This window comes from Pinus tabuliformis, chromosome 4_1 (genome assembly GCF_031772625.1).
Source record: "Pinus tabuliformis cultivar Carrire ecotype Pingquan chromosome 4_1, CPIR1, whole genome shotgun sequence".
Lineage (NCBI taxonomy): Eukaryota > Viridiplantae > Streptophyta > Pinopsida > Pinales > Pinaceae > Pinus > Pinus tabuliformis.
Genome location: NC_142303.1, coordinates 747,028,734 through 747,100,822, shown reverse-complemented (window position 1 = coordinate 747,100,822; position 72,089 = coordinate 747,028,734). Strand labels below are relative to the sequence as shown.

General features: G+C 40.7%; 1 pseudogene; it reads left to right on the top strand.

Annotated features, from left to right (window-relative positions):
• The first annotated feature begins 18,424 nt into the window (after positions 1-18,424).
• Positions 18,425-42,541, top strand: LOC149178305 (uncharacterized; annotated as a pseudogene).
• Positions 42,542-72,089: the final 29,548 nt, after the last annotated feature.

Here is a 72,089-nt window from a genome sequence, read left to right as displayed (position 1 = left end):
AAGCTCTAAGTATTCTTTAGCGAAGAGCGAAGAATGGAGTAAGGAGTTAAGCATTAGAGTCTAAGTGTTCTTGGGTCTTAGTGTAGGTAGAGGCTCTGTAGCTAAGTGCGCAGAGGCCTAGGGTGGAAGTCTGCAATTGAGTGCGCAGACCCCTGCAGCTATGTGCGCAGGGTAGATAGAGTCTGTATTAATCTGAAGATATCAATAAAGAGAAGTATTCTGCAAATTCTGTGTATTTATTTCTTGTTAATGCATCTGGTTATATTGCGTTTTGGGTTTAATTTACAATGTTCATGTGATGCGCGAATGTATGTGACTGTATTGGTTAATTAAACACAAGTAAGGATATCAGTTTACGCGACGCTAACTGTGGTTGATTAGTAAGATAAGTAAAACACTTAAGATAACTTGGGAACCTATACAATATGCTGTCATAGTAGCGCGAAAGTACCTGGATCATGGGTTAAGGCTGTGTGAAGATTAATTGTACACCTCCGTGGAGGTATTGAAGGACAAAATAAAGCGTAGACTAACAGAGCCCTAAAGCTTAGTGACATGCACGAAAGTAGGAACATAGGGTATAAACCAACATCACGACCATCTCAGGGTGTAGAAACTTGGTTCTAGCATCCCCCCATACTGCTTTGGGTGAGACTTCGATCTGTGCCCTGTGGGCTGGTGCCGAAAGGGCTAGTAGTGTAGGGATTTGTTTGGATAACTAACGCTGAACCTAGGTCAGGCCCCACAAAGCCAATAAATTGTTCCGTTATCGGGACCAGAATCTGCATAAGAGATCTGTGATGTCGTATCACTGGAATCCAACTAAGAAAGAGATCAAAGACTAGTTGGATAGGAAGATCCACGAATTCACGGCGTAGGAGGACAAAAACCCACAGCTGACAAAGGAATAGTGGCTGGACAGGTACCTGTATACAGAAATCCATGAGATCTTTTTATTTTCCTTTCCAGTTGAGTTATACGAGTGGATTGTGAAACTAGCAAATAGCCAAGGAAGGTGGAGACTTGACGGTCCTATTATTTGGACCCCAAAGTTAGTACAGATAATGGAAGCCTCTAAGGATAATTTCGTCCTTGTTGTCGACCATTGGCTCGAATGCATCATAGGAGGATTCGTGACTGAATTCACGTTCGATACCTTAGTTAGTTACAACAAGGCGGAGCAACACTTTTTCAAAGGTCTGCGAGGTAAGTACTTGAAGTCTTTAAATACCTGGATTAAGATGTTATTGTGCAAAAAAATAGTTTATGCAACTACCTTGATGTTCGGAGCTACGTAAAGTGGAAAAAATTACAGGAACGAAGGAAGAAAGGGTCTTGAATATAGCCCACTGATTTAACCATCATTGGGTGATGAAGAGGGAGTAGCATAGGCTTCTCTGCAAAGTGCAGTTCAGCTAATAAAACAGGGATTCCTACGACTACCACCTCCAGGTACACCACCTCTAACTTCACCACCATCATCTGCGACTTCGCCCACGCCACCACCACCTCCACTACAGCTCAACATGGAAAATTTAGTAAATCTGCCTTTGTTTAAGTGCTTGGGAAATGAGGACCCGAACAACATGATTGAAAATTTGTTAATCCAATACAAGATCAAGCATAGAACATCCACTCCTTACCACCCACAAGCTAATGGGCAAGTGGACGTAACCAACAGAGCACTGGATGGCATTCTGACCAAAGTGATTAGTAGCAGCAGAAAGGACTGGGAGGATAGATTAGTTGAGGCCACTTGGGCCTACAATACCACTTAGAAGACCACCACTGGACTCACTGGACTCCACACGTAGCAATTTACACGTAGCAAGGACACGATGAGAGATGAGACTAACCGTGCAGATAGAAGCAGGGAAAATTTTAAGAACCCCCCCTAAATTTATAAATATAATAAATGGGCGAATCTCCATGGTATATAGGAAAAATTGAAGGCGATTTTATCAATAATATAATATGTATATATAATTTTTTGGCGAATCTCTCACTAGGCATGGCGAATATTTTACTCAATTATAAAATCTTGTAAGATCTTGGCGAGTCTTTCACTAAATAATAAAACTTTGTAAAGTCATAGTGAATCTTAGCATAGGCTACATGCTGGTTTAATTCCCCCATTTAAATAGGCTACATTCCAGGTGAATACCATGGGTCAATACCATGTGCCATTTTGGTGAATACCATGGGTCAATACCATGTGCCATTTTTATTTTTATTAATTCTAATATTAGGGTTAATAATGGTTTTTTGCATGGTATTAATAACAATCTAGTCCATGGTATTTGTCCCATAGTATTTTGGCCATAGGTTTCACCTAAATATAACCCATTTTTTGAGTGTTCGTAAATATAAGGTGACTTATGGAGTAAATATAAAAAAATGTTTTATTTGTTTACCATACCTCTCGTTTATTTATATTTTTATTAATTTACCATACCTCTTTTACAAATATGGTATTTGGCCCATAGGATTCACTTAAATAAAACCTTTACAAATATGGTATTTGGCCCATAGGATTCACTTAAATACAACCTCTTTCTTGAGCCTTCATAAATAGAACGAGGGTTATGGACTAAATATAAAAAGAGGTTTTATTTATTTACGATACGTCTAATTTATTTATATTTTTATTTATTTACCATACCTTTTGAGTAAGTATAAAAAGACGTTTTATTTATTTACCGTACTTCCACTTTACTTATATTTTTATTTGTTTACACCCTTACATGTATATAAGGTGACTTATGGAGTAAATATAAAAAATGTTTTATTTATTTACCATACCTCTCATTTATTTATATTTTTATTAATTTACCATACCTCTTTTATAAATATGGTATTTGGCCCATAGGATTCACTTAAATAAAACCTATTCTTGAAAATGGGCGAATGGATTCACTTAAATAAAACTTATTCTTGAAAATGGGCGAATGGAAGGTTGTAAGTCCTAATTTCAAGGGCTAAATTTACCTTTTTTACCCTCTCCCTTAAAATAAGGTGGGCTATTTGAGGTGATTTGTAAAAATGTACTATGATACAAAATATTCGCCCACTAAAAATTTAAAACCCCTTAATTTCGCCAAAGGGCGAATATTCGCCCCTAAAATTATCCTTGGATAGAAGAATATAAAATGGATCAGGTTATTCTGGATCTGGGGTCAGACGCAAATGTTTTACCAAAGTAGACTTGGGAGCAGATGGGAAGACCTCCACTATAGTGGTCTCTGATTCAGTTAAGGATGGAAAATCAATAGAATATCATCCCCATGGGACAACTGTAAGGAGTAATTGTAGATATTGAAGGTGCGAGTGCATTAGCTGACTTCGAAGTGATAGAAATTGTGGGTGACAGCAACCCCTACCCTGCGCTCCTTGGCATTGATTGGGCTACTGATATGAATGGGGTAATCAACCTAAGGAAGCGAAAGATGATATTTGAAAAGAAATTTCTTCGCATAATAGTACCCCTAGATCCTGTTGCAGGATCGTGCTATACTGAACTAGTCTGTGATTAAGAAAGCGGTGACGATTTGGACTGCATACATCAAATAACTACACGAGACCAAGATTGGGTGAATCCAACAACAGATGGATGAATTACATGGGATCACGAGAGTTCTTGCACCTCAAACTTTGATGAAGAATTAGAGCACTGGAAGAATTGGCTACATGAAGTAACCACGCTGAGCTGTAACATGACAACCCAATCACTGCACTGTGTAATGTCAGAGGTAAGAAGTATGCCCACTTACGATGGTTTGAATGATGTGGATGTGTTTTTGGATGCATTTTAGAGGGATGTACCAGAGAAGTAGCGCTTCCAGACTTTGGACTGGGCACTATGTGATATGCCTGCGAGATGGTGGGGTATGCACAAGGGTAGCTTTGACGATTGGCATGAGTGTACGAGAATGATGTGAACACACTTTGGGAAGCCGAAGGTATGAATGAAGGACAAATATGATAGAAAGGATGATCCACCCGCAAACTTGGCCAAATGGGCTAAGGCTTATGGAGCAAAGCCCCAACTTGAATTGGTGCACTTGTTATGTCACACCTTGTATGTCATCCCGATGAAATGGTACTTGGAAATAGAGCTCCGCCATGGTACAAGTGAATGGGATATTCTACGTTAAGGATTCATAATGACGTTCAACTTCGAAGACGGTTTTGACTGTATGGACAAAGCGCTACAAGAAGTTAAAGCAACAATCTTTAGGATACTACAGGATCCTTTAGATCTAGTTCAAACCGATTGGACTACTCAACTAAGCCACACGCTAGAATGCTATAACATGACTATTGAAGAAGAAGACGAGGATCCACAAAATATTAATCCCGCTGAAATCGAGGGTCACCGTGAGGTCAGGGGACCACAAATTGAGAATCCTGATATAACTGCGCCACTCAAAACGAAACAGGTAAATATTGGTACGAAGGCAGAGCCCAAATTCGCGAAGATTGGATATTACTGGGATGACGCGACGGTAGATAAGATCGCTCAATTGCTCCATGAATACCAGGATTTGTTCCCTACCATGTTCACGGAGCTAAAGGGAAGAATATGAGACCTGGGCATTATGAAGATCATGTTAAAACCTGACGCGAATCCAGTTAAGCAAAGACCTTACCGTCTCAGTCCGAAGTATAAGGAGAATGTCCGCTTAGAGCTAGACAAGATGCTCACGACAGGCATCATTGAGCTCGTAGAAGAATCTGATTGGGTAAGCCCAATGGTGGTATAAGAAAAGAAGCAAAAGGATGAAATAAGGATATGCGTTGATCTCAGGAAGTTGAATCATACTTGCATACATTATCCTTTCCCGAATTCATTCCCTAATGAGGTATTGGATAATGTAGGTGGTCAAGAAGTGTACTCCTTCACTGATGGGTTCTTTGGGTACCATCAGATCAAAATTACACCTGATCATAGAAGCAAGCCAACCTTCGCGACTGAGTGGGGATGTTTTCAATACACTGTAATGCCTTTCGGATTGAAGAATGCGCTGGCAGTTTTTCGCGCGTAGTCATTGTTGCATTCAAAGAATTCATTCATAAGTTTTTGGAGGTGTACTTTGATGATTGGATTGTGCTTGGGTTGGTAAAATGCCATGTGGCAAGTTTGTGCCTGATGCTAGATACTTGTCGAAGGTACCAGGTTGCACTCAGTCTGAAGAAATGCCTGTTTTGTGTTCGTTTTGGGGCTTTGCTGGGTCATGTGGTTTGTAGACAGGGACTAATGGTAGATCCCATGAAGATCATAGTGATACTTAACTTGGAGGCACCGAGAAGTGTGAAACATTTTTGTGCAACCCTAGGACATACTGGGTATCACAGGAAGTTTATCAAGGCCTATGCCTAGGTCACTGCGCCTATGGAGAAGTTGTTGAAAAAGTATGTCACGTTCTGTTGGAATGAGGACTGTCAGAAAATCTTGGATGTATTGAAAGGAAAAATGGTTACCGCACTGATTTTAGTCCTCCCGGATTTGAAGAAGGAGTTTCATGTGCATGTATACGCGTCATGTATAGCGTTGGGAGCAATACTAACACAGGCTAGTGGAGGAGAATTGGACCATCCTATAGTATTTTCAATCAGGAGGTTATCCAAGGCTGAGAAGAACTATCCCACCATCGATCGTGAAGGGTTAGCCATGGTATACGCGCTCTAGAATTTTAGACACTATTTGCTGGGTGGACATTTTAAGATGTATATGGATCATTCTGCATTGAAATACCTCGTCAATAAGCCTGTGTTGGCGGGGAGAATCTATAGGTGGTTGTTATTGTTCAAGGAGTATGATTTTGAGGTTATTGTGAAGCCTAGATGACTCAATGTGGGACCAGACCATCTGTCACGTATTGAAACAGGGGAAGATCCCACTAATTTGGAGGAGGGATTGTCATACATGCAAATATTTTCAGTGCGTGTCGCAGATGGTAACTTTGAAGACATCACACACTTCCTAACGACAAGAACTACCCCGGAAGGTTACACCATCCAACGGAAAAAGGAGTTAGTGGTACACACGACAGACTTTTCTGTCATTTCCAGACATCTGTACAAAATGGGTTCTGACAAATTATTATGAAGATATGTATTGGAGTTTGAAAGGAGAAGTATCCTCATGGATGCTCATGGGGGCGTCGCGGGAGGGCATTATGCAGGAAGGGCGACCACGTAGAATATTCTACGTGCAGGGTTGTGGTGGCCAACCCTCCATCAGGATTCAAAATCTTACTGTAAGGCATGTGATGTGTGTCAAAGGACTAGCAGGCCATCGCGGAGGGATGAGCTACCTCTGAACCCATAGATGATGTTGCAATCTTTTGAGAAATGGGCAATAGATTTTGTGGGACCAATTCAGCCCTAAGGAAAGAAGATGGGAGCGCAGTACATTATCACCGTGAATAAGTATTTGACTCGATGGGCGAAGGCACAACCTGTGAAGGACTGCATAGGCATGAATACTGCTAAGTTCCTCTTTGAGTATGTACTGACGCAATTTGGGTGTCCAAAGATTTTGAGGAGTGATCATGGTATGCACTTTCTAAATGAAACGTTCAGTGCGTTGACGAAGGAATTTTAGGTATATCACCAGAAAATCATGCCTTATCACCCACATGCTAATGGGAAGCATTCAATAAGTTGTTGGAGAATGCACTGACCATGGTTTGCAATGCTCAGCAAAGTGATTGGGACCTGTGCATACCCGTCGTACTATGGGCCTATCAAATGACATGCAAAAGGTTGGTTGGACAAACACCCTTTAGGCTTGTATATGGTGTTGAAGCAGTGATGCCCATGTAATACATTATGCCTAGTCTGCGCATAGCAGCACTCACGGGTATGACAGATTGCAGAGTCCTGGAAGAGAGGCTCATGTAGCTTGCTGAGCTTGAGGAAGAGAGATTTCTAGTTGGATTTGACCAACAGGTCCAAAAGCAGCACGAAAAAGCATGGCATGATTGGCACATTAAGTTGTGCACCTTTAAGGTAAACGATCTAGTTTTGTTATATGATAGTAAGTTTGATAAATTTCCAGGGAAGTTCATAATGCACTGGCTAGGGCCCTATGTCATTAAGGAGATTACCGATGGCGGATTAGTTCAGTTGGTTAAATTGAATGGAGATCCCTTCCAAAGAAAGGTGAATGGAAGCCAATTGATGCCATACACCAGTGATCTGGCTAGGTGATTGTATGAGGGTAGCATATTCTTAGCACTCCAGGCAGCTGAAAGGAGGAACATGACTATAAAATACACTTCCCGGGTTGGGAAACTGCACGATTGGAGGATTATGTGGTGTTATAGACATTTTTGGGCACTACAACCCCAATGATAAATGTCCATAAACTAAGGGATCCTAAGTCCCTAAAGGTGTTGTTCCAACCCCTAAAAGAACAAGGTCAACTAATTACATCATCTCCCAGAAGTTCTCCATGAAAAACTACTCAGAACTGGTCAAAACTGGATCATTTCACTTGCTCCATGGCCAGGGTGCGATGCATCTCACCTTGTACACACGGGAAGTGCGTTGCATTTCAAAAAGCCCTTCTATGGGGTGCGATGGACGAGAAAAGACAAGTGGCGGAGACAGTTTACGAGGTGGATGATCATGGAATCTTCCAGAAACTTCTCTTGTGACACTTGCCTCTCAGAATCGCCCAAGGATGAGTAAGAGATCAATGAGATCTCCAAGTGGAATCAAGAACTATCAGAGAGAAGACACTAATCAAAAACCCAGAGCTGACTCACACCTCTGCAAATATCTATATATAAATCTCTCATCCCAGAGATCTAGAGGGGAGAGGCTGGAATTTTTCCTCTTGTAAGGAATTGCTGTTGGTTTCTTGAGGCAACATCATAGTGTTGGGTGATCTAAGCTTTTCATGAGGTGAAGAAGGGCTTACTTGTTAAGAGGATGATGTTGGGTCAGAACAATTGGTTGTAATTCTCTTGGCTCTTTCTTGATTATCAATAAAACTATTCTAGTTTTCCTCCATACACTTGTGTGATTGATGTTTTATGCATTTGTGTGGTTAATATACATCTGATCCTATATTGCTTATGATAATAGATCCATGTTCTCGTATAGTGTTATGATGCTTTTATTCTACAGGTACTCTGTGAAGCTGGGTATACAAGAAATCAAGTAGCAAAGGACTATCAAAAGAGAGAGGAATCGAGCAAAGAACCAAACGCAAGACAGAGGTTGGTCTCTTTTATTCTTCTCTCATCTATCTTTCATAAAGGAAAATGAAAGTGGTTTTACTTTTTTTGTTTCTAAGGTAACTACCAGCCTTAGTGGGATTAGCAGTTTTGCATAGACACTATTCCCGGTAACAAAATGGCGACTCCACTAGGGAGTGAGTAGATTGTTTTTTCCTCTACATTTTTTTACTTTATAAACTTACATACGGAGCCTGAAGTCAAGCCAGCTAGCCTTTGAACTGCATTTGCTCTGCAAATGCAAAGTAGATCAATGCTACTTCAATCAATCTCCGGGTTTTGTTTATGAATTAAACAATTGGTTTACAAGCTTTCTAATTGCCCTCGTGGTGGCTCTAGTAACCTCCTTAGATCTACCCCTGTGATTGATTTACTGATTACCACTTGCTTGGCCAAAATCCCTGAACTGAACTGCAAACTATGACCTAGAATCCAATCAAAGTCTCGTCCCTGGTCCAGCGCACTGTCTGTTCTATGAACTTCAAATGCAACGCACTTCCCGAGTGTAGTAGGTGCATTGCATTTCAGTTTCACTGTGTTACAGGTGCGCTGATCAGACAAGGCATTGTTCCTAAATTTTGGTTTCTGTGTTCACTCTTTTCAGATCTATTCAGGAGTTTTGCTGCCTGTAGTCAGTACACCTCTGTTTCAAACCCCTTTCCTTGCTGATATTCCACCTCCATTGTGCAAAGAACTGTAAGTGTTTTTATGTATTTTTTGAGTCATTTTCAGTTCTCCTTTACAAAGAAGTAGCATAATTGTACTGTCGTTTCTGGATTTGAAAGTGTCGCAAGTGTCGTTTTCAGTCATAGAAGAGAATTTGGTTGTTATTGATAGTTGATTACCCTGTTACTATTGTATTTGATCTGAATTAGTGGTTTTTCTAGTGTCGAAGGCAAGTTTTCAATTCCAAATCGCAAAGTGTTGTCATTGTCCTCATTTTGTTTTGAAAAGAAGCTTGTTAGTAATTGTCACTTTGAAAAATAATTCAGATTTGCGCATTAGATTTATTTTTATCATTCACACATTAAGAAGGCTGAAAACAAATACATGCATGTGCATTTGCATTTAGACTGTTTGTTGGTTTGATTTAGGACTGTGCATCTAATGTGTGCTCTCTGCTCTTTGTTGAAAGAAAATCATCTCTCTTTCCTTAGTAGCTAGGATTTTCATTGCAAAAAGAAGATTAAACGACTGTTTATCATCTTAGATTGCATTTTAGGAATTGTACATCTACATCGCGCGGTGAACCTGAAAGGAAAATTTCTTAAGCAAGATCAACTATAAAATAAATTTAATGAATCTAAAAACGCTTTGGAACCTAACACACAACATTTAGAAGTCTAGGCTAAAGACGTATTCTGGCGTCGTAAAGCCTGGTAACTGTTATTTTCACTGTTGGTTGGGTGATTCCTCCACTTTGAGATGATAAGTGCCAGTACGGACTTGTGCTCCCACATACCGTCGAGTATATTTTGGGAGACCACAATAGGCTTTATCCTTTATCCATAGGAAGCCGTGTCTGCCGCCCTATCGATCGTAATGCACTGAACACAGCATTCGGGAAGATTGAATGCCGTACTGTAAAAATTATTCTGCAGCTTTGTGATTGGTTTGGTAATCCCTCTATCTAGATTTCCAGAGTAGTATCTTTCGTTCCTTTTCAGACTCCTTAAAGGAAAAGGTCCATCTGAGCACTTGTCACTTCAGGCTCATTAAAAATCGAAGGCGACTAGAGTCAACTTTTGTTTTTTCTCGACTCTTAAAAATTGAAAAAACAAGTTGTGTCAAAGCATCTAAAATTTATTTTAATCGGAATAACATCACTGTTCCCTCGTTGGTCTTAGAAGTTAATCTCCCTTCATCGCAAGTTCTTGTAGAATCTCCAGGAAATCTTTTGGATAGACTAGATATGTCTTAACAACCGTCGACATCCAGGACTGTGTCATCTGACGCAGCAGCGGCAGAGCCTCCTGCTGCTACTCCAACGATGTTCGCCGGTATACCATCTGTCCCGACAAGTTATCAACAAGCCAGAGTCCAATCAAGAACTGTTTCGACGACATGGTTAGTTCCTATTTCTTCATCTGGATTATCATCTGGTATTTCTTATGTTGAAACTCAACAAATTGATCCAATGTGTCTTCAAAGGATAATCTACCCTTTAAGTACTGGATTGCCACCATATGGAAGGCAGTATGCCTTTTCATTGTTCCCTCCCGGAGAACAACCATATGAGAGTTTACAACAAAGTTCAGGTCAAACTGGAATTACATCCAGCGGTTGGGTACCAATACTACCTCAGCAACCAAGGGTTGTATATTCAATGCAACCAGTCCACCCTGTGTCGAATATTCCCACTATACCTGCTATGGTGACTGCGTCGCAAGTACAAGCGCTACCTGTTGTATGTCAACCCCAAGTTTCTCAGGTTGCAATACAACAGCCTCTTGTCTCAACGACTCAATCACAACCTCAGGTTAGTGCCTCCTTATCTGGAGCGAATCAGGCTCAAACAAGTACTATGACTCCTCATCTTGGTCAATCATCCAATATTGGGCAACAGCAAATGGTCCAACAACCATGGCTGATTCAATCTCAACAACCGCCATTCCAGCAATCATATCAAGGACCTGAGCAACAAGTCTTTGTAAGTAATGGGCAACTGCATTTCCAAAGCGGTTATCAACAACCATATTATAATGGTTATGCCCATCAACCTTATCAAAGCTACCAGCATCAAATACATTATACTGGTATCCAAAGACCCACTGCCCAGGCGATTCCATCTTATCCTGGGTATGCTTCGCCTAACCTGAATCAACAGTTGCCCTTTGTAGCAACTCTAGAATTACCAGATCTAAACCGGCTGGCGAATGATCCAATTGCTTATGCCCCTTGGTGGCCGGTGATTTCGCATAAACTTCTGTCAGATATTCCTAAATTTAATGGAAATCCGGTGAAGACCCGTCGAATCATGTGATGACCTTTCATCTGTGGTGTTCATCTAACACTCTAAACGATGATTCAATTAGGCTTCACCTTTTTCAGCGAACATTAACTGGTCTAGCAACAAAATGATATATCGAATTGCCTAGAGCTTCATTCGATAACTTCAGCACCCTAGCCACAACCTTTTTAACCCATTTTCAGTTACCAATAAGGTACGAAACAGGAACAGAGCTTCTTACCAATTTCAAATAGACAACGACCACTGACATATATGATCATATTCATGAGTGGCGACGTCGTCACAGAATGGTAAAAACATATGTTCCTGATCAGCTGCTAGCTGAATGGTTTATTAAGTCATTATTACCTTCTATCACAGAAGATGTGGCAAAGGGAGGAGTCGTCACTGAAGAGCAAGTTATTGCTCGTGCACAATATCTAGACTTGATCTATACTCAGTCTGGCATGCTCTACGATAAAATACCTGATGCTCCTAGACCGGAATTTTCCGTTCCTCCCCCTCCTAAATCAAACAAAGACTCTCATGCCGGTGATGGCATGATAGGTACGACAAGCACGAAATCAACAAAGGCTACATCTAAGAAAGCCCGTAAGATTTCTGATCAAAATGCAAATGAAGAACTTCTTGCCTCGGAGGTAAATGCCATGTCGACTGACAAGGGCAAACAACTGAAGCAACCAGGGGGCAAGAAGAAAAAGAAAGGGAGAAAAAAGAAGCAGGATGAGTCATCTCCTGAAAAACCTTCTGCAAACCCTTATGGGCAAAGGAAACCCCCTATAGGGTGTCAGATTTGTGATGAGGATCATCGAATGAGAGATTGTCCACATAAAGCCAAATTTAAGAAACTCTTTAAGAGTTCAAAAACCTCAGCAGTATTGACTGATCCGTTTCCAAACCCGGGAACCAAACTGGTTGCTAATCAAAATGCTTCCCGATCCCAAGTGCTTATGTTGTCTATCTCAAAGCAGAAAATTGATGCTTTGAAAAGCAATAAAGATTACGGGAATCCACAGCTGTCGAATAACAAGGCTAATGAACAACCTAGTAGTTTGACAACAACTTTGACCGAAGTTGTGCCAACCATCATTCCTGAACCAATGATAAAGTTGCCAAAGGGAGTAGTACACAAATCGACATTTAATCCTTGTGCAAAAGTAGCACAGAATTATAATATAGTAGAGGTGGCCCAATCGCCGTCTGCTATGTCGACACTTGAGGTACCGCAAAATTGCCCCTCCCAAAAGCAAGCTTTATTATCAACAATAGGTGGGATTGACCCAATGGATTCCAATCTTGTGGCCTTTGATCATAAAGGATATGACCCTCAGTTACCAGCTCAACTAGCTTTCCTTCTCCAAGTGAAAGCCCTCAACAAAATTGTTCATCGAAAAATTATTGATGAGGGGGCATCTACATGTATTATGTCGATGAGTTGTTGGAAAAATTTAGGCTGACCACCCTTGTCACGATCGTCAACGATGTTAAAATCATTTGATGGACGATCATACACTCCATATGGGATTTTAAGTAACTTGCAAGTTGAACTGGGGGGCAAAACAGTAGAAATTGATGTTGAAGTAATCGACGGAAACCTCGATTACAACATCCTACTAGGAAGGCCCTGGATATATGCCATGGTCGTAGTTGTGTCGACCTACTTCAGGAAGATTGCATTTCCCTTCCAAGGAGGAATTACAATCGTCGACCAACAAACATTTCTCCCCGACAATTCACAAGTTACGGGAAGCATTCCAATGATCCATGGAAGAAATCATTCGCTTCAAAATATTGGAGTAGGCCTCCTAAAAGACCCTGCCTTAATGGGTACTTTTGCCCTACCGCCTCAGAGTAATTTTGCAGAAGTGGCCACAGTGGAAACCTGCAATATGAAATCTTCTTTATCTAATGGATTCGGAAGATTCCTAAACATTTTGTCGGCATGGATCATCGCCATTTTAGAAATATTGTAGCAATCAATTTTCTTGGCTTGGGGGGAAAACCCAAATCAATGCTCATCGAGTGTTTGGATAGATAGTTCTAAGGAATATGGCACCTCTTCAGATCCTTCATCGCATGTACATTCTATAGACGAAGGAATCATAATCATTCAATCAATGATGATAGGAGAGGCACCATGGGAAGATTACCACCATCGCTCCCATCTTCCGGATTACAACAAAGATTATTCCAGCAACCTTAATCATCCTTCAGTTTTTGATTTTCTATCAAATACTGTAAATACGGTGGATTCCGAGGATGGTTCTTATCTTGTGTCGACCTCATTAAAAAATGAAACAAGGAGTCATGAGGATAGTTCTTTTATTGTGTCAACCTCATTAAAAAATAAAACGACTCCCATTCCAAATCGAATCTTTGATTACGATATCATAAAATCAAAGTCGAGTCTTTTGAAGATCTCGAAGGTAAAGCTTCATTCCAACCACCGAGATGAATGCAATGAAGCTTGGGGGCATGCACCTCGATTTGCGTTATTATGCTGGGGGCATGCAAACTTATCATGAGCAGTGTTACTGCAGGGTTCAAGCTCATTAAAAAATAAACCTGCAACGAGCAGTGTTACCACAGGGTTCAATCTCATTAAAAAATAAACCCGCCATGAGCAATGTTACCACAGGGTTCAAGCTCGTTAAAAAATAAACCTGCCTCGAGCAGTTTTAACGCAGAATTCAAGCTCGTTAAAAAATAAACATAAGCAATGAGCAAGTGTTTCCCCCAGCGTTTAAGCTCATTAAAAAATGAACCAATTTCCGGTAAATAACCATCGTGAATGTATTACTTCAGCCTTTGAAGCCTTGGTTGTGTTCTCATCATCACCTCCACTCTGTATTGGCCGATCAATCACCTCCACTTGATTGTTTACCCTTTTGAGAAGCAGCTGTGAAGAGTGATCCTGTTAGCCATCCTTGTGACACTGCCGTGATTGGAAGATTCCAAACCTTACCTGGAATCAACTGCTACCCGAATTTATCACTCGTTCCTCAAAAAACGAGTCTCCTTTAAGCTTTTTTCAACTAACTCGTGAAATATGAAAAGATTGCCGAGCCATTGGCCTCTCCAGCGCATTAAAGTGACCGGAAGTGCTATCCCTCCTTTAGATTTTAATCTTTTTGGACCTGAGGGATTATTACACAAAAAGATCGAGCGCTTGTTTTGTTAAGCTCGTTAAAATTACCGAAAATTCATTCCTTTTGTATTATTTTATACTTTTTTGGACTTAAGGGATTAGATGACGAAAAAGGATTTTGGAGTTTCCTTTAAGTTCCTTTTCAGACTCTCTAAAATTGAAAAGGATCGAGTTATCTTTGTTGTTAAACTCGTTAAAACCTAATAGCGACAAACTTGTCCATAACAGACAAGAACGAGTTTCACTATCGCTAGGCTCGTTAAAACATAGCAATAGGTTTGCCCGAAGGGAAAATTATAGAACAAGCATATGTTATCCTCCTCAAGCTTGACAAAAATAAAGAGGTACTGGTCAACAATGACTGGGGAAAATTTGGGAAGAAAAACTTGAAGAAACTTTGTTGGTAGCAAGTCGCTCTTGAACATGACACTTTCACTCCGCATCCTAGTCGGGTTGGGTTGTTCCATTCACTGGTCATATCACCATGGTTCCATCACACCATCCACATTTGGGGTTAATGCTACCAATCCATCATGTCAGTGTCACCGATATGTTCAAGAGAAGTCGCTTAGAGAATTCACCTGTGTCTCACCCACGATAATACATTTTCGCTCCATTCTTTCATGACCGCCACCCTGAACCATATATCACCGGATCGTTTTCACCTCCATTAAAATCGTTTGCTTCGTTCTGTGTCATTGATGTGGGATTCATTAAGGCCCTCCTATGATGGATCACTTCTTGTCGACATCAACTCATTATCCAAGAAGTCGATCTAGGAACAACCCTTTCAGTACTTTGAAGCTTGCATGCCTCAATGGCAAGTTTCTCACTTCGGGCAACAGGTTTTCATCCATGGCCTTCAACCGAAAGATTTTACGTGATGTTCGATGCCAAGTCCCTTATTCACACCACGTGAATTGTACTGCAGTACCTTGAGGATCATTATCATTATCGGTGATTCCTCTCACGCCTGTTAACAACTTACATCATTGGTTGGTAATCAGGCGATGTCTTTCCATGTTCGACTCCAGAACATCTCTCACATGGACTGACTTGTACTTTGAGTGAAGATTGAACGAGATTGAAGACCCCGGATCTAGTTTCATCCATCTGGGCTGCGATATATATTCAGGAAAATAAATTCATCAAATGTACATCATTTTTGCACAGATAATCATCCAATCTAAGGGATGATGGCTCTACCAGAATCATCAGTCTACACTCAGACGATTGTCTATCTCATGTACATGGAAAATGAATATATAAAGCTGAGCATGGGAATGCCCGCCTCAGCTAGATCATGAAAATATTATGAAGATAATATATTGTATTGTATCTTATTACAGTTCGCCTTCCAGCTTGAAAAACTTCGGATCCTCATGATAAAGCATTTCACCCGACATCAAAAGATTAACGACCTCATGCTTTAGGGGGCAACTATTATAGACATTTTTGGGCACTGCAACCCCAATCATAAATGTCCATAAACTAAGGGCTCCTAAGTCCCTAAAGGTGTTGTTCCAACCCCTAAAAGAACAAGGTCAACTGATTACATCATCTCCCAGAAGTTCTCCATGAAAAACTACTCAGAACTGGTCAAAACTGGATCATTTCACTTGCTCCATGGCCAGGGTGCGATGCATCTCACCTTGTACACACGGGAAGTGTGTTGCATTTCAAAAAGCCCTTCTATGGGGTGCGATGGACGAGAAAAGACAAGTGGCGGAGACAGTTTGCGAGGTGGATGATCATGGAATCTTCCAGAAACTTCTCCTGTGACACTTGCCTCTCAGAATCGCCCAAGGATGAGTAAGAGATCAATGAGATCTCCAAGTGGAATCAAGAACTATCAGAGAGAAGACACTAATAAAAAACCCAGAGTTGACTCACACCTCTGCAAATATCTATATATAGATCTCTCATCCCAGAGATCCAGAGGGGAGAGGTTGGAATTTTGCATCTTGTAAGGAATTGCTATTGGTTTCTTGAGGCAACATCATAGTGTTGGGTGATCTAAGCTTTTCATGAGGTGAAGAAGGGCTTAATTGCTGAGAGGATGATGCTGGGTCAGAACAATTGGTTGTAATTCTCTTGGCTCTTTCTTGATTATCAATAAAACTATTCTAGTTTTCCTCCATACACTTGTGCGATTGATGTTTTATGCATTTGTGTGGTTAATATACATCTGATCCTATATTGCTTATGATAATAGATCCATGTTCTCATATAGTGTTATGTTGCTTTGATTCTACAGGTACTCTGTGAAGCTGGGTATACAAGAAAGCAAGTAGCAAAGGACTATCAGAAGAGAGAGGAAACGAGCAAAGAACCAAGCGCAAGGCAGAGGTTGGTCTCTTTTATTCTTCTCTCATCTATTTTTCATAAAGGAAAACGAAAGTAGTTTTACTTTGTTTGTTTCTAAGGTAGCTACCAACCTTAGCGGGATTAGCAGTTCTGCATAGACACTATTCCCGGTAACATGCGGGACAAAGAAATGTCACAAGATTCGTAATAGCGCAAAGAGTGTTGCGCTACCCAGGGAGAAATCACGCAGTTCAGCCGAAAAGTGACTGTTAAAGTCATTGTTCATGATTTGACAATAGGAATGCTGCCAAATGGAGTGGGCGGCAAGTGTTTAAGACAAAATTTATGGGTAAGATCCTTGGAAATCTGCCACCAATCTAGCATTAATGAACCAATTTTGGGGGGAACAGTTGGATTTGAACTTGAAAGTGCCTATAAATTACAGGTGGCTACCCAGCGAAAAACACTTGGCATTTTGAGAATTGAGTTGTTGAGCTCTCAGGCGCACATGAACCGTGAAAACTATGAAGCTTTGCTAGCAAGTTTAGTATTTGAGACATTTCCAAAGGAGACACAGGAGTTGTTGCATAGCATCATGTCAACGCCCGTAGAAGCTATGAGCATTGAAGCAGTGACAACTGAGGGGGCTGTGCCAAAAGTTGTTAGGGAAGTAGAGGGAGTTGCTCCAGAGGTTGCAGAGGTATTAGCTAAAGTTCCCAAATCACCACGGACACCTAGACCGAAGCCGACCCCAACCAAGGAGAGTGCGAAGGATAAGAAGGGCAAGCAGGCTGCGATACTGGTGCACGTGTCACCTAGACGAAACCCACAAAAGGACAAGCCCACCACACAGGAAAAGGGAAAAACCATTAACCTAGAGCCGAAGGAGGAAGAAATTGAGGACATCCTGATGGATGATGAGGACTTGGGGGTAGAAGTGGAGGAAGTTGAAGTCGAGGGTTCTGACCCTATCACTAAGTTGCCCGAATATGTCCCTCCGCGTAAGGGCAAGACCAAGGTGCCAAAGGACATTGACGAGAGCAAGGTCGCCTTGCACACCCCTCTGCTGCTAGACGATATTGTCTTTGAAGGACCGCGCTTGGGGCGGGTTCCTTTGTTGAAACTAGAAGATTGGGACTTAGCTGACCATGAAAAGTTCGCACACTTGGAAATAGAATAGCTAATGTGTCGCGTTGTTGACACAACCACCGGGATGACTACATTGGAACCGCGGAAGTGGCTCAAGGGAGTAGACAAGGCAGGTCTGCTCAACCTACTATGGGTGTCGCACTATAATCACACCCCCATTATAGTATTGGTCATCAAGTAGCTACTATGCTTGGTGCACGATGGGTGTTTGTGGCTGGAGGAGCTAATACCCATCACCGACAGATTGATCCATAGGATCATGCGGCTACCCTACACAGGAGAAAATACGGCCATGATGTTTGACGGAAAAGGTGGCGAGTAGGCCCAGGCAGAGGCCATGAAGGAGAAATTCAAGCTCGTGAAGAATTTGCGAGGCTATGCCATATTGAGTATCTACGACCCTGCAGTCAAGGTGGCCATGTAGATTTTGGAAGGAAAGGTTATGAGGAAGTGTCACGCAGATGAAGTGTCGAAACTAGTCATCGCTCTTGCACCCCAATGTGCCAAAGGAGTCCAATTTAATTGGGCACATTATCTCTGTGACGAGTTCCTTACGAACTGCCACGAGGAGTAGGAGCTCAACAAGACCTTCGACTATGCATGGCTCTTATTGTCTATTATGCTGGTAGCCTGGGAGTTGCCGAAAGACAGTCAATTCCCCGTGGTCGCATCGGACCTGCCAAAAGCAGTGAGTACGCATTGTTGTGGGTGACCAAGGATGCTCAATGCATCAAGGATAGAAAGATCTTCTGGATCTTTATGGAAATGAACACTCGCATGGCTATAAATCGCACCCCGTGATTATCACCTACTGTGTTTACCAAACTGCAAGAGTATGCAGATTTCAAGGTAGACTTTCACCACGTATTAATCAGGGCACGAAAGGACCCTGAGAAGACATGGTATGACTTGCCTTACTTGGAAACGAATGACACGATTGATGTATTTCTTGATCGTTGGCCGACAGAGTGGCGCACTACCTCAGACTTGGCGGTGGGGTCGAGCAAGTCCGCCGCGCAGCGCAAAAAGGAGGAGGCCAAGCTCAAGATGGCGCAGCTACACGAGAAAAGGAAGAAGGAGGCCACTAACAAGGCCCGGGTGGAACGTGATGCCACCCAGTAGATGGAAAAGAAGATAGGAAAAATAGAGCGTGGCTTTGACAAAGGCATGAGGTTGCGTTCGCCCGAAATAGAGGAAGAAACGGATGAGAAAGTAGAGCAGCATGGCGCGGACCCGTAGATGATGTTGGACCGCATCAAGCATCTAAGGGAATAAGAAAAAGTGGGGTCGAGGAAGAAATCCAAGGCCAGTAACGCGTTTTTGGACCCAATCACCCTCACAGAGGGATATTTGCATGACATTGGAGACGCAATGTGGGATGTCATCACGGAGGCACCACAACAATTTGAGCAGCAGCAATAGCTACTATTGGGGGCCATTTAGACGGGTTTGCAGGAGTCGCAGACCCATGCATCACCGACTGGCCAGTGTCCACCAGCCTTGCTATTGGTACTTCAGAAGCTGTCGAGATGCTGCGTGCGAAGGTCTCCCACGCGATAGTGCTGCCAGATGGAGCACTAACCACAGAAAATGAAGCTGACAGGCCCACTGTCAACGCCCTCAAGGGAGTGGGGTTGAACTTGGCAGCGCTCCCTAGTGAGGTGCTCCACCTATTGTAGGATGGAGTGATCGCGGAGCTGAGGGCCCATGAACACCGTGCTTTGCAAGTGATCAGTGAGCAGAATATTAATAATGAACAGATGGCCCTGCAGTGAGACACCGCCCTCACTTCCATGGTGGAACTTACTAACACAAATATGTGCATGATTAAGGTCATGAAGGAAGCTTGTTGAATGGTCCCTGAATTGGTCACTCCTGAGGAGGTGAAGGTAGATGAATAGGTCTACAAGCTAGCTACAGGGGTGTGCGATGCTCGCACAGAGTTGACTAAGGTTCAGTTAGATATAAACCTCCAGATTGCAAATTTAAAGTTGAAGGCCCAGCCTTCAACTCCACCAGAAGTAAAGGAGCAACGTATAAACGTTGTCATAGAGGCGATAGCGGTGGTAGATAGTGCAGTAGCAGACTGCACACAACTTTTTGAACAGTCGTTCAAGGTCCTGATGAGCCTGCAGGAGGACCCTAATGTACAACAGCTGGAGACAGAGGCGCGAGAACTGCAATAGTGTTATGATGAAGTAAAAGGTACAACGTGCACCATCGCTTTCACACAGAGATTGGTGAAACTGAAGGAGGCCAAAGCACTGAAAGAATAGGTAGATCCAGTGCAACTCAAAGAGGCGGTGCTAAAGGCATGCTTGAAGCCCAGGTTGGATGAGGCTTATTCAGTCACTACCTCTATTGAAGACAAGCTTGCTAATCTGCAGGAAACTCAACAGAAGTTTTAGGCTTCCAGTTCAGGACCAACAACAAAGTAGTTGGTTGAAGACGCGAAGCAGGCAGCCACATAGTGCACTGCTGAGGTTGTCGTCATACAGGTCAAGCTGGGAGGTCTTCATGCTAATCACTCTGCGCCCGCGGAGTGACTCAAGGGCGAGTCACCATGTTTGTGTTGGGGGCCTATTGGGAATGAGTTCCCCTAAGGAAATTTTTGGGGCTAAAATCCCATATTTTGGGACAATTTTGTAATACAGTTGTAAAGTCTCTGCATTTTATGGTCGCAAAGCGTGAAGGTGTCAAGAGTCATAAAGGGTTTTCCGCCCTTATTTTGTAAAGTGTAAAGTTGGCTATAAAGATCCACCCATGGTACGTGGACCATGGGATTGTATAAAAAGGAGCTAAGTAAGCTCTAAGTAGTCTTTAGCGAAGAGAAAAGAATAAAGTAAGGAGTTAAGAACTAGAGTCTAAGTGTTCTCGGGTCTTAGCATAGGTAAAGGCTCTGCAGCTAAGTGCGCAGAGGCCTAGGGTGGAAGTCCGCAACTTAGTGCGCAGACCCCTGCAGCTATGTGCGTAGCGTGGATAGAGTCTGTATTAATATGAAGATATCAATAAAGAGAGGTATTCCACAAATTCTTTGTATTTATTTCTTGTTAATGCATCTAGTTATATGGTGTTTTAGGTTTAATTTACAATGTTCATGTGATGCGCTAATGTATGTGACTGTATTAGTTAATTAAGCACAAGTAAAGATATCAGTTTATGTGGCACTAATTGTGGTTGATTAGTAATATAAGTAAAACACTTAATATAACTTGGGAACATATACAATATGATGTCATAGCAACGTGAAAGTACATAGATCGTGGGTTAAGGCTACGTGAAGGTCAATTGTACACCTTCGTGGAGGTACTGAAGGGTGGAATATAGGGTAGACTGACAGAGCCCTAAAGCTTAGTGACCTGTGCAAAAGTAGGAATAGAGGTTATAAACCGAAATCACGACCATCTCAGGGTGCGGAAACTTGGTTCCATCATGCCCCCATATTGCTTCGGGTGAGACTTCGGTCCACGCCCTGTGGACTAATGCCGAAAGGGCCACTATTTGGCTAACTAACGTTGAACCTGGGGCAGTGTTACACTAAAAAATGTCACCTTGACTACTTACAGTTAGTATGGCTCAAATCAACAGTCATGCTACCCTCTTAGGCAAGTCTCATGCCTCTGTTATCCATCTCAAACTCAAAGAAGAGAGAAAGTCTTGTAAAAACTATGTTTATCTCTGGGGTCGCAGGTTCTCTCTAGCCTTACCTGCGGGGACGCTGACCATGTTCACAAAATCTGCGTCCATAGACGCTCTGTATGTTAAGGGACAGGTGCGTCCCTCTGTAAAAGGCAAAATGCGCGAGTTTTATCTTGAAAAAGTTACTTGTGGTTACTTCTAGAACATTCTAGAGGTCGGTTTGATGAAATGGATGCGCCTCCAGTTGGTTCATGTATCTCTATTAAGGGGGAACTTATCCCATCAATAAGGGAGCTATCCCACCCATAGAGGGGGATGATCCCATTGATAGTGGACCTGAATAACCTCTTTACAGCACTATAAATAAAGGCATTGAGCCACAAGGAGAAGAGGTTGGAGCTATACATTTTCTTTGGGTAAATGCTGCAGGATTTAGGTCTTCCATTAGAGCCTTTGTGAGGAGAGATTGTCTTCACTTGATTCTACTTGGGAGAGGGTGAGCTTTGTCAAAGTAGAGGAAAACCCTTGATGGACCCTGGGAGGAACTTGCACAACACCAAGGCCAGGTTGTAAGAGTTTCTTTGTTTCGTTATTAATACAAACTGGTTTATTTTTCTCAATAGCTTGTGTTAATGAGTTATTTCATGTGTTCCTTGGTCTGCATGTTGAATATATGTTTTATTATATGAAATGCAAGTGCTTGGTAATTGTTTGATTGTTTGTGGTTGCAGGAATTGACTTGAAGGAGGAGCTCATCCGGATCGTCAAGAACGGACTTCAACAACAGCGTTTTGGAATAAGGTAAGCCTAAACACTTGTAGTTTTCATGTTGTAAAAGGTGTATTTAGAGAAAGATCACTCCATTTTGTCTTGTTTGTCATTAGAATGTCTTAGACTTCTAGGAAGGTCAGTCTTGTCCGCACCCTTGACAGATTCCGTGTGACAAATTGGCGACTCCGCTGGGGAATCCATTAATGAGAGAGTCTTTTCCTTTATATGAACTTTGCTTTGAGAAAATCATTTTTATTTTCTGGTTTTTGACTGTGAGAATTAGTATTTGGGTGGCTTAGCTTTAGATTTAGTTGGCTTTAGTTTTTCTTCCTTTTTCCAGAAGGACGCAGTCTCTGTGTGCTGCACAGTGCGTCCTTGGACGCGCTGTTGTCGACTGCACAGTGCGGGGCCGCACCTGTGACAACGGGTGGCCTGCGTCTTCCTGTAAAAGTTAAGAAAATTCCATTTTTGCTTTAAATTACTTTTAGATTTTGTTTTTCCTTAGTGTTTTCTGCCCAGATCCTTTAGTACCCTGTCAAGAATTCTCACCTGAACTAGTTTTGTGAGCTTTGAGTGTTTTAGTGGTTTTCAACGAAGTTTAGACCTAGGGTTTGATTTTTGAATAGGTTCTGTAGTAACTTTGAGCTTAGAAAGTTGTCCAGCCTTAGATATCTCTGGTTAGTCAACCTTCTTAGAAGTTGAGCCTGTCGTAAAGTCTCCTTGTGTGAGCAACTTGTCATTTGAGTTGTTTTGGGTCAAATTTCGCTTTGCTTGTTTTTAAAGTATTGATTTCCATTTTCAAAAAGGACAAAAAGATTAGAATTTTGTTTTGGCTAGTTTTTGATTCTGCAATAAGCTAGTCCTTGATTTGATTGTGATCAAGTAAAACACCTTAGAAATAATCATTGTTAGTTTTGGCCTCGTTAAGATTGCTTAGAGTAAATTTGCTTTTAGTTTGCTTATGAGTGCATTTTCATAGATTTTAAGAGTTGTTAAGATTGATTTTTTGGTTACATTAGATTTACTTGCTTTATTAAAAGAAAAATACAAAAACATCTTCTTAAAAAGTCTTGTTTCAAGTAGCTTTTTGTTTTCAAAAGAAGAAAAGAGTTTTTTCGTGCATGTAAAGAGAAGTTATGTTTTTATGCTTGGAAAAGAAAAACGAATTGTTTCTTTGATTGTCTTCAATTAAGAAGTTGCTTTTATAAAGATTGCATTCTCTCAACTTTTTAGTTAAGCAATTCATCGAAAAAGTAAAGTAGTGGATAAATCATTTTAGGTGCATTTTGTAGTGGTTTCGAGTCGAGTCAACACACCACTAGTTTCACTTCCATCACCTTTTGACTTAAGAAACAACCTTAAAAGTAACGCTTAAATTAAAATCAATCTAGTAATCTTTATTTTTCTAGGGCTCTGAAGCACCAACATAGCTTAGGCTAGGGTCTTGGAGTAGGTGAGTACTTAACTCTCCAAGACTACAAAACCAAACAGATAGTCTATCTTGAGTAGAACAAATCCAATTGTTTCAGTTACATTCTGGGAAAGCTCCTCTTAAAGGAGAAACACGAGCTCGTGTCCGAACCAGTGAGGGGATCATTCCTCCCTCGTTGGGAACGACGCCAGGCAGTACGTATTACAAACGGTAAACCTCGGATTAACCATTGTCGAGGAGCCAGGGGTCACTTATCGGTAAACCTTGGATTGTTGTCAAGGAGCCGGTAAGGGGATTGGAGCTTGCTACTCTGCCCTTGCGTGCTGTCGGAGTTTAGACTGTTCCCCCAGGTGTAATTGTTGTGATTGGTAACCTTAGTGGCCATAATATCTAGGATTCTACCCAAGGTGACGGTGGAGGGAAGGTCCCACTGTACCTGGAGCAGACGTCGGTTATACTCACTTGGATTTTCTGGGGGGTTCGCTTCACTTCGAGACGGTTAAAGTGGAGGAACTTGGTCCAGTCTATTCATTAAGCAGGTTGCCGGGGTAACTGTTCCACCCACTATTTCTGTACTGAATCCTGCGAGGTTGGGCCTAATCACCAACTAGCGCTTTTGGTCCGGAAGACTACTGTTTGTGTGTGGTTTGACGCTCTAGATTATTTAGGCGTGTGCTTCAAATTTGATTGGTTCTTTAGAAGACTTTAGGTGGTTTGATTTGAAATTTTTTACTTTGTTTTCGTGTGTTGTAGTTAAAAATCTTTAATTGTGGCGGAATTACCGAGAAGGTCCCGTCGCATTGCGGGCCAGTCTCCTGAAGTTGTTTCTGTGGCCGAATTGTTGAGAAGATCCCGTGAACTTAGGGGTTCACCTCCTCGAGACGACCCCAGTTATTTAGAGGGTTTAAAGGTCCTTGTAACTCCTAGTGGCAGTAAAGTAGGTTCACCTGAAGAAGGAGAATCTTCTTTGGTAGTCCATCCAGATTACCAAAGATTAGAAACAGGTTACAATCCCGAAGCTGTTACAGTTTCCGAGCTTGCTGGTAGTTTTTCATCTGCCAGTGAAACAGGCGAAGAACCTGAAATTTCAGAACCTGTTACTCCAACTCCTAGTGTTCCTGATTCACCAAGAATAGAAAGAATTATCACCGAAAATCTTCCTGTTGGATTAATTGCTATAGAAGAACTTGTTCCAGAGGAAGAAATAGGCGTTTCTGATTCTGAAGATCTAATTACCCTTGATCTAAGGGAGCGTGAATCCATCTTTTACAGTCCTCCTAGAAGTGAATCTTGGTACCTTGCATTAACCAATTTTTTAGACAACTCAGTAGGTTTTTCTACACCTCGTACTCCGGTTCCACCTAGAGGAATTCATTCTCCTGTAAATATGTCTGGTCAGTCATCTGTGTTTTCACAAAGTCCTGAATCATTTTTACATGGCGGTCCTTCTGTTCCTACTGGGTATCAATCACTTTCTGGTACCTTTGCGGGAGCATCTCCTCAACCCATTGATCATGGGTTATTAGTTGGAAACACTGGTAATGTACCATTGAGTATAGGTGACGTTTATATGATGTCAGGTTCAACTCCCATTAACCAACCTCAAGGTGGCCAATTACCGCCTGGGGGGCAACCTTCGTTAATGCCTGGGGGGCAACCTCAAGGTACTTCATTCGTGACTGGGGGGCAACCTCAAGGGTATCAACCCCAAGGGTATCAACCCCAGCCTCAATATGTACCCCAAAGTCAACCTCAGTATCAGTATCAACCTCAAGGATGGCAACCTCAAGGATGGCAACCCCAAGGGTATCAACCCCAAGGGTATCAACCTCAAGGATACCAACCTCAAGGTCAAGGTCAACCCCAGTATTCGTATTTACCTCAAGGTTATCAACCTACGGGTCAATACCCTGGTCAAGGTTATCAACCACCTCAAGGGCAATCATATGGGACTGCACCTTACAGTTATCAACCCTATCCTCAATACGGCTATGGATCTCAGTATCCTCAACCTGTTACGAGTCAATACCCTGGAATGTTAACATGGGATCCGTCACAGGGTCAACAGATGTCGCAACCAAGTATACAGTCGGTACCTCAAGCAGGACAACCTGCAGTTCCTGGTCCACCCCAGCAACCGCAACCTGTCCAGTCAAGTGTTCAGACCCCTGTAACTTCTGTAGTTACTCAGCCGCCAATTGCACCTAGTACTCCACCTCACACGGCTGCAGCAACTACCGCTTCATCTACCATGCTTACTTCTGGAGTATCGGCAGCTCCGGTTTCTACTGTCCCTGTAACCGCTCCTCAGACATCTGTACCGTTGTCTGGACCCACGGTTCAAACCACAGTCCAGATGCCTGCAGGCCAACCTGGTACAAGTACGGTTGTTACTACTCAACCTCAATTTGTTCAACCTCCGTACCAGGGACAGTATCAACCTGGGCAAGCTGCCCAACAACCGGTTTACCAGTATCAACCGTATCCTGGGTACACTTATCAACCACCTCAGCAACCCCAGTACGGTCCGGTTAATCCTGGTTTTCCAGGAGGATATAATATCCCAAATGCGACTCCTGTTCCTAGTTATCCTGGATATCCTCCTCCTGGGGCTGGTATTGTGACTCAGAGTTTTAGAGATCCTAACCGGCAGTTACCGTTTATTGCGACTTTAGATTTACCCGACTTGACGCGCCTAACGAACGATCCAATTCAATATCTTCCGTTCTGGCCGCCAATGCCAAATAAGTTGCCCAGCGATATACCCAAGTTCGAAGGTAAGTCTGGAGAGGATCCGTCTAATCACGTGATGACTTACCACCTCTGGTGTGCATCAAATTCCATCTCAGATGATTCTATCCGCTTACGTCTTTTCCAGCGTACACTCATTGGTCTCGCAGCCAAGTGGTACATTGAGTTACCACGGGCTTCTTTTTACAACTTTAGCCAGTTAGCTACTTCATTCTTAACTCATTTTCAGTTACCAGTCAGATACGATAATGGTACAGAATTATTAACTTCGCTAAAACAATCGACATCCACGTACATTTCTGATCACATCCATGAGTGGAGACGTCGAAGAAGATTAGTGAAAGTTTTTATCCCGGACCAAATCTTAGCTGAATGGTTTGTCAAATCATTATTACCAAGAATTACTGAAGATGTAGCTAAGGCCGGAGTAGTTACTGAGGAGCAAGTCATTGCTCAGGCACAATACCTTGACTTAGTTTACACTCAGTCGGGTACGTTACACGAGAAAATTCCGGATCTTCCAAAGTCAAACCAAATCGCTGCTGCTCCTTCGGGATCTCATGCCGCTGATGGTATGATCGGTATCGTGACTACGAAGAGTAAGAAGAAGTCTTCCAAGACCTCCAATACTCCAATTATCACTTTGCCTGATTCTCCGACAGGAGAGTCTTCTCCTCCTGAACTTACCGCCGACATTCACGCTGTAGAGTCATCTACGGCCAAATCCAAAAACGGTGGAAAGAAGAAAGGAAAGAAGAAGGCTAAAGCAGACAAGGCTCCAAAGGAGAAAACGGAAAAGTCGGAAACCAATGACGAAAAGCGCAAACCTCGTTATCCTTGTCTCATTTGTGAAGAAGATCATTTTACGAGAGACTGCCCTCATCGGGCCGAGGTAGTGAAAATAGTTAAAGGTTCTCCCACTCCTGCTGTGTTAAAGAATCCATTTCCCGAGCAGGAAAATAAGATGATAGGTTCTTCTTCGAATGCCAGTGAAGAACCCATTTTGATGATGTCTCATGTCAGGATTGCGACTCGATCGCAAGATTATGGTAGTAAGGCTCCTGTTGATGGTAAAGAAGCAGAATCTTCTCACTCTAACCCATCAACCTCAGCTCCTGGTTCCGATCCACTACAGATCGAAAAACCTAACCCAGACTTAGTGATTAAGCCGCCCGCCAAGGGTGTACTTCGAAGGTCTGCTTTCAATCCACATGCGAGAGCAGCCCAGAATTACAACATTGTTGAAGACTTAGCTGTTTCACCTTCAGCAATGTCGGCACTCGAAGTGCTGCAATCATGTCCAGCGCAACGAAAATTGCTTTTGTCGGCTATTGGAGCTGTCGATGTTCAGGACCCGAACCTAATGATCTTTGATCTAGAAAGTAGTACACCGCGTCTCCCCCATCAAATGGCTTTCCAAATTCCAGTGATAGTCAAAAACAGGCCTATTCATCGGACTGTGATTGATGAGGGAGCTTCTACGTGTATTATGTCGATTCAATGTTGGAGATCGCTTGGTTCTCCTTCGTTGAACCAATCCCCCACCATCCTTAAGGCCTTTGATGGCCGTGGGTTCCGTCCGTTTGGTATTCTACAAGAATTGCCTATAGGGGTCGAAGGTAAAACCGTTAGTCTGGATGTGGAAGTGGTTGATGCCCCTCTAGACTACAACCTTCTTTTGGGTCGAAGTTGGTCATATGCTATGACAGCGGTCGTTTCATCGGTCTTCAGAGTCATTAAGTTTCCACATAACGGTAAGATCGTGACTATTGATCAGCTGACATACTTTTCATCCGACCCAACCTCTTTAGAAACTATCCAGCATGTTGGTAAAACGACAATCCCTTATAGGGACATTGGTGTAGGTTTAGTTAAGGATTCCGGTTTACTGGGAACTTTTCCTCTCCCTCCACTCAATGCAGACCCTTCGTTCGCAACAATTCATATGATCACGTCAGAAAACATTATTTATGATGATCCTTGGTATGTTCCCTCTGACTCTGAGCTAGACTCACTCGGTGATGTTATGCCGTTGAGTCCGTATGAGATTGCTTATGAAGCTCTTATGTCTTTTACCGACTTTCATTCAACCGACCAAATGAATGTGGTCAGTGAAGAGTCACTTTTCACCTCACCCTTAGAACGGATAACGTTTCCCGAAGAAGTGTCATCTGACGAACAACTTCGCGAAATCCTAAGTGTAGATGATCTACCATGGGAAGATCTCCATCACAGATCTTCGTTTTTACCTAAGGATGATGCATTTGAAAATGATTTTTCATCTATCTTTACCGCTGAATATGTCAAAGACGCTCAGGATCCAACGAAACATTCTGATTCAGAGCTGAATTTAGGGAATATTTCTCGTACTATTCCCATTGATATTTCAGTGAAGCCCGGAATCGAGGAGAACATTCATATAGGTGCCGCATGTACTGAAGAAGAAATCCAAACTTACAAGGCCCTATTCCAAGAATTCCGCGACGTGTTTGCCTGGTCTTACGAGGAAATGCCAGGAATCGATCCTGCCATTGTTGTTCATGAAATCAAAACCTACCCGGATGCTAAACCCATTCGGCAACGGTTGCGTCAGATTCACCCTCGAAAAGCAGCTGCAATCAAAGCAGAAGTCGAAAAGCTGTTGAAAGCAGGTTTCATTTATCCGATCCCGTTAACGGATTGGGTATCGAATATTGTTCCCGTCAATAAAAAACAAGGAACAATAAGAATCTGTATCGATTATAGGGATATCAATCGAGCTTGTCCAAAAGACAACTATCCTACGCCTTATATCGATCAAATTATTGATGATTGTGCCGGAAGTGAGATGTTTTCCTTCATGGATGGTTTCTCAGGTTATAATCAAATCAATATTCTACCTGCCGATCAACCAAAAACGGCATTCATTTGTCCATGGGGGACATTTGCTTATTGCAAATTACCTTTTGGCCTTAAGAATGCCGGTGCTACTTTTCAACGGGCCATGTCTTATGCATTTCATGACATCAAGCACATTGTGCAACCCTATCTCGATGATTTGCCTGCTCATTCTTTACACCGAGCTGATCACCTTGTCCACCTACGAGCAATCTTTATGAGGTGTAGGCATTATCGAATTCGGTTGAATCCCCACAAGTGTGTTTTCTGTATAGAAACAGGTCGATTGCTGGGATTTGTTGTTTCCAAAACCGGCATTCGCGTCGATCCCTCGAAAGTCGAGGCTATCATCCAATTGCCTCCTCCTTCGAGTTTGCGCCAACTCCAAAGTTTGCAAGGGAAAGCGAACTTTTTACGCCGATTCATCCCTAACTACGCCGAGGTCACTAAAGGTTTTACACGGTTGTTGAAACAGAACGTACAATTCTTTTGGGACGAGATTGCTCAACAATCTTTTGATGCATTAAAACACGCGTTGACCCATGCACCGTTATTGCATCCTCCCAACTACAACCAGGACTACTTCTTATACCTCGCAGCTTCGCATTCCACCATTGGAATGGTGTTAGTTCAAGAAGATGAATTCAAGGCAGAGCATGTGATATATTACCTTAGCAGAACCTTAAATCCAACTGAGTTAAAATATTCACATGTGGAGAAATTGGCCCTGGCAGCCGTTCAAGCTGTCCAGCGTTTTCGTCACTACATTCTTCTCCGCAAAACTACTGTTATTTCGGATTGCAACCCTATGATTTATATCTTGACAAAACAACTGCTAGGGGGCAAGTACTCTAAATGGATCGTCATCCTGCAAGAGTTCGACTTGGAGTTTGAGAAGTCCAAGTCTAAGAAATCTTTAGTCTTCGCGGAATTGATGTGTGATTTCCCGAGTGCTGACACAGAGACTGTGGCAGAGGAGTCCATTGCGGACGAATCTTTGTTTCTTATTAGCACTGTAGATCCGTGGTATGGGGATATAATCATCTATCTCCAAACCCAAACCTTTCGGCCTGAAGCTTCCAAGGAAAACCGTCGAAAAATTCGGTTTCAATCCCAGCAATACAGAATTATTGGAGATACACTTTATCGCCTGGGGGCAGACTTAGTTTTTCGACGTTGTTTAACTCACGATGAGGCTGAGAGAGTTTTGAATGATTGTCACTCTGGAGCATGTGGCGGTCATATGTCTGGGTATGCCACAGCTCAGAAGGTGTTGCGCGCTGGCTATTTCTGGCCGTCTATGTTTAAAGATTGTATCCTTGCCGTCAGAAAATGCCACAACTGTCAAGTGTTTGATCGCAAGATGCGCGCTCCACCTGCTCCTCTCCACCCTATAATTGCCGCTGGTCCATTCGCCAAATGGGGCATTGACTTTATTACTTGTAACCCTCACTCGGCCGGGGGGCATGCGTATATCATCCTTGCGGTTGATTATTTTACTAAGTGGGCCGAGGCGATGCCTACATTCGACGCAAGCGGCAAGACAGCTGCACTTTTCGTATTCAATCATATCATAACTAGGTTTGGTGTCCCACAAGCAATCATTACGGACCATGGAAGCCATTTTCGAAATGTCATGATGACTGAGCTTACAAGCCAGCTTGGTTTGCGCCACGATAGCTCTACTCCTTATTATCCGCAAGCCAACGGTTTGGTTGAGTCAATCAACAAAGTTCTAGTCATCATGATTCGACGGATCATTGGTATCCATCGAACGAATTGGCATAACATGTTATTTTCGGCGCTATGGGCATATCGAACTTCAGTGAAAAATTCAACAGGTTTCACCCCTTTTCAGCTAGTTTATGGCTTAGAAGCTGTGTTACCTATTGAGTGCGAAATCCCATCACTTCAAATGGCTGTCGAATTACTTCCAGCTACTTCCGAAGAGGAGAAACGGTTGTTATACTTGGCTAAATTAGATGAGACTCGACGTGACGCTACTTTAGCTATCGAGACTCACGCGAAACGAATGAAAGCTCAGTACGATAAAAATGTAACCCCTCGAAGTTTTTCGGAAGGAGACCTAGTACTATTATATGATCAAGCTAACGATAAGCTAGGTGCTGGAAAATTCGTTCCCATGTGGCATGGGCCCTACATTGTAAAGCGAAAGCTAGCAAAAGGGGCTTATGAGTTAGTTGATTTTGATGGGGACTCTTTGGGCAAACCCAGAAATGGACTTTACCTAAAGAGGTATTATGCTTAAAATGATGGATGGAGAAATTTTTAGATAGGTTAGATTTCCTTTCTAGCTAGCAAGTGTGTTAGTTTAGTCAGTGTGCTTAGCTTAGCAAGTGTGGTTTTTCGTCATTATTTTGGCTCATCTTGGTTTTACTCTTGATATTGTAGATGTCGACGCCTCTCCAAACATACATTGGATTTGCTGATGGTGCTTGTCGTAGTACACGGAATATCTCTTCCGCAGCTTGGGTTATCTATTCGCCCTCTGACGAGTTAGTTTCTATGCATGGGGTAAGCCTCGGTCAAACAACGAATAACATTGCAGAATACAGTGCAGTGGTTGAATTATTATCCGAATCTATTTCATTTGGAATTCGACGTTTGATAGTGAGGTTAGATTCTGAACTTGTTGTATTACAGCTTAATAGAGTTTATGCCATTAGAAATCCTGTGTTATTAAGGTTGTTTTTGAGAGTGCGTCTCTTGGAACGTGAATTTGATTACATTGAATATCAACATATTCCAAGGTCTTTGAATACATTAGCAGATGCAATTGCTTCTCGAGTGTTGGACAGACATTTATAATAATCATGCAAGTAAATTTAAAGACATTTCATCATACATGTTAAACAAGATAAGCCGGTAATAGTGATATATAGATATAGATAGAAGTGTGTCCAAAAAATATACATCGTCTTCGATCATAGGTTTAACACACCTTATGATCGGCAAAATGATAGTACAAAAAGTCAAAAATGTCACATGTGACTACAAAAGTGACTAGTCAATCACTGGTGGTGCTCTCTGTACGACACCACTGCGCGGGCTATCTTACGCAAAAATCTCCTAAACGGTCCAGGGACCGCGACTACGAAGCGCTGAAGCCTCATAGGAATATCGTCCATAGTAGTCTCAGGTATATCTGCCGTGAGACGCTCTAGATCATGCTCCAAATCAGCTAGTACTTCTGCTGTCGCGTCCTGTGGGGCCGGTGCCGGTGCAGCTGGATGTCGTCTGTCGTAAGGCCGGAGATTGGCTGGACGCTGTGGTCCAACATCTGCATTTTTAAAATTTTACTGTTACTTTGAGACGATATATATGAAAAATAAAAAAATACATAATTAGAAAACTTGTGAAAATGAAAGTACCTCTGTCATCCCATTGTTCTCCCTGTGGAAGAACCATGTCCGGATCACCTCTGAAATCCATTCCGGCATATGGAAAGTCTTGTATCACAAAAAGCTGGCCCTCTAGCCAGTCGAAGTAACTGTCTGAGAATCGAACCACTGCAGCACCCTCGTCAGGATGCCGGGCCATCACCGCAACCCATCGAACAAGCTTTGGCTCCCGAGGACCCAAGTCATCAACAGTGAGTTGCTGAGGGATCAGCATAGGAACTCTCTCCAAGGCAAAGCTCACGACTATAGGCCCATATCCAAAAGTCTTTAGTCGTCCGTTCTTTGCCTTGGTCAGTTGGCTCTTCATATGAGCCGACACAGCTTCGCACCAGTTGAAGATGGTGCCTTGGTAACAGTCAACTGCCATCCGCATTTGGGATCCGGAGGCAATGTGCAAGGCGGCCGCGCCACAAATCCTGGTGACCGTAAATGCAATAACTCTAAGTTCCGCCAGAGCGATGTGCTTTATCTCCACGCCTTTTTTATGGCGAGTCCCTGGTCTGCACCACTCCTCGCGGAGATCATCAAGGGATTGGCCACCCGGCCTGGTCCCCGCAAGGTTGAGTTGCTCACCTCTGTTTGGCAAGCCAGTGAGAAAGTATACATCCGAGGGCTCTATCTCGAGCTGGTGCCCTCCAATGTAAAAACATTGATCTTGAACGTTCCATCGCTCAACCAGCCATTCCAAAAATCTTACCTGGCCCCTCATGCCCGGTATGGTCCAATATTTGTACAATCCACATGTTCTTAAGGCATCCAGAGAGGGTTGGTGGTTAATCGCAGCTTCATCGTCCTCTACGTGCTCTCTCTCTCTCCAGTCTAACATGTTTTAGGTCCTGCACATCAAAAGAGTCAATTAGAAATTAATTTGAGAAATTTGGTGGTTTTTTGAGAGAGTTGGGGTTTTGAAATGCGCCCTTTGCGGAAGACGCACCCCGGCTTTGTAGCACAGGGCGTCCGGACGCAGCTCGCCTGAAGGCGGACTGCGTCCCCCGACCTTTTTCCCGTGTGAGAAAAAGTCGGGGGACGCAGGTCACCCGAAGGGCACCTGCGTCCGCCGAGGGGCGCATTTTGAACCCAAAACCCCCCCAAAAAATGAAACAGAGACCAAAAACAAAAAACTAAACGGATAAAAATGAAGAGTGGGATGTGTAAAATACCTCGGTGAAGCGGCGTTCGATTCCGACGGTCAGATTTTCCGCAGCAACCACGGGAAGTTTCTTGTCAAAAGCTCTTTTTCAACCTCAACAGTGAAACGGTAAAAATGACATGGTAAAAGGTCTTTTTATAGGTTTTTTGGATGAATTAGTTCATTTTTTACCATGAAAAGATGTTTTTGAATGTATTTTTGCCTATTTTAAACAGGTATGAGTAATGTGTCGCTTTTGTGCAGGACAAAGGGATTTCGAGGGAAATTGTAATTTTTCACAAACAAAATTTCAGAGTCATCTTTTAAGCCCTTTTCTGACTCCTAAAACATGAAAAGATCGCCGAGTGTTTCTTTTTCACTCGTTAAAACGGAATTAAAAGACGGTCCCCTTTTAGCTCTTTTCTGACCGCAAAATCAGGAAAAGATTGCCGGGTTTTTGTCGTTTCAAACTCGATAAGGAAATAAAACGACGTGTCTTTGATCGCTTTTTACTTTTCAGGTTAACGACACTATTATGAAAGTACTCCTTGGTCGCAAGATCAAGCGGTTCCCCCAGGTATTATTTTATACTTTTTCGGGCTTGAGGGACACAAATATACGAAAAAGTTCAACGTGGAGTTTCCTTAAGTTTTTCAGACTCTCTAAAAATGAAAAACGCCGAGTTTCTCCTATACTGGGCTCGTTAAACTTTTACAGTAAAGGACCTGTTCAATTACAAACAGGAACGAACCACTCCTTCCTAGGGTTCGAATTTAAACTAGGTTGGACTCGTCCGAAGGATGAGCTTATAATCAAGCATATGTTATCCTCCTCAAGCTTGTTAAAAATAAAGAGGTACTTGCCAGAAATGGTGGGGGAAAAAAGAGAAGAATGAACCTATTTGTCACCTTTTGTCTCAGAAGAAACTTTATTACCGCTCTTGAACACGACACTTTTCATTCACCTGGGTTGGGAAATCTTTTACCTCACAGTTGACCAAATCACTTTGAAAGTCTTTAACCGGGTTCCAGGGATTAACTTTGAGTTATTCGTCACCAATCCATCTGTTGTGTCGTTATGTGTTCAAGAGGTCTGCAAGCAAAACTTTCATCTGCAAAATACTTGTCATCCATTTGACCATCCCTGAGTCAGTCCTTACAGCAACATTTCTTCAACTTGAACAATGATTTCGTGTTGCGGGCTTGCCTGCAACGGGTCGCTTTCTATCGACATCGACACATTATCTAGAAAGATGACTTAGGAATCGACAGTACCTTGAAGTCTGCATGCATCAATGGCAGGTTTCTCGCCTTTGACGTCAGTTTACATCATTGACTTTCGATCAGAGGATTCCGTGAAGTGTTCGACATCAAAACATCTATTCACATTTCACGGGTTGTGCTTGGTACTTTGAGGACCATTGACATTACTGGTGGTTTCTCTCACGCTTGTTAACAGTTTACATCATTGACTGGTAATCAAGTGGTTTCTACCATGTTCGACATCGAATCATTTAATCACATGGCTAGAATCGTACCAATTCGGGAAGTAGAAGTGAAGACCCTGGATCTAGTTTCTACCATCCAGGCTGCGAGGAGTTTTGTATTCATTGTCTATGTAGACTAATCATAAACAGATGGCTGCGTCCATACTGTGTCTACAAAAGTCTATAAAAATGATGTACTGCAAGATCATTCCTGTATCAGAATAGTTAGTCCATTAGTTAAAGTTTTGAATCTGAGTATGGGAATGCCTACCTCAGTGATGATATAATCTTATCCATGTATTTTGTGTTGAAAATTGCAGGTTCCAACCAGGCCATCCACAAGGCAATCCTTGAAATGATAAAGCGCTTCACCCTTCCTAGAATTACAAAACCCTATTCTATTCCAGGCTTCGCACTTTAGGGGGCAATCTGTTACACTAAAAAATGTCACCTTGACTACTTACAGTTAGTATGGCTCAAATCAACAGTCATGCTACCCTCTTAGGCAAGTCTCATGCCTCTGTTATCCATCTCAAACTCAAAGAAGAGAGAAAGTCTTGTAAAAACTATGTTTATCTCTGGGGTCGCAGGTTCTCTCTAGCCTTACCTGCGGGGACGCTGACCATGTTCACAAAATCTGCGTCCATAGACGCTCTGTATGTTAAGGGACAGGTGCGTCCCTCTGTAAAAGGCAAAATGCGCGAGTTTTATCTTGAAAAAGTTACTTGTGGTTACTTCTAGAACATTCTAGAGGTCGGTTTGATGAAATGGATGCGCCTCCAGTTGGTTCATGTATCTCTATTAAGGGGGAACTTATCCCATCAATAAGGGAGCTATCCCACCCATAGAGGGGGATGATCCCATTGATAGTGGACCTGAATAACCTCTTTACAGCACTATAAATAAAGGCATTGAGCCACAAGGAGAAGAGGTTGGAGCTATACATTTTCTTTGGGTAAATGCTGCAGGATTTAGGTCTTCCATTAGAGCCTTTGTGAGGAGAGATTGTCTTCACTTGATTCTACTTGGGAGAGGGTGAGCTTTGTCAAAGTAGAGGAAAACCCTTGATAGACCCTGGGAGGAACTTGCACAACACCAAGGCCAGGTTGTAAGAGTTTCTTTGTTTCGTTATTAATACAAACTGGTTTATTTTTCTCAATAGCTTGCGTTAATGAGTTATTTCATGTGTTCCTTGGTCTGCATGTTGAATATATGTTTTATTATATGAAATGCAAGTGCTTGGTAATTGTTTGATTGTTTGTGGTTGCAGGAATTGACTTGAAGGAGGAGCTCATCCGGATCGTCAAGAACGGACTTCAACAACAGCGTTTTGGAATAAGGTAAGCCTAAACACTTGTAGTTTTCATGTTGTAAAAGGTGTATTTAGAGAAAGATCACTCCATTTTGTCTTGTTTGTCATTAGAATGTCTTAGACTTCTAGGAAGGTCAGTCGTGTCCGCACCCTTGACAGATTCCGTGTGACAGGCAGGCCCCACAAAGCCAACACACCCATAAAGGCAATGCTTGTTGGAGCGAATATAGTCATCTAACCTTGGATGGCATCCACAAATGTCTTGACGATGCATGTGGCGAAGATCATGCCAGTGAAGATCTTGCACCCACCCGTTATCAAAATGGTCATGATGTTCACATCAGCAGGGGATGGAGTAGGTGCCCCCACTATGCTTATCGTGATTGGCTAACTCACCTCCAAAATTGACAGGTTGTAGCCCTCTTATTTCACGAACTTGACATACTTTTCATCTAGCTTGGACCCTTATGTCACTAGGCCGAAGCTGACCTTGGAACCCTTGAGATTGGTGATGCTGATGAAGCTAGAATTACCTAAGGCCACGCTGGTGTTCTGGTAGAGTGTGGAATTGAGCGTGGTGTTGTTGGTGATCTCATGGTGTGGCCAACGGAGCCTGGGCTGGAGGAGAAGGAGGGATTTTGACTTTTGACCCGATTGGGTTCTAAGATGGTGGGGAGGCTAAGCTTTGAGGTGGAAGAATAGAAGAGGGTGTTTCAGTGGATGGAGCTATGGAATTTGATGGAAAATTTAGTGTTGTGGAGGGGGCGTTAGTCGCGACCTTAGAGGGTTTATGGTTGGACACTATTGTTTCTCTGTTCATGGAGTTGTTTAACTACCAAATCCATGCCAAAAATGGTTGTCTTAGTTGTTGAAATATAGTCTCCTATCAGTGCTTGATCATGAACTCTACAACAAGAAATATGGATGCATTACCACAAAACTATGTCAAAATATGATATGTTTTTTAACCCCACTCACGATCAACCTCTTTAAAATGTATTGTAATGGTGCAAGCATGACTGGATCCCTGGAATTTCTAAGCTCTACAGACCATATGACGCTTGCTACTAACCCCTCTCTCTCAGAATGAAACCTTGATGAAGGATGTAGGCTATGGATTTTTCTTATTCCCTCTCTCTTTTCTATGATATAATTGGTATCAATCTATCCAATTATGATAATGATTTGATTCCTAAAATATTTGGCATACTCGTTGTTTAAATTCAGGTTATCGCTTTGTGCTAGATGTGCTTCACTGCATGTACTTGGCCTCGTTGCTTCTACGAGTTGAGTGTCTTCCTGAAATATTTAAATCTCAAACACATCTCTTTTTGTTGGCCCCAACTGATTCTCCAATTCACAAGATGAAACACCAAGAAATTGACAATATTGTCACCTTTTGTTAACAAATTTCATATATCCTAATTAGGCTCGACTCTTATGCCTCGGCCACAGGCCTTCCGAATTTATAAATAAAAATGTTGATGCGATCTTTAATGGAGCTGAGCCCTTGCAATATTTAATATGGCTTGTACTCGAGAATCCAAAGGAAGGAACTCGTTTAAGGTCTACATTAAATCAAAACCATCATCAGTAAATTAGATCTGTAGATCTGGAAAAAAAAAAAAAAAAACTTAAGTTAGGAAACGCATGCTCTGATGCCACTGATCTGGACCTTAGGGAGGCCCCTAAGATCTAAAAGATTGAAATGTATCTTGGGGGAGGCTCGCAAGACCTGAGTAATTGTTGCACCAGGAAAAGAACGAAATCAAACCCAAACAAAAAAATAAATCAGTAACTAACTTTTATTATATCAACAAATGATTGTTGCAACTGCATTGTGTTGGATGATCTGTCCTCTTACAAAAAGAGGCTCATTATTTATAACAATTTTTAGTTTCATTACCATGGGCGGATTTCCATTTGGATCATTACCATGGGTAACTACCATGGGTGGGAAACTACCGTGGGCGTATTTCCATTTGGATCACCTCCCCTATCCCTGGGATGAGGTGGCCTACCACATTCTCAAGTTCATTTCTTGTGAAGGTTGACTAAGCATAGTATATGGCTACCAGTTCAGAATTATCCATGAAATGAGATTCCGAGCCAAATTGACCATAGCACAAAGACTCAGTGTGCCTTATTTCCTTCTACAGTCCATCATGGACATGAGCCAGAAGGTGAAAGAGGGCAAGCAACAACACTTAGGACATCATTGTCTCATCAAGCTAATAGTGGAAGATTCCTTGAAGAACATAAGAGTTATTATCCTTTGGTCCACATTTAGAGATATGGACAAAGAAGCCTTCCTTGACACCCAAGTCCTTGAACTTGGTGAGACCCTAGCCTCTAGTGTTGAAGGAGAAGAAGCAGAGGCGAGAGAGGAAGGAGAAGAAGAGGAAGGAGAAGAAGAGGAAGAAGAGGAAGAAGAAGAAGAAGAAGAAGAGGCTAAAGTAGAAGAAGAATAAAAGGTATAGGTAGAGAAAATAGAGGAAGAACCACAGAAAACAGAAGAGGTGGAGAAAGAAAAAAAGGAAGAAGAAGAGGAGGAGAAGCAGGAAGAAACCTGCCCTGAGAAAACCATTGCACCTGAAGAAGAGGAGATGTCCTTAGAGTAGAAAAGTTTGTCTCTTGAACCCACTAAAAAGGAGTAAGTTGCTTCCCTTGCTTCCTTGATCACACCCATCAAATCCAAGAAGAAAAAGAAGAAGCAAACTCCCCTCTATTTCAAAACAAGGAAAAGCATTAGGATTAGACAAGGGAAGCCTTAAACACCCACAAGGACCCCTATTTTGATTAAATAATCACCAAGAAAAAGAGAGGAGCCAGAACATATTGAAAGGAAGGTTGAGGAAGCCACATCTCCTAGAGCCATCTCAAAGACTCCCATAACCGATGTATGGAAGCTTGTCACCATGTCAACCTCCTCTAAGCATCCCAAGGCACCTATCACACTCCAACCAAAAGGAAAAGGACTGCTATAGGAAAGACAGAGCCTACTACAGGAAACACGAAAAGTGCTACAAGAAGAGAAAAAGGGGCAGAAAGAAGGAAAATATGCATCACAACAGGTACAGGAGGGGGCAGCTTCTCCAAGAACATTTGAGAGAGATTTTCTAGAAATTCAGGAGCCTAGTCCACAGCCCAATTTGAGCTCCTATTACATGTTCATTGAAGGAGTAAGAGTGATCCCACAGAAATTTGCAGTCCCTCTTTTCTTTGAGCTTGAAGCAGAGAGAGGAAGGACACATAGGTAGATGCAGATTACAAAATCTACGAAAGTGGAATATGTGGGCCTTATGGAAGAAAAGCTCCTAGAAATGGGCAAGGAGTTGATTAAGTTGAGGGATATAGAGTACACCATAAGAACATAGCTGCAGGAAGAAAAAATGGTTCAGGAAGAAATTACAAGAGGAGACTCAATTGGCCATAATGTCAAGCCTCTCCATGGAAGCACTTAAATGAAGAATGCCATCCAAATCCTATGCACTTTTCTTAAAATACAAATGGATGGAGTTACAGATCAAGACATTAGAAGAACATGGGTCCATGCCATTGCAGGACAACAAGAAGTTCCTTGAGTTGTGTGACAAGAGTGACATTGAAGACAAAAGCCAAATTGGTTGAGTTCTACCTGCAAAACATCACCCTAACTGACATGAATGTTTGGGACTCCAATGCAAAATTGGGAGACTTGCAGATGATGGCCCTTGCATCATGGATGAGGCATGAGGAATCCAAGGCTGACGACACTAGTAGAAAATGATGAAATTAGTGACCAGGTGACTAAAAACGTTAGTCGCCACAACTTTTCCAAGTGAAATATTACCAAAAATGAGAAATATTAAGTGACCCAACTAAAAGTGACTAATTTAGTCTCGAGTTAAAATATACGACTAAACAATAAGTAATGAAACTAAAAAAGGCTAACGTGAATGACTAATTTAGTTTATGAACAAAATATGGCTACTTGAAAAGTACTATAATAATTCAAATTAGTCATTTATGTTAGTCATTTTAATTGTGCACTGTCTTTTTTGGATTGCGATTCCTTTCTCTTACATGTTGTGATAGCTTGTTATGTTATAAATATAGATTATACTGATGTAACTTTTGACTCAATTGGAGGGGTAGAATAGGTTAAATAGGAACTTTATGAGCTGGTTATTCTTCCATTACAGATGCCTAATTTGTTTGGGTAGTGTGAGTTCCTCAGTCCTCTGGTGTTTTGGTGTATGGCCATTCTAGAACTAGTAGAACATTAATTGAAAAGGAAATAGCAAGAGAATCAGGGTTTTCTTCGTCAATGTAAGACTAGCCAATCTTGCACTAAAGAGAACTCGTATTAATACAAAATTTGATAAATAAATAAAAATTTAACTATTATTTTAATATATTCCTTGAAATATAAATTAATCGATTAGGCCTGGAGTATTCCCTAAAAGTGCTTCTTCTTGGCTAAGATCTCATCTTCGTTGAACATAAGGAAACATGTTAATGGGCCAAGACACAGAGGCATTTGGCAGGAATGAAAGCCTGCCCCTTTATGGACCACCAACGGGTCATTCCAGGTGATGTGGTTTTCCTTGAATAACAGTGGTGAGTTAGGATGCATTCGTAGATAGCAGTTGGAGATGGATGTCCTCACTTCTGGTTTGAAAACTAAGTTATAATAGGGTTTCCCATTATTGAAAAAATATAAATTAATTAATTTGCATGGGATTTATTTTTTATTAAAATTAAATTGAAAATGGAAATCAAATTGTAAGATTACATGTTTCAAAATAAATAAATAAAACTTTACACCAAGACTATTGTTAATAGATAAAAATTCTTTTACACCATTTTAATTTTAATGAAAACATAAATGCATCCTATTATTATTATCATTTTGGAAATTTATATTTATCATATTAAATTCTTTATTATAAATATTTTAATCAGCTTAACCGGAACATTTTAATCATTCTCTATTTAAATAAATAGTTCTGATGGGAACTTTCATAAAAATTTTTCTATGAATCTGATCGACTCATCACAACACAGCCGACCCAACCAACCTGATATATTTACATGGATATTGGTAGACGAGGAGTCTTCTTTTGTGGAAACATAGATAATTTCTAAGAAGATCTATCTGCATTGTGTTTGCTTCCCCATCAGTAGAAAAAAATCTCCAATTTGGTGTTGCAGGGTTAGAACTTGAGACCATCTATCGTCAGGTATCAAATATTCATCAAGGGTTTGGATGGCAAAACGAAATTCCTAAAGGTGTCTGCACCCCACCTCATGGTCTGAGATCTAAAGGAAAGGCTCTTCAATCTGATTAAATCCCTCCGTAGTTTTAGATGCTTGTTTCAAGCAACCGCCACATCGGTGATGACGCCTTTATTGTCGCCACCTATGACGGCTTGTACCCACAAGTCCATACCCTCCTCCGACTGATAGCGGGAAAAGAGGGTTTCGTCTCTCTTCTGAGGGGCACCGCCACCAAGTTTGGCCAGAAGAAGACCAACAACTTCGATGCCTTCCGTATGAGTGGAAGGAGGCTCCACTAGGTGAACGTTGAAAAAAAAACTAGAGGAATGGAAGGCGGAGGCGAAGGAAAGGCAACTCGAGAAGGTTGTAGAGGATTACCTGAAGAAGCAGATGAATATTATGATGAAGAGTGATTCTCGCTTAGACGAGTGAACTAGGGATGTAAATAAGTACATGACCAAAGCTTCCAAGGCCATGGAGGCCATCGAGTCTGCGGTCAAGGATGGACTGTAGGAGGCCCTCAAGCTTCAACAGAATGGGAAGAGGAAGAAGATCGAAGAGCCACAACTTGTCAACACCAAGAGAGCTAAATTATGGTTAGTTGTCACCAACCTAAATTTTTCTTCCAATTTTTAGGTTAATTAAGGTTTTCGAAATTTTAGCATTACAAGGGTTTTGTGAAACACGTATGTGAAAATATAAATACCCAGTAAACGAAACTTTGTAAAATTCTCAATTCACTGTAGCAAGAAGCCGTAAATTTCATATAGTTAAATGTTGAGGAAAACCATGACATGTATAAGCTAATGACTTGTAGCTAGGGTTGCAAATTACTAGGTTGTGTTTTTAAGTATGTTTATTATTCGAGTATTCACAAATATAATTCTTTTTAAAAGCTCAATTCACTAAATATTCCCGAGTTTGTAGCAACAAGTCCTCAATTTATTGTAGTTAAATGTTTTCTTGTTTGTTTGTAAAGGGGTCCACTGAAATCCGCCACATACATGGGCTGTCGAGGTCACCAGGATTTTTACTTGGGTTTTCGAGATAGCTGGGACTTTCACCTGATCTCAATTGTGGTGAAAACATGTGTTTATCGGCGGGGGTTGATCCTCGGTTTGAGCACTGATCACTTGACCGGAAATCATTTGTTAAAAGTTATGAAAGACCTTAAAGGAGAGCAAAAGTTACGAAAGACCTTAAAGGAGAGCATGGTGTGTCATTGGGGTAGTCCCTAAAATAACTAAGGCTTATTAAGCTATAGAAAAACAATAAATTACTCTAGGAGTTAATTTGATACACAAAAATACATTAACCAACAACATATAATTTATATGATTGACAAGCAGATAATCAAATGACAAATTTAAATAACAAGATAGACTAGTGCCAAAATTAAATGCATGTGTTGTTGAAAAGAAACCTCGGCAAATTTAATCGTGGCCCAATGAAATATGTTGTCAAATGTTGTTGAGAGTGCTCTTGGTAATTTTTTTAAGTTAAATTTTAACCAAATTGAGGAAACCACGAAAATGAGACAAAACACAAATCCCCTAGTAGACTCCTACAAGTGCCCTCAAGATTACAATGATGTTTTAGAAGGTTTGGTAGCCTTTGAAACAAAGGGAAATGGATTGTTGACCCATTTTTAACTAGGGGGAAAGATATGGATCTCTTTTGGTGTCTCGAAGCACGTTAAATATAATAGGGAAAATATAATCCCTCCAAGCACGTCAAATTTGAGTGATATTTCCAAGCACATTAAATTTGAGCGAGATTTTGCGACAGGTGAAAAGTACAAAAAATCCATGTTAACTTTCAACTCGTGCTTGGAAAACACTTCCACACTTCCTTCTGAGTTCAATTTTCCTCTTTTTGCCGAAAACCCCATTGATTTTTTTTTAGGGTTTGTAGTGATTTCAATTTGTGAGTTAGTGTGAGCATTCTAAAAGGAGTGGTATTCATTAATCTTATTAAGAATCACGACATCACCTACAGGAGGCAAGAAATTCATTGCACCTGCGAGTAGCAAACAACAACAACAAGGTGGCTTGGGGTAGATGATGTTTGGGGGTTTGACAATTTCCACCTTATGGAACTTCATCACACAGATGTTATCTTTGAAGAATCATGTCTATCTGGTGCTTCAAATGTCAAATCTATTTTCTAAGGGTGAGACCATGCTCAAGGTTTGATTTTGTGTTTGTGCCCTCTTTTTTATGCCCTTTATATTTTTAATCATATAACCGCAGGAGTTTTGAACCCTGATAACATCAAATTTAAGACATTTTTAGGTTTGAATATGGAAAGTGTCATTAGTGAAACAAGAGGAGACCTCTATTTCAATATGCCTATTGATTAAGGTTGTTACCTGATCGATCTCTCCATCTTCCATATCCCAAAGATCTCATTCAATTATCACCAAGTGAAGGAGTATGGTCATTGGGTTGGCTTGTGGGTCCATCTGCATTTGATTTATATGCCCTTCTAGATCCAATTTTGACACCATCGTCCTGATTAATATCTTCTTGAGGGCCTTCACACTAGATGCCCTCATCTTTGCTAGAGGTCATCCTCTCTCTCTTACCATTTTCTTTCTCACATAGCCTTGCAGACCACTTACTGATGTAAATGTCATTTTTCGCAGCCATCCATTACACTCCTTTTAATAGTTAAAGCTTCTTGTATTGATATCCTTAAATATTTTTAGGGAGGAATTTTACTAGCAGCAACATTGTTGTCATTTTTCTATTTCTTATGTCTTGTTTAATGCCTTTTAGCAGTTTTAGTTTATGTCGCTTTCCTTGCTGAATACTTTGACTTGCAGGTGGTGAAGAACAATTGAAAACTGCTCTTTTTTAGAATGTTTGTCCTTCTAAAGGACCAACAAAAGAAAGCGTTGAAGGAGAAATTGATTTGAACCAAAAAAGGGATGACTCACCAATTGTCTCATCTTTTGGATATTTCTGGCGAGATCCTTGTCTAGAATTTGTTGTCAAAACTTTGGAAGGAGAAATTCATGTTGTAGATGATGATTTGGTCCTTCATAATTATTTTTTACCTTAAGTAAAGCTAAACGATGTAGTAATTCAAATATCTTTGATCCATTAGGTTTTGTCACTCTTGTAGATGGCTCTAGTGGAAATAAGCATGTTGAGCATCCTAATTCAACTGAAGAAAAAGCCTCATCATCCATGGTGGATTTTAATAGAAGTAATGTGAATCAACACACTTTATTTGTTTCAGATGGTTTTCCTGGTACTGGAACTCTCAATAGAAATGGATATATGAGGAAAGTGAAGAATTTTATGAGGCAAGATGCTAAAGACTTGCTTGAACCACTTGGGAGAAAAAATTGTAACCAAACCTTGGCTTTTGTGAAGGAAATTAATCATTATAGTATGATTTTTGAGAAACAAGCAAAGGCCATGCCTGTGTCGTGTTACTTGTCCCAAAATTTTCGAATTGACTATTGAGATCTTAAACAGGGTAGGTATTGTAGAAATTTTGAATAATGAAACACTTATTCACAGAGATTATCCCGATTATACACTATTGCGGAATACATGCATAATACATAACCTCCTCTATGTTGATCATCAATTTAGCAGCATTAAAAACAATGAAACATCAATCGCATGCGCACATTAACACAATATGTAACCCAGGCAAAGCATACAGCTTAAAACCCCCAACTATCTGTATATTATAATGATAGAGAACATGTAACAATACATAGTACAATACTCCTCACAAGTACTCAGTACTATCTCCACCTGTTACACACAAACTAGCTCAAATCTGAAGCCTCAAATCTCCTCCACTGTTTGCCTACCTCCACTGCGCAATCTGCAATAGAAATCAATCACTCTGTGAAATTGAATTCCCTTAGTATACTACGCAAGCCATCATTGGCAATCTCCATCCATGCATGTGCAAATCTCATGCACAACTATAGTCACAACTGACAACTGTCTTGCCCTTTCACTCACCTCTAACACCTGTCTCTGTTAAACTGTCCATGCACTGAGTTAACTGATGTATTCTTTAGTTTCTTTATGAGTTAATAATTAGTGAATTAATTAATAATTAATTCACACAACTCATCACTAGTGTATTCTTTAGTTAGACTAAAATACAACTAGTTCAACCAAGTCAAACTGAACACAACTCCATCAACTCCTCAATCAACTCCACCAGACTCAAACACATGAGTTCTAACTGAAGTCCACCATGAAATAGCTCAACTGACCCATAAGAAAAGCGTATTTCCTTCTGACAGTTGCATGTGCCACATCTGTAGCTCAAACTGAAGTGCTCCAAGAGGATAAGATAATGTTTATAGTCCAAATATTATTAAGAGCTAATAATATTATACTGTTCTATTTTTAGCCTGGTAGTCTAAAAATAGAAACCGCCCATATGTCTAAAAATAGAAGTCCATCTATTTTTACCAACATAACCAATCATCCACAAATAGCATCCTGCAACTCATAGACCATGATCCATATGTCTAAAATTAGACTTTGTGCCAAAAATAGCCTGCGGGCCCACTTAGTGAAGGCGACTTCTTTCCACTAAGCTCCATCATCTTGTTGCATTCTCAACACTCCCTCTCAACAAGATATGGATTATCAACAACCCCTATCCTGCCTCGGTGGTATTTGAATTTGCTCATGCTGAGCGCCTTCGTCAAGATATCAGCATCCTAATCCTCCATTGGAATGTATGAAAGTAACATGACTCTCCGTTGCACACAATCTCTGATATGATGGTACCTGATGTCAATGTGCTTGGATCTATCATGAAATACTGGATTAGCCTAGAGTTTAATGCAACTCTGGTTATCACAATAAATCATAGTAGACTCCAAGTGAGAACCGAACAACCAGACTAGGATCTTCCTCATCCATATAGCCTCGCATGCAGCCAAACTTGTTGCCATATGCTCGGCCTCTGCTGAACTGAGTGCCACGGATTTCTGCTTCCTGCTGTACCAAGAAACTGTTGTCGACCCGATACTGAAGACCCCTCCTGATGTGCTCTTTCTGTCCGTTGGGCTCCCTGCCCAATCTGCATCCGTGAAGCCACATAGCTTCACCTCATCCTCCTGTCTGTACCAAATCCATATCCCGATGTGCCTCTGAGATAATGCAATACATGCTTGCTTGCCTTCCAAAAGAGCTTGGTTGGCTTAACCATAGCTTGTGAAAGCTGGTTAACAACATAGCATATATCGGGTCGTGTATTGACCAGATACATAAGCGACCCACCAACTATTGATAAACAGTGGCATCCACTACTTCTGCTGAAGTTGCATCCTCCTTCCTCCAACCTCCAGGAAGAGGAGTATCAACAGGCTTGCAGCCATGCATGTTGAACTTCTCCAGTATCTCCCAAGCATACTTACCCTGAGAAGCAAATAGTCCATCACTGCGCTGCCAAATTTCCAATCCCAGGAAATAATGAAGGAGGCCCAATTCCTTCATCTCAAACTCCTTAGCAAGATCATCCTTGCATGAAAATATCAACAGCTCATCACATGTTAGAATCAAATCATCTACATAAAGTACAATGATAAGCAACTTACCCTCCACCACAATCTGGTATAGGTTAGGATCCGCCTCACTCTTGGAGAATCCAAGTCCAGTGAAATAACTGTCTATCGTGTGTACCAAGCACGTGGTGCTTGTTTCAACCCATACAGCGCTCTCTTGACCCTGCACACATGTGACTCGCTGTTGAAGATCTCGAAACCTTCGGGCTGCTCTATGTACACCTCCTTCTCAATGACTCCATTGAGGAATGCAGTCTTCACATCCATTTGATGAATGTGCCATCCCATCTGCGCTGAGAGAGCAAGAATCGTCCGTATGGAAGAATACCTTGCGACAGGTGCAAAGGTCTCCTCATAATCGATCCCCTCTATCTGTGAAAAGCCTCGGGAAACAAATCTTGCCTTGTACTTCTCCACACTCCCATCAGCTGCCTGCTTAACTTTGTAGATCCATCTCGAACCCACCACTAATTTTCCTTCCGGTCTTGGCACAATCTCCCATGCACTGTTTCTGACAATCGAATCATACTCTTCCACCATGGCATCTACCCATGCGAGATCCTCCACAGCTTCCTCGAAAGAGGATGGCTCAATCACAACACATTTGCTCACAAGATGCATGTATGCAATGTACTGATTAGGTGACTGTCTCTGTCTATGTTGAGTTGTAGGTGGTCCTACAACCTTCTCTGCATCTTGAGCCAGTCGCTCAGCTTCTGTCAAGCGCTTTCGCCCTCTGATGGTTGGCGCTGCATGAGTGGTCTCTTCCACTCCATGAACTTCATCCTGTGGCTGATCCACGTCCTGAAGCTCATCCTTAGGAACTAATAGCTCCTCATCTGCATGCAAGTGTGGCTCCCTCTCAAGCGAACACTTCATGGCTTTCTCCTCCTGAAATTTTATATCCCGTCGCACAACAGTCTTGCCACTGTCTAGCAAATACACATGATAGTTGTGGGGTGTATCAATGTACCCCACAAATATCCCAACCTCTACGGTCGGCTCCAACTTCTTCCTGGCATCCTTCGTCACATGCATGTAAACATTAGCACCAAAAATCCTCAAATGAGAAAGATCAGGCCTCTTATCAAAATAAGCCTCCTCGGGTGTACTCATGCCAAGTATCCTGTGAGGACAACGGTTCTGTACATATACTACTGTATTGCATGCTTCCACCCACAAGTGAAGGGGTAGGCCCTAATCATGCAACATCACCCATGCAGCACCCACGATCGTTCTATTCTTCTGCTCAGCAACCCCGTTCTGTTGTGGGTTATGGGGAGCTATGAGCTCTCTTCGAATCCCTTCTGCACCACAGAAGTCGTTGAACTCGCTAGAGATGTATTCACCACCATTGTCGCTCCTAAGAGCCTTCACCTTCTTCCCTGACTCCTTCTCGACCAGTGCTTTGAACTCACAGAACTTTGAGTATGTCTCGCTCTTCTTCTGCATGAAGAAGATCCAGCACTTTCGAGAGAAATCATCAACAAAGATCACATAATACCCGTGCTTTGATGTCGAAGCTACTGAGAAAGGTCCACACACGTCTGTGTGAATTCTCCCAAGGACCATCGTGGCGTGACTATCCTTGTCGTGAAACGTGGCTTTCACAAACTTTCCCAAAGTACACCCCTTGCACTAATCTGACTGCGCAAGAGTGCCTTTAGGAATCCCTGTAGTAATCTGTTGCAGTATCCTCAAGGCTCCATGGTGAAAGTGGCTCAATCTCTTGTGCCATAGCTCGCCATCATCCTAGCTCACCAATCCTTCTGCCTTGCATGCCATTGCTACATGGCCATCTACATGCAACTGATAAAGGTTCCTGACTCGAACCCCTATCTTCCGGGTTTCTCCAGTTGTCTTGTTGCGCAGGAAAGCCTTTCCCTCGCTGAAAACAACATCATATCCCTTGTCTTCTAACATCGGCACAGAGAAAGATTCTTCTTCAATCCTAGAAAATGCATCACTTCCTTCAATATGAAGGGTTTACCAGATCCCCTCTCAAAGGAAATGGTACCGATACCGGTCGCATTGTATCTACCATCATCGCCCATCTCGATGTGCACTCCAAGATCTTTCTCCTCCAAATCAGAAAACAAATCTTGATCTCCTGTCATGTGAAAAGACGCACCACTGTCCAAGAACCATACCGATCCCATCACACTTGATACCAAGCATTCGATCAATAAAAAATCAAGCTCAAACTGTGAGGCTAAGGCCTCCCCCACTGCAGATCTAGCAGCTTGCTTATTTTTCTTCTTCTGCGGACAATTTGTGGCATAGTGTCCATGCTCGTGACAGTGAAATCACTTCACCTTGGACATGTATTGCTTCTTTCCTTTCACACTGGAATGAGAATCTTTCTTGCTCTTCCCCTTCTTTGCTTTGGCAGCCAAAGTGCAATTTTCTTCATCAGTTGCCTTTGATGAAGATCCGTCCCTCGTATTCCGCCTGATCTCCTCCTGCACAAGATCTGACCAAAGTCTCTCCCATCCTGGCAATTTCTCCCGACCGTTGACAGAGTCCTGATAGGAATGCCAACTCTTCAGAAGACCAAGGAGAGCCAAGCTCACCAAGTCCTCATCATCGATAGTCACCCCCACACTTCCCAGCTCATCCCTGCATTAAGTGAACTTCGTGAGATACTTGGGCATACTGTCTCCCTTCTCGCATTTAATGTTTCTGAGTTTATCCTTGAGCGCCAACTTCCTCTGATCACTCTTTCTTTGGAATAGATCTGTCAACGCTTTCCACATCAAGTATGGAGAAGCTTTCCATGCAGGCTGGACACAATGTGATCCTTCACGCCCTCCAACAGAATCCTTCGACACTTTTCTGTCTTCTTTTGCCAAACCTCAGCTTCGGCAGCATCAGTAGGCTTTGGGACCTCAGCCTCTATGAACTCCTTCAGCCCATTATCATCTAACACGGCCTCCATCCTATCCTTCCATGCAATATAGTTCGAGCTGCCCTCAAGAGCATACTCCAATCGCAATCCGTTGAAAGACATTGCAACGTTGACACCAAGAAAACACTGCTGCAAATTCGAATTCCACCAGCTCAAAAACTCAACCGCCTCGGATCTAAAATTTGTGAGAACAAAGTATTTCTCATACAGAGATTGATTGTATGGGCTTTTACTGGATATCTCACCTTCCAAAGGAAGGATGAATCCAGAGGCTACCTGGCCCGATTACAAACTTTGCCTGAAGAAATAAAATGTAAACACTTTCTGAATAATAGATCTGATGATCAACAGCTCTGATACCATGTAGAAATTTTGAATAATGAAACACTTATTCACAGATATTATCCTGATTATACACTATTGCGGAATACATGCATAATACATAACCTCCTCTACGTTGATCATCAATTTAGCAGCATTAAAAACAATGAAACATCAATCGCATGCATACATTAACACAGTATGTAACCCAGGGAAAGCATACAACTGAAAACCCCCATCTATCTATATATTATAATGATAGAGAACATGTAACAAGACATAGTACAATACTCCTCACAAGTACTCAATACTATCTCCACCTGTTACACACAAACTAGCTCAGATCTGAAGCCTCAAATCTCCTCCACTATTTGCCTGCCTCCATTGCGCAATCAACAATAGAAATCAATCACTCTGTGAAATCGAATTCCCTTAGTATACTACGCAAGCCATCATTTGAAATCTCCATCCATGCATGTGCAAATCTCATGCACAACTATAGTCATAACTGACAACTGTCTTACCCTTTCACTCACCTCTAACACCTGTCTCTGTTAAACTATCCATGCACTGTGTTAACTAATGTATTCTTTAGTTTCTTTATGAGTCAATAATTAGTGAATTAATTAATAATTAATTCACACAACTCATCACTAGTGTATTCTTTAGTTAGACTAAAATACAACTAGTTCAACCAAGTCAAACTGAACACAACTCCATCAACTCCTCAATCAACTCCACCAGACTCAACCACATGAGTTCTAACTGAAGTCCACCATGCAATAGCTCAACTGACCCATAAGAAAAGTGTATTTCCTTTTGACAACTGCATGTGCCACATCTGTAGCTCAAACTGAAGTGCTCCAAGAGGATAAGATAATGTTTATAGTCCAAATATTATTAAGAGCTAATAATATTCAACTGTTCTATTTTTAGCCTAGTAGTCTGAAAATAGAAACCGCCCATATGTCTAAAAATAGAAGTCCATCTATTTTTACCAACATGACCAATCATCCACAAATAACATCCTGTAACTCATAGACCATGATCCATATGTCTAAAAATAGACTTTGCGCCAAAAATAGCCAGTGGGCCCACTTAGTGAAGGCGACTTCTTTCCACTAAGCTCCATCATCTTGTTACATTCTCAACAGGTATTACTAACCATATGCTGGTTGTGCTTATTATATGGCATTGATAGAATTTACTACTGCAGTGGAAAATTATTACCATGTCCATTCTAATTTTGTGTGATATGTAGCCCAGTTAAATGAGAAATGGCATTGTTTGTGTATAATTATTTCATTGGTGTCTAACCATTAATGATGTGTTTCTTTAGATATCAATGGCCTATAGAGAGAGAGATTTAATATGACCTAGGGAGTTCAATGAATTGTAGGCACATATTTTTTATTTGAAAACAAGATTATATGAAAATGTGTCTATGACTACACACCATTCATGTCATATATTTCTGCTTTGGTTATAGATGCTAGTAATTCATGTTGTTTCCATTAGTTGTCTATGTCCTATATTTTGATGTTCATATCTCTTCCTTAGGCTATTCTCTTTCTCCTTTGAATCACCAACATACATGTATTTTGTGCCAGCATAAGTACTCAATGTCAAGTTACTACCAAGTTTTATATAAGATTAGTAGTTGTTTCTTCCATCACTGGTTGGATGTATGATAGCTAAGCAGTCTTTTGGTTTGAATATATGATGGAGACTCAACATTGATTGTCTACATGGTTGGATAGGAAATGGTTTAACCATGTACTAATTTTTGGACATGCTTGTTCCTGCATCATACTTTTCTTCCTACATTAAAAAACTTCTTCGGATTACTGAAATTTGATTTAGCTGAGGTCAACTTGTTAACTATTTCTGCACCATGAACATTTTGTGGAGAAATTTACTATATATATATATATATATATATATATATATATATATATATATTTGATTGGAACCCTTCAAGTTTTACCTCCCTTGGAATTCCTACACCATAGAAAGTATATCTCACAAGCTATTAGAATGATGACAAAACTAATGATAATGGGTATTTTGTTGAAGACCCGAGTTGATGACCCTAGATTGGTCATTTGGTTAAGCATCCATATCCATATGTAAGATGTTGAAGAACCCAAATTTGTCTATATATTTTGTTAAAGGTTCATATTATCGTGTAAAAGTTTTATCCTCTTGGATATATGTGGAAACCCATCTTATTCCAAGTTTTTTTTTTTCAAACTAATAGGACAGCACCAAGATATTGAGAAAACCATTTTTGGTGCTCTATTAAGCTACTAAGTGAAGTTAGGTAGCTATTGCAGCCACTTCAATACTTTGTCAATCCACTATCCCTTTTGTATGTTCTTCATCAGCAAGTGAAACAGTGCGATGCCAAAATATGGATGGTTGCAAGTTGTAATTTTTGTCACTACTTTGTTGTGAATAAGCCTACGTATCTGCCAATAAAAAACAACTTCTATTATGTCAAATGTTGAAATGAAATGATATAGGATTTTTTTATCCACTCTTGCATTTGGTTGTGTTAATCAAACCACAAAATATTTACATGCTTTCCTTCCAACTCTATCTTGAGCACTAATCTAGTATACTAATAATTTATCCCAAGTAGATATGCAACTATGTTGTCATATAAATATATATACTGTTGTGCCAAAGTCAGAAAAAAAGTGCGTTGAAGACTAAAATTGAAATCAAGGATATACCATAGTACCCTAGGTATCCTCAAGTTTTTTCATAGGTTTCCATGAAGATCTGGAAAAGAGGAGACCATTTATTATCTCAACATTCTTGCTCGAATTTATATGAATTGTATTCCATATAAACCTTTCTTCACATATTTGAACTATTTCCCTAGGGAAATATTGGTCTGTAGAAATACTGTCATCAATTACAGGTTTGAATGAGTGTTTATGTCCAATATCTAAATTATCAACATCATTTTTGGCTTGGTGTATAAAGCCACTTGTATTTGATTTAGATATAGCTAACACCTCATTTTCACCTCTACGTGACTAATCATAAACATGAGGGCCACTAGAATGGGTGGTTGTGTTTACCTCCACAACATTTTCCATTATATGCTTATGCCACCAGCCAATCAATGTTTCTTTATTAATGTGATACTACATGATAACCTAATAACATATATGCACCTAGGTGAAATTACAAGATCAAGCCCTTTCTCTGATCATTGTTATTTCTACATCTAGGCACATGTGGTCAGGAAAACTAAAGCAAACATCATCCCCTCTTATTTCTTTATAAAGAGGGGCCATTGGTTTCTTAGGGCAGTGATTCATCATGGAATTGGATTCTTTCTTATGCATCAAATTAGTCATAATGTTATCACCCTAATCGCAAATATTAGAAGTCACAAATTAATGGCATGGATTTTCTAGGTTTGAAAGATGGAAAGTGTCATTGGTAAAACAAGAGGAGACCTATGTTTCAATATGCCTACTGATACAAGAGTAAGCCATTTCTCTCATTATTGTTTTTCCTACATTTAGGCACATGTGGTCAGGAAAACTAATGCAAACATCATCCCCTCTAATTTCTCTAAAACTAGGTTCCATTTGTTTCTCAGGGTAGTGATTCATCATGGAATTAGATCCTTTCATATGCATCAAATTATTCATAATGTTATCACCCAGATTGCAGATATTAGAATTCATTGATAAAGGGCATGGATTTTTTAGGTTTGAAAGCTAGAAAGTGTCACTGGTGAAACAAGAGGAGACCTTTGTTTCAATATGCCTATTGATTGAGGTTGTTACCTGATCGATCTCTCCATCTTCCATATCCCATAGATCTCATTCAATTGTCACCAAATGAAGGAGTATGGTCATTAGGTTAGCTTGTGGGTCCATCTACATTTGATTTATATGCCCTTCCAGACCCAATTTTGACATCATTGTCCTGTTTAATATCTTCTCAATGGCCTTCACACTAGATGTCCTCATATTTTCTAGAGGGCATCCTCTCTCTCTTACCATTTTCTTTCTCACATAGCCTTGCATACCACTTACTGATGTAAATTTCATTTTTCGTATCCATCCATTACACTCTTTTTAATAGTTAAAGCTTATTGTATTGATATCCTTAAATATTTTTAGGGAGGAATTTTTTAGAATGTTTGTCCTTCTAAAGGACCAACAAAAGAAAGCGTTGAAGGAGAAATTGATTTGAACAAAAAAGGGATGACTCACCAATTGTCTCATCTTTTGGATATTTCTGGCGAGATCCTTGTCTAGAATTTGTTGTCAAAACTTTGATAGGAGAAATTCCTATTGTAGATGATGATTTGGTCCTTCAGAATTATTTTTTACCTCAAGTGAAGCCAAACAAAAATCTGTGTAGTAATTCAAATCTCTCTAATCTGCTAGCTTCTGTCGCTCTTGCAAATGGCTCTGGTGGCAATAAGCATGTTGAGAATCCTAATTCAACTAAAGAAAAATCCTCATCATACATGGTGGAGTTCAACAAAAGTAATGCAAATCAACACACTTTATATGTTTCAGATGGTTTTCCTGTTACTAGAACTCTCAATAGAAAGCAATTCCTATTGTAGATGATGATTTGGTCCTTCAAAATTATTTTTTACCTCAAGTGAAACCAAACGAAAAATCTATGTAGTAATTCAAATATATCTAATCCATTAGGTTTTGTCACTCTTGCAGATGGCTCTGGCGGCAATAAGCATGTTGAGCATCCTAATTCAACTGAATAAAAAGCCTCATCATCCATGGTGGAGTTTAATAGAAGTAATGTGAATCAACACACTTTATCTGTTTCAGATGGTTTGCCTGGTACTAGAAATCTCAATAGAAATGGATATATGAGGAAAGTGAAGAATTTTATGAGGCAAGATGCTAAAGACTTGCTTGAACCACTTGGGAGAAAACTTTGTAACCAGGCCTTGGCTTTTGTGAAGGAAAGTAGGCATTCCAGTATGTTTTTTGAGAAACAAGAAAAGGCCATGCCTGTGTCATGTTACTTGTCCCAAAATTTTCGAATTCACTGTTGAGATCTTAAACAGGGTAGGTATTACTGACCATATGTTGGTGCTTATTATATGGTATTGATAACATTTACTACTCCAGTGGAAAATGATTACCATGTCCATTCCAATTTTGTGTGATATGTAGCCCAGTTAAATGAGAAATGGCATTGTTTGTGTACAATTGTTGCATTGGTGTCTAACCATTAATGATGTGTTGCTTTAGATATCAATGACCTACAGAGAGACATATTTAATATGACCTAGGGAGTTCAATGAATTGTAGGCACACATTTTTTATTTGAAAACAAGATTATATGAAAATGTGTCTATGACTACACACCATTCATGTCATATATTTATGATTTGGTTATAGATGCTAGTAATTCACGTTGCTACCATTAATTGTCTCTGTCCTATATTTGATGTTCATATCTTGTCCTTAGGATATTCCCTCTCTCCTTTGAATCACCAACATTCATGTATTTTGTGCCAGCATAAGTACTCAATGTCAAGTTACTACCAAGTTTTATATAATATTAGCAGTTGTTTCTTCCATCACTGGTTGGATGTAAGATAGCTAAGTAGTATTTTGGTCTGAATATATGATGGAGACTCAACACTAATTGTCTACATGGTTGGATAGGAAATGGTTTAACCATGTACTAATTTTTGGACATGCTTGTTATTGCATCATACTTTTCTTCCTACATTAAAAAACTTCTTCAGATTACTGAAATTTGATTTAGTTGAGGTCAACTTGTTAATTGTTTCTACACCATGAACATTTTGTGGAGAAATTTACTATAGCTATATCTAAATATTCGATTGGAACCCTTCAAGTTTTACCTCCCTTGGAATTCCTACACCATAGAAAGTATATCTCGCAAGTTATTGGAATGATGACAAAACTAGTGATAATGGGTATTTTATTGAAGACTTGAGTTGATGACCCTAGATTGGTCATTTGGTTAAGCATCCATATCCATATGTAAGATGTTGAAGAACCCATATTTGTCTATATATTTTGTTAAAGGTTCATATTACCATGTAAAAGGTTTATCCTCTTGGATATATGTGGAAACCCATCTAATTCCTAGTTTTTTTCTACCAAACTAGTAAGATAGCACCAATAGATTGAGAAAACCACTATTGGTGCTCTATTAAGTTGTTATATGAATTCAGGTAGCCATTGCAATACTTCATCAATCCACTATCCCTTTTGTATGTGTGTCACACGGAATTGGTCAAGGGTGCGGACACGACTGACCTTCCTAGAAGTCTAAGACGTTCTAATGACAAAAAAGACAAAATGGAGTGATCTTTCTCTAAATACACCTTTTACAACATGAAAACTACAAGTGTTTAGGCTTACCTTATTCCAAAACGCTGTTGTTGAAGTCCGTTCTTGACGAATCGGATGAGCTCCTCCTTCAAGTCAATTCCTGCAACCACAAACAATCAAACAATTACCAAGCACTTGCATTTCATATAATAAAACATATATTCAACATGCAGACCAAGGAACACATGAAATAACTCATTAACACAAGCTATTGAGAAAAATAAACCAGTTTGTATTAATAACGAAACAAAGAAACTCTTACAACCTGGCCTTGGTGTTGTGCAAGTTCCTCCCAGGGTCCATCAAGGGTTTTCCTCTACTTTGACAAAGCTCACCCTCTCCCAAGTAGAATCAAGTGAAGACAATCTCTCCTCACAAAGGCTCTAATGGAAGACCTAAATCCTGCAGCATTTACCCAAAGAAAATGTATAGCTCCAACCTCTTCTCCTTCTGGCTCAATGCCTTTATTTATAGTGTTGTAAAGAGGTTATTCAGGTCCACTATCAATGGGATCATCCCCCTCTTTGGGTGGGATAGCTCCCTTATTGATGGGATAAGTTCCCCCTTAATAGAGATACATGAACCAACTGGAGGCGCATCCATTTCATCAAACCGACCTCTAGAATGTTCTAGAAGTAACCACAAGTAACTTTTTCAAGATAAAACTCGCGCATTTTGCCTTTTACAGAGGGACGCACCTGTCCCTTAACATACAGAGCGTCCATGGACGCAGATTTTGTGAACATGGTCAGCGTCCCCGCAGGTAAGGCTAGAGAGAACCTGCGACCCCAGAGATAAACATAGTTTTTACAAGACTTTCTCTCTTCTTTGGGTTTGAGATGGATAACAGAGGCATGAGACTTGCCTAAGAGGGTAGCATGACTGTTGAGTTGAGCCATACTAACTGTAAGTAGTCAAGGTGACATTTTTTAGTGTAACAGATTGCCCCCTAAAGTGCGAAGCCTGGAATAGAGTAGGGTTTTATAATTCTAGGAAGGGTGAAGCGCTTTATCATTTCAAGGATTGCCTTGTGGATGGCCTGGTTGGAACCTGCAATTTTCAACACAAAATACATGGATAAGATTATATCATCACTGAGGTAGGCATTCCCATACTCAGATTCAAAACTTTAACTAATGGACTAACTATTCTGATACAGGAATGATCTTGCAGTACATCATTTTTATAGACTTTTGTAGACACAGTATGGACGTAGCCATCTGTTTATGATTAGTCTACATAGATAATGAATACAAAACTCCTCGCAGCCTGGATGGTAGAAACTAGATCCAGGGTCTTCACTTCTACTTCCCGAATTGGTACGATTCTAGCCATGTGATTAAATGATTTGATGTCGAACATGTTAGAAACCACTTGATTACCAGTCGATGATGTAAACTGTTAACAAGCGTGAGAGAGACCACCAGTAATGTCAATGGTTCTCAAAGTACCAAGCACAACCCGTGAAATGTGAATAGATGTTTTGATGTCGAACATTTCACGGAATCCTTTGATCGAAAGTCAATGATGTAAACTGACGTCAAAGGCGAGAAACCTGCCATTGATGCATGCAGACTTCAAGGTACTGTCGATTCCTAAGTCATCTTTCTAGATAATGTGTCGATGTCGATAGAAAGCGACCCGTTGCAGGCAAGCCCACAACACGAAATCATTGTTCAAGTTGAAGAAATGTTGCTGTAAGGACTGACTCAGGGATGGTCAAATGGATGACAAGTATTTTGCAGATGAAAGTTTTTCTTCCAGACTTCTTGAACACATAACGACACAACAGATGGCTTGGTGACGAATAACTCAAAGTTAATCCCCGGAACCCGGTTAAAGACTTTCAAAGTGGTTTGGTCAACTGTGAGGTAAAAGATTTCCCAACCCAGGTGAATGAAAAAGTGTCGTGTTCAAGAGTGGTAATAAAGTTTCTTTTGAGACAAAAGGTAACAAACAGGTTCATTCTTCTCTCTTTTCCCCCACCATTTCTGGCAAGTACCTCTTTATTTTTAACAAGCTTGAGGAGGATAACATATGCTTGATTATAAGCTCATCCTTCGGACGAGTCCAACCTAGTTTAAATTCGAACCCTAGGAAGGAGTGGTTCGTTCCTGTTTGTAATTGAACAGGTCCTCTACTGTAAAAGTTTAACGAGCCCAGTATAGGAGAAACTCGGCGTTTTTCAATTTTAGAGAGTCTGAAAAAACTAAAGGAGACTCCACGTTGAACTTTTTCGTACATTTGTGTCCCTCAAGCCCGAAAAAGTATAAAATAATACCTGGGGGAACCGCTTGATCTTGCGACCAAGGAGTACTTTCATAATAGTTTCGTCGACCTGAAAAGTAAAAAGCGATCAAGGACACGTCGTTTTATTTCCTTATCGAGTTTGAAACGACAAAAACCCGGCAATCTTTTCCTGATTTTACGGTCAGAAAAGAGCTAAAAGGGGACCATCTTTTAATTCCGTTTTAACGAGTGTAAAAGAAATGCTCGGCAATCTTTCATGTTTTAAGAGTCTGAAAAGGGCTTAAAAGAGAACTCCAAGGTTTCACTTTTTCGTAAGTTTTAACGAGTTCGAAAAAGGGATAAAAATGTACTCATGGTTTTCACTTTTTCGTAAGTTTTAACGAGTTCGAAAAAGGGATAAAAATGTACTCATATGGCCAACTTTCAATTTAATTTACGAGTAGGAAAAGACGGAAAGATCTCGGCATTTTCATTTGTTTTACGAGAATGAAAGATAGCAAAATAATCTCGGTATTTTCATGAGTTTAACGAGTCTTGAAAATAACTGAAATTGACTCGAGATAGGTTTCATTTTTATAAAAGCTTGAAACAGATAAAAACTATGCTTCAAATTAGTTTCATTTTTGCACAAGCTTGAAACAGAGAAAAAACTATGCTTGATGCCCCCTAAGCATAACGGCTAGAGTGCATGCCCCCCCAGCTTCATTTCATTCAGCCAGTTGGATGAAATGAAGGTTGAGTTACGAGATCATTGAAAGACTCGACCTAAAACTGTAAGAAAAACTAAAATAACTAACCTAAATATACAACTTAACATCTACGAGATCTAGTCAAACTCTTGACTCAAGTAGAGGAGGATTTGTTTCATTTTTTAATGAGCTTGACACAGGAAAAGAACTATGCTCAGATTCGGTTTCATGTTTACGCAAGCTTGAAATGAAAAACTATGCTTGTTATAAGTTCACATGCCCCCAGCATAATGACGCAAAACGAGGTACATGCCCCCCAAGCTTCATTTCATTCAATGAGGTGGATGGAATGAAGCTTTACTTTCAAGATCTTGGAAAGACGTGTAGGAGCTGTTTCATTTTTTTTAGTGAGGTTGACACAGGAAAAGAACTATCCTCAAAACCCTTGTTTCATTTGTTAAACGAGCTTGACACAGGATAAGGAACTATGCTCATATCTACTCTCTACAATCTACCTAACAAAAAATCTACTCTAAAAACCTTGATTCATTTTTTAACGAGCTTGACACAAGACAAGGAACTATGCTCTAAAAACCTTGATTCATTTTTTAATGAGCTTGACACAAGACAAGGAACTATGCTCATAAAATCCTTGATTCATTTTTTAATGAGCTTGACACAAGACAAGGAACTATGCTCATGACTACTCTCTACAATCTACCTACTTAACCTACCCTTGTTTCATTTTTTAACGAGCTTGACACAAGATAAGGAACTATGCTCAAAAAGTTCGCATGCCCCCAGCATAATGATGCAAAGCGAGGTACATGCCCCCCAGGCTTCATTGCATTCAACCGGCTGGATGAAATGAAGGTTTACTTTCAATATTTAACTTGAAAAGGGAGTTGTTTCATTTTTAAGGAGGTTGACACAAGAAAAGAACTATCCTCATACCTGATTCATTTTTTAACGAGGTTGAATCAGTAACAGGAATTGTCCTCAAACCTGATTCATTTTTTAATGAGGTTGACTCAGTAACAGGAACTGTCCTCAAAAAGTTACTTTCTACAATCTACCTACATATCCTAAAATCTACCTGATTCATTTTTTAATGAGGTTGACTCAGTAAAAGAACTATCCTCATACTAACCTGTTTCATTTTTTAACGAGGTTGATACAGGAAAAAACTATCCTCGTGGACACCTGTTTCATTTTTTAACGAGGTTGGCACAGGAAAAGGAACTATCCTCATTTCATCCAGTTTCATTTTTTACCGAGGTTGAGACTAGAAGAAACTATCCTCGCCGCCTATTTCATTTTTTAACGAGGTTGATATAGGAAAAACTATCCTCGCTCACACTGATTCATTTTTTAATGAGGTTGACACAGTAAAAGGAACTTTCCTCACAGTCCTACTTTCTAACTATCTATATAACATATCCTTGTTTCATTTTTTAACGAGGTTGACACAAGACAAGGAACTATCCTCGAACTAACTGATTCATTTTTTAACGAGGTTGACACAGTAAAAGGAACTTTCCTCAGAACTCCTTGTTTCATTTTTTAATGAGGTTGATACAGGAAAAAACTATCCTCGCCCGCACTGATTCATTTTTTAACGAGGTTGACACAGTAAAAGGAACTTTCCTCGGACCAACTGATTCATTTTTTAACGAGGTTGACACAGTAAAAGGAACTTTCCTCAAGACTCCTTGTTTCATTTTTTAATGAGCTTGACACAAGACAAGGAACTATGCTCATGACTTCCAGTTTCATTTTTTAACGAGGTTGAGACTAGAAGAAACTATCCTCACCGCCTATTTCATTTTTTAACGAGGTTGAGAGAGGAACAAACTATCCTCGTAACATTGATCATGGCTTCCAACTGGAGGAAAGACATGTCAATGGACACACCTTGATCATGGCGTCCAAGAGGTCTTCATCCGAAGGAAGAATACTTCTTGGGAAGGAACACATGTCAAGGGACTCAAAAGGGATAAGAACATCGTGTTCAAGTAATCCCATAGAGTTTTCCATGTCAATTACCGGAGCTAAATCAACAGTGAGAGGCTCACTTACATCGGTAACTGAGAACATGGGACTGGTTGCCACATAATTCACCCGTGGCAGGGTAGATACCACTTTAGAATCAGGAACATTTAGGGGTGTCATATTATCGGTAGTTGAAAAAAGACTAGGGAACGAAAGCTGGTCTACAGTCACAATACTGCCATTGTGAGGGAAAGACATCACGTGAAAGAGTGTCGATACGACAGCTTTCATTGCATAAACATAGTCTCGCCCAAGGAGTAAATTGAAATCCAAGGGACCTCGAACTACCATAAGATCAACACAAACAGTTTTATCTTCCAAGGTAATAGAAAACTTAGGAAGGATCCCTAAAGGTTCACTAATGGTTCTGTTAAAAGCTTTCAGATTCTGCGTAATAGGCGCAAGCTGAGGGAAACCCAAAGCTTTCCAAACAGTTGAGGATAAAATACTAACAGAAGCACCTTCATCTACCTGAGTATGATGTATGTCCCTACCACCCGCCTTGACAATGATTTGGAAAGGGGTGGAGGAAGGAAGACGAGGTTCTGTCAGTCTATTCCAATCAAAGGAAAAGACCTCACTACTTGGAGGGGGTTCTGTAGAAACAGGTGAAATGCCCCCCGACATAGAAGAATCTGATGTAACAAGAAGAACATCAGCGGTATGAAGTTTACTCTCGAAAAGGAGAGTGTGATCGACCGAATGTGAAATTGAATCGACCACTTGATCAACTAATGGATCATCAACCTGAGTGACATGAGTTTCACTCTCCAATGGGAGAGTGTGATCGACTATACTTGAATTTAGATCAATCACTCCGTCAGTTGACGGTAGGTTGGGAGAAAGTTTACGGTAACCAGTTGGAAATTCTTGCTGTGGAACAGTAAGGTTTTCCAACAATGTTGAGGCTTCATCCATGTGAGGGCAAATGTGAGTTTGATGACTCCCTTTGCATAACTTACAAGGAAACCTAACTTTACCCTTTTTCCCAGGAACCTGACTATCACTGGTTGATGGATCAATGGAAAGTTGATGAGATTTTTCTGACCATACTTCCAAGACCTTTGGAATTCCAGGACAATTGACAAGGAAGTGGTCACCCTTACAAAGCCTGCAAGGGTATTTGGGTTTACGGTGCATGTCGGAATTTTCCTCAACACAACTAACACTTACAGCCATGGTTGGTTGGTTGACTTCTTTCTTATCTTGCTTCTTCTTCTTCTTCTTCTTCTTCCCTTTCTTCTTCTTCTTAGCCTCCTGGTTACTAGCATCAAGGCTTTTACTAGGCGAAGAGGAAGAAATGGAGGAAGAAAAATTAGGCGAAGAAGGTAAAGGGTCAACAGAAGGTTGGTGATGTTGAGATGGTGAACTCTGTTGAGGTGAAGCATCCGGTTGAGGTGGAACAATTGGGGTACTTTGGGCCAACGAAGTTGAAAATAACCATATCGGTAAACCTATTGTAAATCCAGGTAATGACAAAGTAGCCATATAAGGAGGACCAACATTTCCAAAGTAAGGAAAAGTACTAGGATTCTCGTTAGGAGGGGTTCCTAGGTTGATAAATTCCGGAACATTTGCCATTATATTCAACTTCAGTGAATTTTATTAACAATTTAAAACTAAAATTAACAATTCACAATTCACACTTAACAACTAAAATTCACAATTCACACCTATGGTCTCTAAAAGTAAAAACAAACAAATTAACACGCGCTATCAAATCTAGGAGTCAAACCACACACAAACAGTAAGCTCTCCGGACCGAAAACACTAGTTGGTGATGAAGCCCAACCTCGCAGAATTCAGTACAGAAATGGCGGGTGGAACAGTTACCCCGGCAACCTGCTTAATGAATAGACCGGCACAAGTTCCTCCACTTTAACCGTCTCGAAGTGAAGTGAACCCCCGGAAAATCCAAGTGAGTATAACCGACATCTGCTCCAGGTACAGTGGGACCTTCCCTCCACCGTCACCTCGGTAGAACCCTAAAGATTATGGTCACTAAGGTCACCAACAGTAACAAATACACCTGGGGGAACAGTCTAAACTCCGACAGCACGCAAGGGCAGAGTAGCAAGCTCAATCCCCTTACCGGCTCCTTGACAACAATCCAAGGTTTACCGATAAGTGACCCCTGGCTCCTCGACAATGGTTAATCCGAGGTTTACCGTTTGTAATACGTACTGTCTGGCGTCGTTCCCAACGAGGGGGGAATGATCCCCTCACTGGTTCGGACACGAGCTCGTGCTTCTCCTTTAAGAGGAGCTTTCCCAGAGTGCAATTGAAACAATTGGATTTATTCTACTCAAGATAAACTATCTGTTTGGTTTTGTAGTCTTGGAGAGTTAAGTACTTACCTACTCCAAGACCCTAGCCTAAGCTATGTTGGTGTTTCAGAGCCCTAGAAATGTAAAAATTACTAGATGAATTTTAATTAAGCGCTGTGTTATTAAGGATGTTATTACTCAAATGGGTAAATGGAGATGAAACCAATGGTGTTATGACCCGACTCAACTGAATGCAATCGAATATGATAATGCAATCCTTTCAATTCGATGAATCCTAACTAGAGTAAGGAGAGAGTTTCCATTCACTTCCAACAATGCAAAAAATTGATCATTAAGAGAAAATATAACAAATTCTCTAATGCACTAATTTTATCAAGAAAAACTAATGCAAATCAATTCCAAACCATTTTTTATTTTTATTTTGTGTAAATTCAAACCAAAGAAAACTGATCTAAATCTACGATTGATTTTTCAGAATGTAAACTATGCAATTGTAATCTAAGCACAATTCACTTGAAAAGTATGCAAATGTAATCTATGCACATTTTTCATTCATATTCTGAAAATGAGAATTCTAATTGTGCAAATGTGATCTATGCAAAAGAATTCTCAAACACAAGACGATTCTAATGTAATCTAAGAACCAATCAAGTGCAAGTCGAGAAAATTGGGTGAGAGTTCCAAAGATCAAAACATAAAAACACTCAAAGGCGATTAACACTCATACACAATTTAGCCCCCCCCCGGCGAATGAGGGGGAAATTTTTTTGCAAAAACACAAGCAAAAAGATGCAAAATTGTGAAAGAACTGAGAGAAATATCCAAGTAATGACCAAAGGAAAATAAATCAAGAATTTCTCAAGAAAGAGACTCAAAACACCCAATTGATGAAAGCTAAGAGCAGGAACAAGCTCAGGTGAAAATTTTTGACAGGGTACTAAAGGATCTGGGCAGAAAACACTAAGAAAAACCAAAATCTAAAAGCAATTAAAGCAAAAATGGAGTTTTCCTAAATTTTTACAGGAAGACGCAGGCAACCCGTTAGAACAGGCGCGGGCCCGCTCTGTGCAAACGGCAACAGCGCGTCCAAAGACGTACTGTGCAGTACTCAGAGGGTGCGTCCTTCTGGAAAAGTTAAGAAAAACCAAATCTAACTAAATCTAAAGCTAAGCCACCCAAATACTAATTCTCACAGTCAAAAACCAGAAAATAAAAATGATTTTCTCAGAGCAAAGTTCACACAAAGGAAAAGACTTTCGCATTAATGGATGCCCCAGCGGAGTCGCCAATTTGTCACACGGAATTGGTCAAGGGTGCGGACACGACTGACCTTCCTAGAAGTCTAAGACGTTCTAATGACAAACAAGACAAAATGGAGTGATCTTTCTCTAAATACACCTTTTACAACATGAAAACTACAAGTGTTTAGGCTTACCTTATTCCAAAACGCTGTTGTTGAAGTCCGTTCTTGACGATCCGGATGAGCTCCTCCTTCAAGTCAATTCCTGCAACCACAAACAATCAAACAATTACCAAGCACTTGCATTTCATATAATAAAACATATATTCAACATGCAAACCAAGGAACACATGAAATAACTCATTAACACAAGCTATTGAGAAAAATAAACCAGTTTGTATTAATAACGAAACAAAGAAACTCTTACAACCTGGCCTTGGTGTTGTGCAAGTTCCTCCCAGGGTCCATCAAGGGTTTTCCTCTACTTTGACAAAGCTCACCCTCTCCCAAGTAGAATCAAGTGAAGACAATCTTTCCTCACAAAGGCTCTAATGGAAGACCTAAATCCTGCAGCATTTACCCAAAGAAAATGTATAGCTCCAACCTCTTCTCCTTCTGGCTCAATGCCTTTATTTATAGTGCTGTAAAGAGGTTATTCAGGTCCACTATCAATGGGATCATCCCCCTCTTTGGGTGGGATAGCTCCCTTATTGATGGGATAAGTTCCCCCTTAATAGAGATACATGAACCAACTGGAGGCGCATCCATTTCATCAAACCGACCTCTAGAATGTTCTAGAAGTAACCACAAGTAACTTTTTCAAGATAAAACTCGCGCATTTTGCCTTTTACAGAGGGACGCACCTGTCCCTTAACATACAGAGCATCCATGGACGCAGATTTTGTGAACATGGTCAGCGTCCCCGCAGGTAAGGCTAGAGAGAACCTACGACCCCAGAGATAAACATAGTTTTTACAAGACTTTCTCTCTTCTTTGGGTTTGAGATGGATAACAGAGGCATGAGACTTGCCTAAGAGGGTAGCATGACTGTTGAGTTGAGCCATACTAACTGTAAGTAGTCAAGGTGACATTTTTTAGTGTAACAATGTGCTTCATCATCAAGTCAAACAATGAGATGTCAAAATATGGATGGTTGCAAGGCGTTGGGACAAGGTCCCCTGGGGTAAATTTTGTTAACAATTTTTGTTATTATTGTAAAGTCTCTACATTTTGAGAAGTGGAGAGTGAAGGTCGATATCAGTCAAAGGGGCTTTAGGAAGTTCAAAGCCCCTTAGTTTGTTAAAAGTTAAGTTTTCTTGTGACCCTCCCATGGTTCGTGAATCGTGGACCATGGTATTGTAATAGAAGATGATATAAAAAGGAGTCATAAAGAGTCATGAAAGATATCCAAGACTATGTATGGGAAATTGGTCTAATTAAGATGTCTGTTTTTATGTACTTAGGCAAAGGGGAAGGCTCCTACAGATGTGTGTATGGAGACCTTGGTATGTCCGTAGCAGAGTGCGAAGGCCCCTATAGTTGTGTGCACAGGGTAGAAAGAGTCTATAACTGAAGATCTGAGCATAATAAAGGTTATTTTGGAGCATGAGTCTATAATTGAAGATCTGAGCATAATAAAGGTTATTTTGGAGCATTACTTATGTATCTGTGTGTTATTATTTACTTCCGCATTTACCATCTATTCACTTTTTTTACTGAATTTATCATGAAAAGTACTTAATATATGCACAAAAGTTATAGATGTGGTTAATTACATGATGTTATGAATGTTCAGAGCAATTAGCGAAGAGTTTAGATCCATTATATGTAAGTTACTCTAATTTCTGCATTTCAAGGGTTAGGGTTCGCAAAGGTTGAAATAAAGCCCTGGAAGTAATAGAAACACATCACATAGTCCTTTGGATGCAGAAACCTAGTTCTGGCATCCCCCAATATTGCCTCAGGTGAGATTGCAGCTTGCGCAATGCAGTTTGTTTCCAAAAGGGACGGTTGTGTAGGGTTTTGTTGGTTAGCGCAGATAACTCTAAAACTGGGTCCAAGCCCCCTCAAGCCAACAAATAGTTCCGTTTCTGGGACCAGGATCTATCTGAGAAATATGTGATGAGAAATAAGTGGACATCGACTAAGAAAGAGATCCAAAAGTGGATTGATCAGAGGCTGCACGAGTTTGCAACCCAGGAAAACATGAATTGACGCATGTCAAAGGAAGAGTGGTTGAATAGATGCCTATATATCGAAGAAAATGAAATTTTATTCTTCTCTCTTCTATGCGAGTTGCACGAATGGTTATCTAAATTAGTGGATTTTCAAGGTACTTGGAAGTTGGATAACCCTATTGTGTGGACTCCAGAGCTAGTGAGGCACCTAGAAGGTTCAGAAAACAAGATCGTGAGGGTTATCGATTATTGGATTGATAGTATTTTGGGTGGATTCATTACTAAGTTTGCAATCAATACATCTGTCAGTTATAGTGAAGTTGAACACCGTTTTTTCAAAGGACCAAGAGGTAAGTATCTGAAGTCCCTCAAAACTTGGATTAAAATTCTATTGTGTGAGAAACAGGTTATGACGTTTAATTGAGGTTTAGTCGAGATTTTATGGGAGATATGCAAAGAGGAAATCCATTTAGAAGAAATATAGATTCAGGTGTTGAATACCGTCCTTTGTTGAGAGTGTCTGATAGTGACGAAGAAAGTAATAATCTGAAGACGCCTCAAGGTGTGTTGTAGATGGTAAATCAGGGCATCACGGGGATACGACATACATCCACTCTGCCTCTGCTATCACCTCCACCTCACATACCTACACCTACACCCCCACCTCCACCTCCACCTCCACTATTGAATATGGTGAGCGCTATGAAGATGCCCATATTCAAGGGTTTGGGGATGGAAGACCCTAAACAATTTTGGTTTGTAGTAGATGATGTGTGGATGTCACAACAAATAATAGATGATGACATGAAGAAAGCACAGTTGGTCACAACATTGCAAGATAGAGCGCTGAGCTGGTATATTAAGTATTGTTTGACTCATCTAGCTGTGACACTGAAGGATATGAAGGATGCACTAAATAATGAATTCAATAAGCCTAAGTCCCAAGTCCATTCAATAACAGAGGTCAAAGAGATCCAACAGAAGGTAAATGAGTCTGTGATGAGCCTCAGAAATGGGTATTATATGGGCTCATTTAGCATCCTAATTCGACTTAATCCACCATTCTCATTAGTTTATTGCATTTTTTTTATTATCTTTATTCTAATAGAGTGAATTGGGTTAGTCATTATGCCAAAAAGTCTAATGTGTGCTTTATTCAGCTTTTTGGTCAATTTGAAGACAAAATCAAAGGTTTAATGAGCACTTGGCAGCCAAATTCATGGAAGAACAAGGGAGAGGATTTGTAGGAAGGTGTCCCCTTCATTTATGAGCCCTTACCTCGAATTCTCCATCAAAAACTCGAAGCACAAAGCCAAAGAGCAGCCAAGCAAGTCAAGTAGGACTTCTGTTATCTTCAGTTCCAGGAAGTCGAGTTCCTTGATTTTAGAAGGACTGTTGGAGGTCCCCATTTGTATAAATAAGAAGGCTTAGGACCTCAATTTTGTTAATCAAATTTAAGTTAGAGTTTAGTCATTTTGTTAGTCCATTTTTACACTTTAGTGTAGCTCTGTATCAACACATTATTGAGTTTCTTCTTGTAAACAGTTTTTGGATGTAGCTATTATTTTTTTTATCAATGAAGATGAATCTTGCTTTGCACCAGCTCTGATCTTTCTCAGGAGGCTGTATCTCTTGGGGTTGGGCCCAACCCAAGTGCCAATACCTCCTTTGTGTACTTTGATGTGTTTTTCTTGCATTCCTAGAATAATTTCTGTTATTTAGGGTAGAATCTTGCTTCATTTCTTAGGTTGCTTTTGATGATTTATATAGTTGTTCATGCTTCAGGTTGATTTGACAGTTTGGTGATAGAAAAGATCCACAGAAAGGCCACCAAGTAGTCCTTGATCTCATTTCTCCCTCCTTGAGATCATGAATTGAGACCAAGGTACACTTGCTACCACAAAAACATTGTTTTTGCCTTCCAATGCAATTGCTAGTGTTAAATTTTGAATGGAAAAAGTTGATACCAGTTGTGTCTTCATGTTCAGATCTATTCTTGCTTAGTTTCCATAGCTCTCTTGCATGATTTCCTATTTATACACTATTTTTCATCATATTTCTAGTTTTTAAGAGTAGATTAGGTCAAAGTAGATAGATCTCTATTTTTTTGTCTTTGTTTGGATCAGTTTTTGGAAAGTAATGTGTAGAACACCTGTAATACATTCCTACCTACCCTTCCTCCATCATGCAACCTGTTCCAACCCCTCACTCAAGATTTCTTCCCTTCATTTTCCACACTTCTCCAACTAACCCTAATTTCTATATTTTTGTGCAACATTGCTTTCTACATCCTTGGACAAATCCAACCATCTTCATCACTCCGTAGCTTCATTTACCAAGTCCCACACCTCTTAATAGCCTTATCCATCCTTCATTTCCACTTCCCCACCATTTTTCCTCCATCAATCCTCTAAAAATCACTTTCAGCCTGTTCCTATAGAATTTCCTGTAGATCCCCTGCAGCCTCCTATAGAAGATAACGCGAGCAGTTTTTCGAGATCTGAGCGTAGTGGAAATATCTAGAAGGGTTCTAGGGACCCCTTAGGTCCTCTCCATACCTTCCTAATCCCTTGCAAACACCCACTCCATTTTCTTTCGCCAATAAACCTATGCACAGTAAAAAATAGTTAAAACACATGCATAATAATTTTGGCATAAAATTGCTCAAAAAAAAAAAAAAAAAGGATCATTTTTCCATATTTCCTTTCAGAATTAGCTTAAAAACATATATTTTACCTCTACAATAGTCCATGGCATCCATTTCAGTAGTGGTACATCTCTTTTCTTGCACAAGTAGGGTTAGTCTGTAAAACTAGGGTTTGCATTTCCTTTCAGCTTTCCTCTTCTTTCTGCAAGTAGACTGGCCTCTTTTGGGTTAGCCTTCTTCCATCATAGTTAAAAACTTCTTCTAAGAACTCATAGAAGTTGGCTTAAGCTCCTAGCAAACTTGTGCCAGCTGATCAAGTGACAGCCTGCAATAAGAGCTAGTACTTGTGCATATAGCACCGTCGCTTCCAAGTTTGTTACAAACTACCGGGTTGATAAAAGTAAAGTAGGGAGTCCCAGAAGTTAAAGCGTCATTGTTGCAATACTGGAGCTCACCATCTTTTTGTCGTTGTTGTCGGGGAAGCGTCAGAGTACTTTGTGATTACTGCTTTTATTCTATTTTCTACTACAACCTTCTGCTAAAGTAGTTTATTTCAGCAAGAGTAGAATAGTTGTTTCATTTCAATTTTGCAATTTCAATTCCACAAATTCATTTCAGCAAGTGTAGATTAGCATTTCCTGCTTTCATTTCAATTCCAAAATTTCATTTCAGCAAGTGTAGATTAGCATTTCCTGCTTTCATTTCAATTCCAAAATTTCATTTCAGCAAGCGTAGATTAGCATTTCCTGCTTTCATTTCAATTCCAAAATTTCATTTCAGCAAAATATATTAGTCCTTTCCTTCTTTCATTTCAATTTTGCATTTTCATTTCAGCAAGATAGATTTCAGTTAGTTGTAATTTGCTTTTCAATCAATTTCAGTTTTGCAGGCACAAGCAAAAAAAACAGAAACCAACCGAAAAGATTTCCTTTCATGCCTCGTAGGAGTAGAGATAATTCAGAAAAATGCTTGTCAAACACCCCCAGTGCTTCACACAGCCAACCTTCTCTCTTCTTCGGTCGCTGCAATCAAGAAACACCCTTAGGTAACAGTAAGACATATTTGAAGAACCTATAGGGGAGAAGAAGAAGAAAACATTCCTCTGGAGCCAATGGCTAAAAATAAAAATGTTGGGAGCAGTACCTTTTCTTCCAACGCATCCATTGAAGGTGAAATTGGAAACATGTGGGACAATTTCAAGAGCGAGATGAGGCAGATGCTTGCCATGCATATCAAAAGATACCGTTTGGAAGCAGAGAGGGATTTGGCCATTTTTTGTCCCAGGTGCACTAGAAAGCATCCTAGAAACGAATGTCCATTGCACTCCATAGAAGTGTGTTTTGTTTGTGAAGAAGACCATCCTACGAATCAGTGCCCTTCCTTGCCCAGAATTAAAGTTGCATATCAGAGGGCCGAAGGTGCCACTGAACCACTCTATTTCATGAACCAAAGGAGGCCACATGGACCCAAACCTTACCAGCAGGGAATGCAAGGAACATCCCAGACTTATTACAACCCCTATCAAGCCACTTCCATGCCTTCTTGGGGTCCCCCTACTCATCCTTCCTGGTCCACACCCCCTCCTTGGTCATATCCATCTCAATATCATGCCCAACCAGCTGCTCATCCATTTCACCCCTATGCTCAGCCACAGCCTCAGTGGAATGCACCTCAT